The sequence below is a fragment of the Drosophila willistoni genome (assembly GCF_018902025.1).
Source record: "Drosophila willistoni isolate 14030-0811.24 chromosome 2R unlocalized genomic scaffold, UCI_dwil_1.1 Seg167, whole genome shotgun sequence".
NCBI classification, from domain to species: Eukaryota; Metazoa; Arthropoda; class Insecta; order Diptera; family Drosophilidae; genus Drosophila; species Drosophila willistoni.
In genome coordinates, this window is record NW_025814050.1 from 5,237,297 (window position 1) to 5,296,095 (window position 58,799).

A 58,799-nucleotide genomic window follows, 5' to 3' on the forward strand; every position below is an offset into this window, starting at 1 on the left:
GTGGTTACTGGTAGGAGGACGGTGTAGTGGGGGTCTCTGTCAAGTTTTCCAGTTCCATATATTTCTTTGTGTTGCTCAGCCTCTTGTAGGCGCCACCCACCCAAAACACCCTTGGGCATATTTTAGAGGCTCATGTGACAAATTGTCTAAGCACGTGTATCGCATGCTTATTTCTTTTTTTCGAAATTCCTTGCCTCTCTGGTTGACTGGGCTCTGCGCTTTTGCTTTGCCTCAGCGTGGTATACTTATGTACCCACTTTACTTACTTATATAAATTTCTCTTTTTCTATGATGACAAATCCAATTCATTTTGCTCTGTTTTACGTGGCCGTAGCAAACTAACGGTAATGTTATGGCAGTTACCTGACTGGCTCTGATTTCGCTTTGCTGGCAATATAAGGCCAAAAACAAAAAATGATCTACCTCCACATTCACTTCAATGACTCATTCATTCATTTTTTTTTTTATTCGGAAGAGAAGAGCAATCAAAAATTGGCGCTTCGAACAACAATATGGTTCAATGAAAAGATAGTTGATGTTGTTGTTGGTATTGCTGGTTTGGTATAGCATCATTCACTGGACCATCATGTGCATGTGGCAACAATTACGCAGTTGCCTTAATTGCCACACTCATACACACACACACACACAGAGGGTGAGATGGAAGTACAGGAAAAGGCGTAGCTTGGTAGTCTGGTCGTTAACAGGCTGGTCCCAACAGTATGGCATGGCTATGGTCAGTTCGGCCTCTTCACTGGACCTGAAATCAAAATCATTGGTGTGAAAATAAACTAATTGAAGAAAAATTTCACATACAACGGCAACGCGACTCATACATACGGTTCCCCGACTCACTTTACGTTCGTGCATCTTGTTGCATTTGACCTGAGGTCGAGTTACATGCTGACTATCCACATCATCATCATCATCATCGTCGCCATCGTCGGTGTCATCATTATTGTCAAGTGGCAGCACCGGAAGCAGGCAAATAGTAGCAGCAGTCTGATACTTCCTTCTCTTATTTATCTGTTAAACCAAACCGACGATCAAGTGGCACACTGGTCAAAAACATGTTTCTTCTACATCATTGTCTAATTCCACAATGTCTTGTTCCACAATGTCTTAATGAACTAAGAATATGGAAATGTTACAAATTATGAATACTAATTCATGACGCGTGTCTCAAATACAAACTTGAGTTAAATTCTTTTTCAAGTACTGCGGCAAAATATTAATTTCAAAAAATTGCTATTGCCTGCCTGGCTTCCTGCATGGCTTCCTCGAAAATATTTATGTTAACATGTTTTTTTCACTAAGGCTACAACCTAAAATTCTGAGCTACTGAAAAAATATTATCCAAATAATCCAAATAAATCCAAGTCGTTTTCAATTTGGTTTTCTGAGCTTAATTTTTTTGAAATCTAAGCAAAATGTTAATCGTTTTGCTATTCGAAACTAAGTTAAACAAGTTATGTATTTCCAACGATATTATCTTACAGAGTTGCCAAGGTTTTTTATTTTGTATACAAATTATTTATAAGAATTGGCGAAAAATATTAATAATTCTTCATTTAAAAAAATAATTAGTAACGAAAAAAAAAAAAGAAAGAAACATTTTTTTCTAAAAAAGCTTATAATTTTTAAGTTTTTTATGTTTTTTCCCCAATTTTACTACCAGCGATCCGAAAACGTGTCTAGATTAAGATGAAGATCTAGATTTCATTTCTGGTGCCAAACTTCATCGAACGGTAGGACTTCCAAAGGGACGAAATGGGTTTGCCATTGTTGAAATCATTTGGAAAAGTTTATTAATAATATCTGGAGATATTTATCAAAGAAGTGTAACAAGCGATTGTTATTATTATAAGATGAATCAAAAAAATTACTTACTAATTATTACACTTGATTATCTGTTTTGTTGATTTCCTTCAAGAAAGATTATCAATTAATTAGTAATTATTAAATTAAAATTTATTTAATCAAACATTTTTTTGATCAAAAAGCCTAAAATAATGATCAAGAAACATAAAATAATGATTAAAAATATTTACTTTTTCTTTGGCTAGACAAAATAAGACATACTTTTGAAAAACGGCTCCTGTGCACAGCTGTTTACAGTAACTAAAACAATTAATTATTTCAATTAAATGATTCAAAAAAATAAATTAAATGGATTCTTTTACATAAACGTTGAGTAATCGTATTAAATTTTATACTTTTCAAGTAACAATAAAATTTTAAAAATACTTTTTTTTATATTGTTTCAAGATAAATATCACTGGACCCCTATAATAGCTAGCCTTTTCTTTTCATAAAACAGTCAGTGTGTGTAATCCATAGCCGCGGATTGGAGGCAGTGTATTCAGTCCTGGGCAATATTTTCCGTCAAAATGAATGCATGAAAAACTACAGAGCGGTAATGTGCTGTTGCCATTGACATGGACCAAGACCAGGACCAGCAACGAGGACTACAACAAGAAGAACAACAACTGGTTTTACAGGAGCAGATGTTGGTGATGGTGCCACGCTGTGTTGCATGCAACAACCCTTTGGCTATCTCTGTGTGACTGTTTGTGTGGAAAACTGGGAGCGGCTTATGGCTTTATTGTAAGTGTTGCTGTTGTTGATGGTGCTACTCGTTGTTGTTGTTGTTGCTGTTGCTGTTGTTGTTTTTGCTGTTCCTGGTTGCCAGCAGCAACAGTTGCATGTGTGCGCATATGTGTTCGGTTGAAAAATTGATAGATAGATGGACAGTCAACTGGCAGGCAGTCCGGCTGGCAATGAGATAGCGTCAACTCGCTGAATGGGAAAAACGACTCAAATTGTATGAGTTTTACATTTTTTCTTTTCTCTCTCACTCGCCTTTTACTAATTGGCTGCAAGTCAATTGTTTTTCCATTGAAAAATAAGTGCATGGAAATTGCTATTCCAATGGTTAAGCACATATTTTTCATTGCTGTTCAAATAATAACAAGAACTTCAACTTTAACTCAAGACCTATTTTCATTTGCGAGAAGGCACACAATAAAATTTGCATATTTTCTATTCAGATTTCGATATTTTCTTTCTTTTTGCCTGATAACGTTTTATAAATCGATGACACCGACTAGCATGTACGAAAAAGTGTCCTGTTTCCTTTGATTATTTCAAAGAACGTACTTGAAACTAAAGGACACGTTTTTATTTGTCAAACGAAACAAAATGCTGTCTAAATCTGCAAGACTTATGCTGTAATCAATTGTTTTTGTCTGACATATCATGAAAAATCATTGATCATAAAATGTCCTTTCAGGAATACTATGTCCTCTTAGGGGTACTATGCAACTGTTAAAATGTTTAGTAACTCATGGAAAGGATCAGACTATGAGCTAGAATTGACGTCCAAAACTAATAGTTTACTTTTCATCTTTCCATCTCAATGAGATTTATTTCGTATTTTACAAAATGTTAGATTTTGTTCACTTTCGTCTTGAGTAAGGATATTGAAAATTCGTTCTCGTAAAACTATTTGGAACTCGCTTTCGTTTTCGGTTTTGGTTTCAGTGGTTTTTCATTAAAATCAACCAAAAAGCATAAATCTAGAAACGTGTCAGATAGAGACAGTCACATTTATGCCTTCCTTCCTGTCCGCATACTGTATTTCATTTTGGAAAAAGACAGGAAAATCAAAAAACAACAATCAAAAAATAAGGGAAAACTAATTGAATTTTGAAATTCAAGTCGAAATTAAAAAATTACGAGCAACCGCTGTTGCTGTTGAGCCGCGTAAATAAACTGTAAAACGGAAATGTATTTCGACAGGTGGAAATTGAAACTGATTGAATTGTAAAATCGGGCATAAAATGTTTCTCTCTCTCGGTGTGTTTTACTCTCATGACTTACAGCTGCTGCCTACTGTCACGCCTACTCACTCCATGGCCTCCCCCACAATTTCATGATAATTTATGCTTTTCGATTTTAATTTGGCGCACTTGGGGCGCAAAAGTATTTTATGAGAGTTTCATTTCTTTATTTTTTGTTTTTTCTTCTTTTTGCATTTTGTTTTTCGTAAAGAGAAAATGATTTAGAATTGTCCTAACTGAGGTTGTTGTTTGGAGCGGCTAGAGTAAGTGGTTAGAATTAGGATTTGGCAGTGAAATGATATACACACACATACATATATAAAGAATATAGCCAAGGCAATGCCAATTAACAACAAATCAAAGAAAAAGATGATTTCTTAAGTTAAAAAATGTGTTTTATTTTTACAGTTTCAATTCCGCGTGGAATCCAAATCGCTTCAAGAACTTCGAGTGACTTCTTTTTTTCACAACGAAAAACATCACATTATAACATAATATATTTTGATTTCACCTTTTGAACTGGACTTTGGGGCAAACATGTTGTTGCCAGCGGATTTATAATTTTGCGACATTAATTTTTTTAATAAAAACTTTGTGAGTTTCCTGCCATTTAGCTAGGACATCGGTGAGCGGATTGAAAATAGCTCGAAATGCTCGTCTGTGGCACCTATTGAAAATTTCAGCTCTCACTGAAGTTGAAGCTGGAATGATTTCTGTGGAAAAACGGTTTATCTTAAAAGTCTAAAAAACTTACCAATAACAAATTCCATGCCGTTTGTACGGGAGCTTTATGATATAGTGGTGCGATGTGGCAGAGTCCGAGAAATACAAGCGTACATTCAAAATTTCAACTCTGTAGCTCTTACGGTCTAGGAGTAGTTTCCGTTGATCCAGACGGACGCACGGACGGACGGACGCACGGACGGACGGATATGGCTGTTTGAACTCGTCTCGTTGTGCTGATCAAGAATAGATTCTTTATCCCAGTGGTTATGCTCTTGCAGGTGCCACTTATCATCCGGCTGGCCAAGTCCCGGCCGGTGCTATTTTCTACCCATCGGGAGGAGTTCCCAATGGCGCCACCTACTATCCACAGACTCCAGTTGCTGCTGTGCCAGCGGGTGCCACATTCTTGCCCGCTGGAGCTGCTATTCCAGCCGGAGCAACATATTATCCCCAAGCACCTCAAAGATCATCTTCTGGATTGGGATTAGGTGCGTAATCTATCGTATCTCTATAAAGAATATATCTTATCCGAAATTCTCTTGTTTATAGGTACTGGACTGATCGCTGGTGCTCTTGGTGGTGCTATTCTAGGACATGCCCTTACTCCCACGCAAACACGTGTAATTGAGCATTCTCCCTCTTATGGAGGCGGTGGTGGAGGTGGTGGTTATAGCAACGGCAACAATGATGACAAGATTATCATAATCAATAATGGACCTCCAGGATCAGTGACAACTACAAGCGCTGGATCTGGAACAACTGTCATAAATGCTGGTGGACAACAACAGGCACCTGCCGCTCCGTCTTACCCAGTTGCTCCAGTTCCCCCTGCTCCTCCAGCACCAGCTGCAGGAGAGCCACAGACGCCATTAGCCCCATTGAACCCTGTGGCACCGGCCCCAGCTGCAGCTGCCGGTGAAGCGGCAGCCCCTGTACCACCACCTGTTGCAGCTCCTGCACCTTCAAATGCAACACCTGCTGATGCCAATGCTGCTCCACCACCCGCACCAGGAGGCATAGTCTGTGTACCTGTTCGTGTACCCGAGCCAGATCCAAAAGATGCTACCAAGACCATTGAGGTAGAGAAGATTGCCTGCTATCCATTACCACCGCCTGATTACTTGCACTAAAAAATGGGGTAGCAAGAGTTTTTAGTTAAGATAAAAGTACATTTTAAAAAGTTCATGTTAATGATTTTTTATATGTATCTTTGTTACACTAAAAACTAATATTTGAATGGCACACGTAATAGGATCAAAAGTTTAACTTAATATTTAAGACTTTTTGAATCTTCAATACTTGTGGCTTGTTTTACTTTATTCAAAGAAAGTAACCAATGCTTCCCCTGCTATGATTATGAAGTTAAATCTGGAAACTCTTTGAGAAGATTTATGATAATGGTTCTAAGAAGACAATTGCATTCCCAGTCAGGAGAGTGAACCGCATATTGTTCTAAAATATTTCTACATCTATGTAAGTACTAGGTCTTTTGGCTGAAAAGGATGGACTATATATTTTTTGGGGTCATGCATTATGATTAGGCGGCCATAATTGAAGTTTAACTGCGCGTATAATAAAAGCAATTTCAGCTATTTTCAACGCATTAACAGCATAAATAATATAAAGACGAGAAAGTGCGAAATGCAGACCCATATGATATGAGTATTTTGGCCATTTCTCAGGCCATGCGTGTGCCCAAAAAGAAAAAAATAAAACAAAAAAATAGGACATTTCTCAAAACACAGAAAAATGTATGAAGAAATCCACAGACGAAGGCGCGAGAAAATGTGCGAAATGCGATATTGTACTAGAAAGCATTATAAACGTGCTGGCATTATATCCCCACACCCCCATAGACGACATTCAGGGGCATATGTATGTACATACATACATATATACATTCTTGGATGTCCCCCCTTCCCCATATTTATATGGCCACAAACAAACGATAGCGACTTATTCATTGCGCTTGCCATTAAGGTGCCTCACGGCGTTTGCGTTTTCGTTTTCGTTTGCCTTTGCCTTTGCTGTGATATATAACACGCTCATAATTGGTCATAAATCTGACAAATGTAATTTGTCATCACTCAAGCAGCAAGGAACCGACCAACCAACCGACCAGTCAGCCACCAACCAACCAGGCAACCAGGAGAACCCGTCGACACGGACCTCCGAGTGCCAAAATGAAAAAGGTGCTTGACACAAAATGTCAGCTGGATATTTTTTATATTACACAATCACAATACGTATGCGCCAGGACATACAGACTCCCATCCACCCACACATATACATGAGAGACACACGGAAAGATACTCTGTCACCTATGCCTAAAAGTAGGCTAGGCTTTCTGTATTTGGGTTTTCCTAGAGATGGGTGCGTGTTATGCAAACTAAAGGCTGAAAATAATTAAAATTAATTGAATAAATTCAGTTGTTGATTTTAGCGACCTTTAAATTGTTAGAAAACATCTCTAGTCGGTTCGAAGTCAATTCTTTAAAACTATATAATATTATAGGAAACAAAAGATTTTTTATATTTATTCTCTAAATAATGTTTTCTTTTAATAAATTTATTTCAAGTCTCACAAATAATAGTTTTTAAATCCTTTTTTCAAAATTGAATTTCATGGTGAAGACTAAGGCAAAATTTATACCATCTCTAACAAAGCAAGGAAAACCATTTTGTCTGCTCTTCATTCAGAAGTTTCTCCTGCTTTTTACACCTAAGCCACAAAGTAGTTACATTTTATGCTTTCTTTACTTCAGTTTTATTTTACTTTTATTTTCTACTGCCTCCTTTTTTTTCTCTTTTTCCTTCATTCTTTACTTGAAGCTTACTTGAGCTCGTAAATATTTTACAAGTTTTGCGCTTCGGTTTGTCAGTTTCACCATTCATTCTGCTTCCCATCTCAATCGGTACTAATTTTGTGCTATTATAAATGACATAGTATAACTTATATTATTATATATTTGGGTCAATACAACATCTATATTTCATTATAAATGGCTCTCAAAATGGCCCGAAAATGATTGTTTGGCTAAGGTCAATATCCGCTTTTAACGATGTCGCCGCTTTTCAAAATTGATGAGGCAAAGTGGTTTTAGTCATTTGGCTCCTCTATATTTGCCAATGTGGCAAATGGGTTTATCCAATTGAAGAAAAACAACCATTGATACAATATATAACATAAAATCAAAATTGTCATATATAGAAAGAGGGAAGTACGAAATTCATAGCCACTCATCGTAAAATGAAAGTAACTGGCAAATAATATCCAAAATAGAAAAATACTACAAGTTTCTGTAGAGCTGGAGAGAATGATCTGAAACAAAAAGAAAAAACCGAATACAATGCTTTTTGCAAAACGCTTTAGCTATTAGCCAAACTTCTTTATTTTTTCTATTTTTTAAAATTTTTGTAACTTTTTTGTTTTTTAATAAAGATTAAAAAAAATTGTCGGCATCTTTTACAAGTTTTCTTCTTTCATACCTTACATTCAAAACACAACAACACAAAAATGAGGTCTATGTAGCTATTTCAAGAACCACGAAGTTTTATAACTAGAATTTGCTAAAGCTCTCCAGAATTGCAATGGCCATATCAAGACTTCAACGCTAAAACTAGTTGGGAATTGCAACTAAAAGTGTTCCACATTCCACTGTGTTAGTCAAAAAAAAGACATGGCATAATTCGATGGTTTCACCCTTTTTGGGTTCCTGAGAATCAAACTGCATCATTAGTTTTTTAAGTTATCAAGATGGTTTCATAAACAAATTGTTGCGGAAGTTGTTCATCAAAGCTGCCATTTTTTCGAAAAGGGTCTTTTTTCATTTGCTTTTAACTTCTAAAATATTTATTTCTTTACAAACTTTCTTCAGCATAGTTTCTTAGAATTGAAAGGGCTACAAATGTTGGAAAGATATCTAGCCTTTAAGTCTGTCCGTTCCCGAGCTTTGTTCCCGAGACAAAATGTAAAAAAAAATTCTTGACTCACTTTTTCGAGCCGGCTTCAATGCAAGGTTTGACCTATATTTATCTTATTCTAACCAGATTTTCTCCCATCAAACCCAGTTAACAACTTAACTATAACGAACTGCTTGAGATTGTTATTGTTAGTTGTTAGGAAAATGTTGAAAAAAAAAGTGTGGACATTTCACAAAAGAGTCAGCAATTAAGTTTTTGATATTAGTTATATATAAATACTAAATCTAAATAGCGAGCAAATATGCGAATGAAGAATATCTTTAATGAAAACTTTGTTAACCTAATTCGATTCTTTGTTTACACTTGTACCTCGTTTTACACTGTTTCGACTTTACACAGTTCTTGAAATAGAGAAAATTAAATAATATTTCCTTTTTGTAATCTGACATGACATGACATGATTATGTCACTATAGTCGTATTACATACATTCCAGTCTGTCTTAATAGTTTGATAGTGTACCTACTTTAATCAACACAAAAATACGGGGGAAATAGTCTTGAAAACAATGTTTAATCTGTCATCCCAAACAATGCGCTAAATTACATCTAAATTTGTTCTCCAGAAACTTGTATTGGGAAGAAAACTAAAAAACTATTTTATAGCAGGAGATGTCAATTTAGAGTGTGGTCTCAAATTTCAACGATGGCAAATAAGTTCTTATTACCTTTGTAAGATCAAATAGATATATGTATACTGATTAAAGAACTTATTTATGGTTTGTTTCAGGTACAGGTGTACTTACAAAATTTTCCCGGCTATGGCAATTGTGCATAAACAGCAGTGGTAATGACAAATATATGGTATATGTGACCAAGCTCATCACCACACCAAAAGCAACGTCATTCATTTTTTTTCGTATGAAAAATTTCAATACGCCAATCTTACAGATGATAGTACCCAAACGGGCATTACGTTTAAGCTCATACTCAAGTACTGCCAGGTTATATTATCAATTTCCGCAATCATATATTGCATAGCAATCGAACTAGTTAGTATGCCGGCCAAGGAATACATGGGACTATATTTCGGTTGCTGCAGAGGATGAGTGAAGAGGAGAATCATCAGACTTTGAATCCAACAGACAACTGTTAACATACACCAATAAATCAAATTCAAGTTTAAGGGTATACAAACGAATGGAAAGCAGAGAAAACTGAAAACGACGATAGATTTGTTTCAGCCCTTCAATGGACGATTATGGCACATCACGGGTATTAAATGAGCAGCGATAAAATAAAAAGGCAGAATCATAATCTTCACAAAAGTATGCTCATCCTTCATATTGGCTAAGCCATTAACAGCACGCAACCATAATCCAACTCTGGTTAGTTTTCTTTGCTTCTGAATCCTTAAAAAATTCTTCATCTCACTGGGCGCCGTTTCTAACTGTCGCTTAAGGGTCGAGATCACAATCACCAGACCAAGGGCTATTAACAAAACATATATCCAAACTGCGGAACAAAGTTGTAAGAACTTCATATCTGTTTGATCTGATTGATATATATCACACCTCCGATTTGTGGCCATAATCAAAACGGCAAGTCCCAGCCATATAAAGCTCACATTAAACTACAAAGTTGCGCCATCCGCACAATATCCTTTGACCGAGAGGCACAAAATTCCCACAACAAAGTATTTCATTATGTCGCCCATTAGGTGAGAGAATTGCAGGGTTGCCATCAGTTTCAAATCCCACACGCAACATCTGCAACTTTTCATGATATGGCAAAGTGAACAACATCCCGAAGGATACATAACTGAAGCCATAAGAAGTCAGAGGCACACAATTCATAAGTGTCAAAAAATTTGGTATAAAACTGTATGAAGAATCAAGAAAATATATTTCGTTAACATATAGAGAATGCTGCAAATGCTCAATAATAGAAGCCTATATATCAAGGCATAGTGCTTGCCCCAATACAAGTGAAGGTAACGGAAAGCTATCTTCAAATAGTCTATGTAATTAACATATAATATACAACTTGCTGTTGTCTTAACGAAATCACAAACATCCTGGATCTCGGTCAGGTTTTTCCCATCTAAATGACAGCGACTCTAAAAAATATTTACAAGGAGTTTATAAGAACATGGGAAAGCAGCTACAACTTACAAAATTTGTTAGCTCCAAAAAGTACATAATGTGAATAATGTTTTATTTAAGATCTTCACAATGAAACACATAGCCAAATACTATTTACTATATAATTAAAAATTTATGGCCAACATCTTAAACGGTTCTGAGTGCTTTTAGGTTGACTTAGTCGATCAACGATCCTTGTTCTGCCAAATTAACTTTTTTATGTAGATTGTAAACTGCATTAAAAGAATTTTTAATTTTATATACTTGTATCTAATCATATTAAATCGACATCATAAATACAAAATAGTAATAAAGTCCCAAACCTTCTGCTATTATTTCCATATGTTCTCGTATTTTAAGGTGGTCTTTAATAGTTTAAACCTATTTGTTTAGTAACTTTACTGAATGGAACCTGGCTAGTTACATGAATTATAACGTGAATGGTGGGTACTCGCCTTAAAAGTGCCAAAAGTCCCAAATAAAACGGATTTCTTAAAGTTTCTCCAGTAGGCATTTGGCTTGGCAGTTTTCTTTGCAGAAATAAATCAAAACGAAACATTTAAGAGAATTCATTTTGTGGGCACTATTACTAACTCTCCCATACACACAAGAAGAGGCACAACAATAAACTCCAAACTCCGTTTTCAAGTGATTTATTTGATGATTTCGAGTTATAAGTCTCATTTGTCAAAATGATATTTTGAAAAAATATTTTTGATACAATTTTCTTATAAAAATGACACAGGATTACAAGGTTATGGACCACAGTAGGCAAACAACTTTTTTGAAGTAATTTTTGGTGCTGAACACGAATCAGCAATCCGATTTTTCTGCTCAAGTCAATTTTTTGAAGCAAATATTGGAGCAACAGCACAGGTTTAACGGGTTTTGAACCACAGCAGCCAAAAAACTTTTTTGAAACCTGACCTGATGGCGGTAGATGGGCAACAGATTTGAATTCAGCGAACGAAAATATGTTTGCCTGCCTGGGTCTAAAAATTTACCGAAATTTGTAAGCCTGTGTAATTATTATGCCTTATACCGACAAAATTTTAAACATAATATTTTGAAAAATCGTTTTACTTTGCTTTTCACATCATAACATTAGTTCGGCATACGCTCATCCCTCCAAGGACGAAGTTTCCTTCGATAGTTGGCAATGAAAATTGTAGACAGAAGAATTCTTTCGAATAAGAGATTCATTTTCATCACATTCGGGAGAAAAAACTATCAAAAATTTTATTTGTCACGTTTTCTAAGATTTTGAACATTTTCCTTGTTTTATTAATGTGGTTCAAATTGCCCGGAAAGCAGCTTCTACTATAAGCCAATTCAAATTTTAAGCAAAAATTGTATACAATTTTTGGCTAAGAAATCTAATTTTTAAAGTTAAACATTTTTAAAGTTAAACAATGTAATGTGCTTAGGATCTAATATGATACGATATTTTCATAAATCTCGCGTCAGATTTTTCACACATCTATTATGGCAGCACGACTGTACATATAATAATATAATATAATGTTTAGTGTTCTTAGATTCTAATGACCTCAACATTTGAGTAAACTGACTCCAAGGTGCAGATGAAAATGCATTTTGCATTTTCTAAATTGTTTAGCCACCTCCTTGAAAATGGGTCAGTAGCAGTATCGTTTGTGCCAAAATGAAGGCTTCTCAGCAATTGCATATAAGTGAGTTTCTTTATCATTCTTTCTGTCTTTTTCTCTCTTACAGACTGCTCATGCGAATTGCAATTTGTTCTTCTTTATTTTTTGTGAAATTTGATGCGACACATTTGGCAAATTGGCGCTCTGATGTCTAAAGACACAAACATCGTATCTGCGCATAGTCTTTTTCTTGTTTTCATTCTCGTTTGCATTTTGCAAGAAAATCCCAGATATTTGAGTACGACTCAATTAGCGGCAATTGAATTATTACACAGTCGACACTCATTCAATTTTCAACATGATGTATGCGGCGGGAGGGCGATGGGAGGGAGGTTACCTACCTATGTAGCGTACGTGCATGATATCGTATGAATTTCAGTCACTCAAATGTTGACAAAAACAAAAAATTTATGCGATAAATAAATGTGTTCTTGTCTGTATCGTTTTGACATTCGATCGGACATAAGCCATTATACAAATCTCCTGCTGCATTACATTACAATGGCTAACAATGGAGGAAAAGGAAATTCGAGAGTTTTCCAAAGTGCTGAAACTCAAACACTTCTTAAACTCAACGTTAATGGCAAATAGATTTCAGATTGCAATTGATTTGATATGATAAAATGCGATAAGCTTTATACTTCAGCTCAATTTTCGTTATTCGTGATAACCGCATAAATAATTGTAGGAAATTTTCAGTTAAGGGGATTATTCTGGGATTAACAGGATAATTAAAAGTGAATCCGGAAAAGTACTTTAATATAAATTGAAGATCCTGAATATACAATAGTAATATGTGTGTCAAAAGTAGGATTCCAAAATAAATGAAAGACTTTAAAAGGGTAGATACAGATGCAAAAGTCAAAGCATTGTCCATTTTGAATGATCATTCATAATCAGAGCATCACTCAAAGTTAAAATTGTAATTCTTAATTCTACTAAAGACATTAAGTGCACATAAAAAATCTTTTAAAGAACTGAAAATATACTCAAAATAAGTACTCCTTTTATATATAATGTAATGGGTTTGGGTCGGGCTTTGTAAGGATCCGAAAAAAATAGATAGTTACGGAAGTAAATACTAGGCAGGCTCCAACGGACAGACAAACAGATTTTCACAAAGGTTACCAAACATTTTTTATGCAGGTTACAGAAAGAATCTCAATAAATGTATCTTCCGATGATTCGTGTGAAACACCAACAAAGTCCAAACATATACATACATGTGTAAGAAAGCCAAATAGAAAAGCCCAACCATTTTTAGGGTAGGGTATGAGCATGACTTTCCTCCCACTGATAGATACATATATACGCCGCATACATTTGTCCCGAAACCACCAGTTAGGCCGTGTCCATTGTCGTGTGCAGTTGAGTTGAGTTGAGGTATTTTTCACTCGACATGAATTTCAATCACAAATTGCTTGTTCTACTGTTCATTGCCACCTGGGTGGCGGTGGTGGTGCCACCTTGTGTGGCCCGTGGCGGTCGCGGTCGTGGTGGAGGGTCATTTGGTGGTCTCTTTGGCGGTTGGCGCAAATACAAGAAGCCCTCGTCATCGGGCGGTGGTAGACGTGTAATAAGCGGTGAACCTATGCAAACGTCCATGTCAATACCAAAACCACCGCCTCCACCAGCACCGCCGAAACCAATGATCAAACCCAAACCCCAGGTACCAAACTATCCGCGTCAGCAAATGCCAACAGGATTTACGGGCTATGGTGGCCAAGGAGGAATGGGGGGAACATACTATTCCAATCCCCAGGCATTGCCTGCTGGCGCTATATTCTATGCCCAACCACCACCTATGCCTATGTCTCGTGGTTCAGGTAGGTGAAAAAAAATCCTTTTTAGTTTTCTTGTTGATCAAAATAGTCGCCTTTTACCAACGACACAGGCACGGGAGATTTTCTCACTGGCATGTTGGCTGGTCATATGATGAATAATCTGCTTTATGGACGTCGCCATCATGTCTACCATAGAAATCGAGAAGGTGAACCACCAGCTCAAACTCAATCCAACAACGGACGGGACATTATAATCATTGAGAATGGAGCTGTCCAAAATGAATCTTCTATTCCTGAAGAAGCGGTAGCTGTAGCACCCGCGAATCCTTTATCGGAAGAGAATAGTTCGTCCATGTCGAGTGAATCGGACACTGAAGATGAAGTCACACCTGAACCACCAAGAGAAAATAGCGATGCAGCGCCTGGTCCTGGTGGCATCATATGTTTCCCCATTATGCTAAATGAAACAAATCCTGAAAATCCAGAAGAAACGCGAGAAGTGGAGCGTATTGTTTGCTTTCCTGCGCCTGATCCAAATCTAATCGAAGCTGACATTAGCACAACATCTACTGAGCCACCAATTGTTGCCGGCGATATTGGTGGTCCAGATACTGAGGAGGATGTCACGGATGTGGATGCAGAAACGGATATAAATGCTGCCCCTATTGCCAGTTATGTTGCTGGCAGAGCTGCCCATGCAAATGTTAATGCTTAAGTCTAGAATTACCTTATCTACTAGCAATAAGAGTATGAAATAAAGCTTATACATATTTATGCTAAAATCACATATTTGGATTCTCTAAATGATACTGTGGGCAGTAAGGAACTGAACTGAGTATGAGTTTATGGGATTTTGTCATCAATATTCATATTCATATCAAGAAATAATATTTTGTGTACATTTTCGGCCTGTGGCATCATTAGACCAACTCTGTTTTGGCCAAAATGTAACAGCTAAACTTGAGTGACGTGTGGTCTCAAGAATCGGCTTTTTATTTACCTAAAATCATCTCTTAGCAGTAAATTGATATCAATCGTTTTGCCGACTCATATAAAAAAAATTTCGTAGCACATTTAACTTATCTTTACAATGGAGGAAAAAAGTAGTTGGGAAGGCTTTGGTATACCATGCACCCACAAAAAAAACTTTTCTTTAAATACTAAATATATACATACAAAAGTTCACATTTTTTACTTTTTTCGTTTCTCATTAGTTTGGGGATACCTACGTGAACAAAACAAACTTCATGTATTGTTTAATTTTAACCAAGGAAGTTGTCAAAAAATCTTACGGTATAAGCTAAGAAGTAAAAGAAATGGACAATGTTTTTATCACACTTATTTTCTTGTTTCTTGTTTCTTACAATAAACATATAAGAATTTTAATATTAAATCAATTCGAATCGATAATATCTCATTTGAAATATAAACTACTTTCTTTTGCTGAAACACGAAAAAAAGATTGAAGTTATGAAAAACGAAAACTAAGAAATGATGATAAATTGATAAATGTTAGCTGAATGAACGTAAAAGATTAGTCTGCATACAGATTTTTATACCATACACCCATAGGGTGAAATGGTATATTAAAGTCGCCAAAATGTATGTAACAGGCAGAAGGAAGCATCTCCGACCCCACAAAGTATATATATTCCTGATCAGGATCAACAACCGAGTCGATCTAGCCATGTCCGTCTGTCCGTCCGTCCGTCCGTCCGTATGAACACCTAGATCTCGGAGACTATAAGAGCTAGAGCCACCAAATTTGGTATGCATGTTTTTTGACCATAGCGATCAAATTTGGCAGGCTAATAAATCTTATCTATTTCTATCAAACTACCAAATTTGATTGAAATCGGACTAGAAACATACAAAATATACAAAATATATGTATACGCGATCCCTAAGGTTTGTAGAGTGAGCGAGATAGCATATAGCACGTTAAAACAATTTAATAGACATACAACATTTGGTTTTCGAAATTTTAAATATTTGTTTCACCTGGTGTATGGTATACCCAAGTCGGCGAGACGACTTACTTACTTCATTTAATATAAAGAAGATAAAAAAAGTTGAATGGTCAAAAAGCATAAAATTCGATATGTGTTCCATACATTCTTTAGGGGGGTTTAGTCAGTGACACGAGTGCAAAGTAATGTGTAAAATTTTAAATCCTGATTTACATCCATTTCAAAGGCCTTTTTTTTATGATTTTTATTTAAATCGATAGAGTATTGAATTTTAGGAAGCTACAAAAAAGTAAAAGTTGTTAACTACTTATAGTAGAAGTCGGTAAAGGTCTGGCCCGATCCATGTGTGCAACAAAGGATTAAGAATAGTACGAACAAAACGAATCTAAATTCTAAATTTGATACCTCTGCTGTTTATGGTCCCAGAAATCTATGTGCGCATTCGGACACAAGGACCAATATTGATGCAGATTGTAAATGATGGGTTCTGCCCGTCACTTCTAATTTGGCAACCTTTAAAAAACCTTTTTACTGTTGTGTAGAGGGTAAGAGGCAAGAACTACTTAAACTACAAGCAACTCGAACGAATATATTGATCAAACTTTTACAAATGTAAAATTTTAATTTTTAAAATTAAGTTACTAAGTTATCAAACCATTTAATGCTGTCTTACTCTTTCTAGAAATATTACAAAAGTTATATAGCTTAAAGTCAGATATTAAGAGATAAGCAGATATTAATAGATAAGTAGGTACATAGGAAGCGTTTATATATTGCTCAAAGCGTGTCCAATCGATCCAAAAATGTGCTCATGAATAGGTATATATATGTATAAGTATGTAGGCACGTTTTACAAATTTGTCTTGTATCTATTTTAACAGATATTGTCATACCCATTTATCACATAATCTTTTAATAAAGCAATTATTCTGTATTTTTGGTCTATCAAAATGTTGCAATTGCTTGTTGCTGGACAAGCTCCATAGCAACATCTACAACAACAGCAACGCTTCAACGCACAAGCACACACACACACACACACACAGCAACACACACACACACACACACAGCCACACACGATGAACACCTTAAAGTGAAAAAATGAGCTTTTGTTCAAGTGTGTGCGATGATCCCCAACAACAGCTATGAAGCTCACTTGAAGCTTATTAACAGCGGGTGGCCAAGTTTAACGTTAAAGCAAATGAATATTAACACTGTGCAACAAAATTTCAAGAGGCCCCTAATTCATATTGGGCCATGTGATAGTGTTAAAGTGGTACACAGTGAAACCAACCCACAGCTCTCTTTACAAGGCTTTTTAAAGTGTCCGTTAAATTACGAAAAACATTTTGAAGGTAGGCCAGTTTTGAATTTTTTAAATCGACGGACACGACAACTTAAAAAATTATTCATAAATCTTTCTGAACACCTATCATAAAAAGTTTTGGTGTTTGGTTTTTTGAGCCTCAGAACAGATGTTATAAATCTCGCTACGACCTGAATAGTACAATTTGGTACATTTATTTTAATTATTGAAATAAAACAGCAATATTTCCGATTTAGTTAACAAAAAACTACATTTTAATTTTTGCAATAATTTTTTTTCACAAAGTTGTTTATATGTATCTCTGTAGTTTAATCAAATATATTTTAACTTAACCCATTTTGCGCCGATGTTCGGAAACTAGATTAAGTCATCTTTCTTTAAAAAAAAATTACAAAAGTTGTCTACAGAAAGGGAAATCCTCAAAAATGAAATTGGCTTTAAGAAAGTATGATTAAAAAGAGTAGCCACTGGCCATCCATCCCATCCCTTTCCGCTTTGATATGAATTGGTCAGGTTTAAAATTCAATAATAAGGCGAAAGAAGTCAATATAGTTTAGGAATTATTTAGGAATTATTAAATGTTTATAAAGCAACGAAAAATTGATTTATAAAGACAATAAAAATTCTTGAGTTTCTATGAATTATGTTGATAATTTGGGAATATTAACGTATCTATTAATTTGGCAACAACAAGCACTTGTAGTCTGGCCACACTAATTTTCAGTTTCAGTTAGTTGTTCTCTTTCATCGTACCATTCATTCACCTTATAATAGTCTCAATAAATATGAGTATTATATAGTATACTAGAAACCCTGCCACGCTATAATTTGAGATTTAAACTATCCTATCTCTCAAGTTAGATCGAACTGCACATGGTGTGCGAATTTTATTATAATCGGTTAAGTGGTTTAGGACTCCATTGACGACACACATTGTGACACAAGATTATTATATATTAAGATATATTATTGGAGTCAGTCATCTCTCAGTTCTTTCTAATTCTAATAAATTATAAATCAACAATTTGATGAATGTACAGACTGTGGTTTAGCGAGTAATAAACAAATTATATAAATAACTATCTTAATTCCATAGAAATAAAACTTCAGCCTTATATGGATCATGTTGCCAGTGGCAAACTAAATCGTAATAAGGATTTTATGTTATTTCTGCAAATATATATTTGGAATAAATCCGTAAAATTACTTTAAACGCGAAATTTTATAATGGTTTATAAAGTTATAGAACAAGTTTGCTGTATATGTATACACTTGATTTATATTTTGCAAAGAGTGAGAAGTAGTTATAAAAAAAAAAATTGGCAAAATTACTTTTGAAAGCTATTATAATTATAGCTTACCCTTATCTTTGTAAATAAAATACAATTTTTAGGAATTGTGTTATACTATACACTATTTTCTTTTGATATTATTATAAAGAAATCATGCAAAAATTAATAAGTCATGCACTTAAGCAATAAAATAGTATTAGCCTTATAAGAAGCAAATCAAACATTGACCTCTTACATGAAAACGTTTTTTGATTAGTTATTATTGTTGGGTCCTGGTACATACACACAACTGCATTTCCCATTCAATCTATGTTCATATTAACATACCTATTTATGTTTTTTTCTCTTTTCATACTCATTACATATTTTTAATTCGTATAACAATTAAACCAAGTTTAAGCTCAAAATAATTGTCCTAATGGTGTTTAGTTCAATTAAGTTAACAATGGAAATTTAAGCAATTTTTTCACTTTTTATGGGAACGTGTAAAATGTTTCTCAATTACCATCTTGAGTGCTTCAATGTCCCTTAATAGCATTTGATTTATTCCCAGAATTTTTTTTTTAATAAATAATTTTTAACGAGCGCTTTCCCACTTATGTTACACTCATAGTCAGTAAATATTATTATTATTATTAAAGTGTAGGATATAGTTGTAAACTATCAACCTAACTATATTTTACAAGCACTGGCAACTAAGGCCTTTGGGTTAGACGAAAACTACATCCATACACTAGCCTGGGATTCGAACCCGGATCCTCGTTGTTCAGTTGACTATATGACTATTGACTAATGACACTTAGAAAACTCGTCTACCGAGGACTGCTCTCAACACGTTTATTTTCAAGCATCACTTGATGACAAATATATACTTGAAATCTAATAAAAGAAAGTTTTTATTAGATTTAATTTTATTTAAAAACATCATCAAAATACTGAAAATTCCATTTCGACAGCTTACTTTAATTGTGCATAAGCTTTTTCAAACTATTGAAAAAATATAATTAAAATATTAACTTATTATTATTAAATTAAGCTATTTCAGCTTAATTTTGTCGTGAAGACAACTCATCTACCGAGGAATGCTAGTCAGTAAATAAAATACTCAATATACATATAACTTCAGTACGTAGATCCATTTTGAACTTTCGACTTTGTATGAGAACTTCTCCTAAGACTGCACACAATTGATAACATTAAAGCAATATTGTCACTTTTAGCGAGTTTTCATTTCAAAGGGAGATCTTTCATCGGAAATCTTTCTTATCGTCGAAGAAATGTACAGGGCCGTAAAAGAGCTGACCAAGCTGAGATACCTTTAGAAAAAATCAAATCTAGCCAATTATTATCTATTATCTCTTGGCCTGGTGATTGGCGATTATTGGAAGTGGTTTTCAATTTCTGGGCCCCTGTCTTTTGAATCCGTCCCTGCGGTTAAGCTGCAATGTACAATGCCAAGTACTTACTAGGGTATTTATTGTTATTTTGCACACTATCAGAACAGTGTGATGTGTAATGTGATTGGGGAATTTAAATTTTCTACATTCGCTTCCGTTGTATCATATGTATATATGTACGTATGTATATCGCCAAATCTGTATGGCAAACCACATCTGATTGCTAAGCAAGCCACTGTAAATGACTGAGACTTCAATAACCCACTGGCTCCCCTCTCCGCCACCGTACAACCTACCTACTCATTTTCGTTCATACAGTTCCAGCACTAAAACTAAAATTAAATAAATATATTCAGACTCACACACACACAAACACACATTGCTTACACACACATGGTCAACAAACAAACACACACACACACTCACCCACAACAACTTTATATGACGCTCCAGAGAGATGCCAGCGATGACAAATACAAAAGGCGTCATAGAGGCAGCAACCAACAACAACAATCACTTGTTTTGGACTGCTCTCTCCGTCCGCTTAGTCCGTGAGTAAGCAGAGCGAAGCGAAGCAAAGCAGCGCAGCCAGCACACAATTTTTGAACCGCAATTTCAGTTGTTGGAGGAACTTGGCACGAAACTAAAGCACCAACAAATTGTTAGCGCGGACAACCGAAAAAGCAAAGCAGAAAACAAAAAAGAAAAAAAACACAACTAAGCAACAAAACAATAATAATAAAAAACAAAGAGACAACAAGAAATTGCAAAGTAAATACATACATAAGTGAAATATATATGTACATATATACATATATATATATAATTTAAAGCCAAAAACAAAAACCCTAAAAATTATTTTCGTGTTTGCACACAAAGGAAGACGAAATTTGTGTTTATTTGCTGACTAAATTAAAAAAAATTAAATGAAATCTTGCAGCAATCGACGAAGTTTATATACCCTAAACAAGTCACATGCTAATTTTAAATCTAAAAACAACTTTTAAAATTCCGTTATATGTGCGATATATTCCAATATCATTCAGGACATTATGGGGTATCGAAAAATTAACGAAAATTATTAAATTCTTTCTTAATAATTATCACTTCAAATTATGTTTAAGAAACAAGTGCTTTAGTTATGCTCTTTTATGTCCTTATGGATAAGATAGGAAACAAATAGGCAACTCAAAAAATAAAAGTATTTGGTGTTAGTTTCTTAGTCTAAAAGGACAGATCGACTTGGCTTCTGGTGTCAGGCTATTGCCTCACCCACCAAAGTGGCATTTCTCTTTGGAATAAAAAGTGTATTTAATTGCGTTTAATGCACGATTTTGAACGATTTCAAGGTCACGAATGCGCCATTCGAAACAATTGAGTCTAGACATGTGCCAATACGTTAATTGATTCAAAAAGAAAACCGAGCAAAGTACTCATCGAATTGGAAACGTAGATTTTTCCATTTCCACTTCAGGCTTAATACAAACACATTCAATTTTGTGAAAATATTTTTATTAACTTGGTATCCATCAAGATGTCAACAGATGGAAAATTTAATTTGTTTTCTTTTTGACTTTTCTAAGGTGCATCTAGTATTACTTTGGAATTTTATGTGTTTTCTTTTCATGCCACTCAGCAAATCGTTTTAAATTTAGAATATTTTTGATTCTGTATGCACGTGTGGATATTTAAGTAGAGCAACTTAGGAACTTAATTATCTCTATGTTTATCATATATAGAGAAGTATGTATAAAGCAAATCATAAAAAGATTTATGATTGTTATCTAATGGAGACTTGAAATGCATTATGTGTAAATGCTCACAAATAGATGACTCTTTAAATTCCTTTTTAGAAATCATTGTTTTTTTTTAAAGAGTGAATTGGTTTTTTGGTTTTTACCAATATATGTACTTATGTGTATAAAACAAATATCATTTCAAAATCTTACTTTTTTTGTTGCCATTTTTAACCAAATGAAATTTTAGTTTACCTTCATTATATTCCCACACAAAAGTAATAAAAATGTTTTTCATTTTTGGCCACAGTTGAGCAAACTAGAGAAACAATTATAAAAAACTCTAACCCTATCTATTAATACCCTTCAACAATTAAACTTTATATATTTATGACTGAGTTTTAAATCAACACACACAGTTTAAACACACCTTTTAAATGGATTAGATTGATCTTATAATGTTTTATATATATAAAAAATTGATTAAATTATTCTGCAAATTTCGATATAAATCGAAGGTTTTTGTAATCTTATAAAGCCGTTACTTTTGAATAATTACAGGGTATCAAACAGCAAACTAAAACAAGACCCACAAAAACCGGCTTTTGACGCCCAATTAATTTTATTTAAGAGTTTATTTTATTGTTTTCCCCTACAACATTTCCTTTTCTTTTTGCAACTTCACTTAGGTAACTCATTAAATGAGTCTTTACTTCACAGTAAAATCCATTTGAAACTTGTTGAGGTCTTTAGTTAATAAAGCTATTTATTACACGTAATTTGACATTTGATCTGTCAAGTCTGATAACCCTCATAGTTTTTAGACTTCAATGAAAATACTAAAAATCAAGTATACTCATGTATATAATCACTGGGAATTCCAAGAAACACTTTCTAGTTACATATGTATATGTTTATTTATTAACATGTAGAAAACGAAACAAACTTATTGAGATCAATTGACGTCACAATTGTGATGCATGATCATATTTCCTTCTCCATGAGTCATTCGATATGGCAAACCGGTTTTTGGTATTGTTTATTTGCAACAAGTGCATCTATGTACATGAAATCAGACATAAACAGAGACAAATACACACATACACATGCAAAGTTTCATTATAAACAATAATTTCGTTTACTATTGTATTTGATCAAAGGTTTTTGCAAAAACTTCAAGGTCACTAAAGTTGTTTTATGTTTATATTTAGTATTTCAAATAGTTGTTTAAGGATTCTTTCTGTTTTTTTTTTCACTTTCTCTAGGGCCCATTCAATCATTACATAGTTTAAAGGATATTTTACCCCTTCTTGTCTTTTGGAATGCTAAATTTGTTTGCATTTTTACATGTTTCTGTATTTTTTAAGTAATTTAAAAAAAGGTCACTAAAATCATCGCCCCATATAGATAATGGAAGAGAATTACAAAATATATCCGTAAATATAACAAGCAAATGTCAATTTATATGCAAAAGATCGTAAGATATTGCCTATTTCCATATTTGGATTATACAAAAAATGTATTTTTTTTTATATATTCCCCACTTCTTACATAAACAAGATTTTACTGCACAGATTTTGTAGCACATGGTAAAATTTGCCGACTAGTTACTTGGAAATTCTACATTATTTATGAAGCAAAACAATTTATTTTAATTAAGCAGCGTTACAACATTGTGTATGTAGTTACCCCGCATTTCGATTCACTACTTTACTACAAGGTTTTACCTTCTAGCCTCATAAAGAAAGTTGCCATTTTAAAAACTTGACCTTTAGGAAACAAACATACGCGTCTGTGGGCGCACCCCAAGAACTTATTAATTACACGAAAGAACATGGCAAAAGTCAATGGAGCGTAGCCACGCGACAAGTCGACCAAATCACCAAGTTAATTATCATTAGCTTGGCCGCCCCAACAAACAAAAAAGAAACAACAACGACACGCATTAAGGCCCTCTAAAAATGGCCAACCAGGGCGTGACATTGCGTCACTAGACCTCTTTAAGTTACTCGCGAAAAGGAAAGGGAATTGGGATGGGGATGGAAATGGAAATGGAAATGGGTGGGGAAATGGTAATAGGAAACTGACGCAAATATGGAATATCAATTAGAGCCATTCAATATAGAATGGTATGCAAACAAATTGTAACACATTTGCCGCAAAAGGTCTAAAGTTCGAGGGGTTTACCGAGTTGACAATTTATTATTAGCACAAATTGAATCAAATTGTTTATGCAAAAATAAATTTAAGCTGCGTCGTCGTCGCAATGAAGAATGACAATTTGTGGGAAGGGAGCTAGATAACTTTTATACTACGAGTACATGACATCTACATAAATGTAGATATGTTTGTAAATGCGTCTTCATTTAAATATGAAAATTAAAATTTATATATCATATATATATATAAATATCTGTGCGATATCGGGTAAACAGAAAGGCAGAAAAAAGGAAACGTTGTAGACCCCTCAAGGTCGAGATGCTCTTGATCTGTATTATCTGACGAATGGATATAGCTTTTTTCGCCCGTCTGGATCAGTTGATTGTTCTCCCTCAGCTTAATAGATATTGAGATCAAACTTTTATTATCATAGGTAGATTGAGTTGGAAGAGTTTTTAAAATATATGGTACAAATCTTTTACAAACATCCAAGGTCCATGAAACTTGTCCAATATAAATGGCATTCAATAACTATTATACTATTTCCAAATGGGATTGTTCACATCGTGTAAAACTTAGAGCTATCTTGTAAATTTACTTAGAATTCTGATGGATCGAAACGCATCATATATAAACATATTGTGCTTTTGACATTCAAGACTTAGAGAAACGCGACAATGCTTAGTCATTACTAAAAATGTAAACAAATTTTAAATAATGTTCCATTGCTTGGGGACTAAAACAATTGTCATAAGCCATTAACTTTTGTACCCCCGTTTAATACGCCTAATTTATAATATCGGTTTCCAGTGTAAACTTTTTAAAAATATTGCGACAAAGATTTATTCATCAAAATAGCGAATACTGATTGAGTTCTAATTGTTGGCCACAAGTCGTTTATTCTATGAATATAGGTGATTGAGGTTGCTTTAATTCGATTATGTTGTTATTTCTTAAAATGAATCACTTTATTTTTCTGAATATTTCTTAATAAATATTTTTTGTTCTTCTCAAATATGTATATGCTGAGCGCCCTATGATCTGGCATATATGTATGTATGCACATAGTCTCGCAATTGATAAGACCAGACTCACTTCATTCAGTCCATGTATATAAGGTGTCAATTTACTGGAGCATCTCAGTCAAAGACGTAGCAAGCTAGTCGTTAGATCTCATTCCTCTGGACTACATATATACCTATCTATACTATCTATACTTTGTGAACCTTAATAACCCGCGTAATATCAATAATTCCAGCATGTTGCGGCCTGTATCAAGGCGAGTGAGCCACATCGTGGTGCTGGCCTTGCTTATTCTGGCTATGGGCCTGGACGATGCCCAGGCAAAACGTTGGTCTGGTGGCGGAGGCAGCAAGAGTCGTGGTTCCAGTTCGAGCTACACACCGAGACGTAGCAGTTCCTCATCATCATCTTCTTCATCGTCCCACTCGTACTCAAAACCTTCGTATTCCAATACGGATTTGACACGACTGAGTTACTCTGGTTCCCATTCGCAACCAAATCGAGCTAGCAGTGTCAGTCAATCTCAGGCTAGCCACAGTGTTTCTCGTCCAGCCACTGCCTCACCCATTGGCTGGAATGTACCACCAAAGAATCAAGGTCCACCGCCGGCCTATTCGGTCTCAAATCCAGTGGGTGGAGCTCATACCAATATACATGAACGCCCTCCAGCATACAATCCATCATATAAACCGCCGCCACCGAGTTACTCGGCAGCCAATACCAACAGTAATTCCCGACCGGCATCCAGTAGCAGTTCTCACTACACACCCGCCACCAACTACAGACCCAGAAACAGCACCGGTGGATTCGGATCAGGAAGTCATACTCCGATCACAGCTACCAATGCCCACAACGTCCAATCCAGCTATCCTCGTCAACAGGCCGGTGCTACCTACTACAATCCCGGCCAACTTCCTCCTGGAGCTACTTATCACAGCGCTGGAAGTCTGCCAGCAGGAGCGACCTATCATCCCAGTGGTTATTCCCCAGCCGGTGGCTATCATCCCGGTGGCTATGCTCCTGCAGGTGCCACTTATCATCCGGCTGGCCAAGTCCCGGCCGGTGCTACTTTCTATCCATCCGGAGGAGTTCCCCATGGCGCCACCTACTATCCACAGGCTCCAGTTGCTGCTGTGCCAGCGGGTGCCACATTCTTGCCCGCTGGAGCTGCTATTCCAGCCGGAGCAACATATTATCCCCAAGCACCTCAAAGATCATCTTCTGGATTGGGATTAGGTGCGTAATCTATTGTAACTCTATAAAGAATATATCTTATCCGAAATTCTCTTGTTTATAGGTACGGGACTGATCGCTGGTGCTCTTGGTGGTGCTATTCTAGGACATGCCCTTACTCCCACGCAAACACGTGTAATTGAGCATTCTCCCTCCTATGGAGGCGGTGGTGGAGGTGGTGGTTATAGCAACGGCAACAATGATGACAAGATTATCATAATCAATAATGGACCTCCAGGATCAGTGACAACTACAAGCGCTGGATCTGGAACAACTGTCATAAATGCTGGTGGACAACAACAGGCACCTGCCGCTCCGTCTTACCCAGTTGCTCCAGTTCCTCCTGCTCCTCCAGCACCAGCTGCAGGAGAGCCACAGACGCCATTAGCCCCATTGAACCCTGTGCCACCGGCCCCAGCTGCAGCTGCTGGTGAAGCGGCAGCCCCTGTACCACCACCTGTTGCAGCTCCTGCACCTTCAAATGCCGCACCAGTTCCACCAGCTCCTGCTGCACCACCTGCTGATGCCAATTCTGCTCCACCACCCGCACCAGGAGGCATAATCTGTGTACCTGTTCGTGTACCCGAGCCAGATCCAAAAGATGCCACAAAGACCATTGAGGTAGAGAAGATTGCCTGCTATCCAGCACCACCGCCAGAAGCAACTCCACCTGCAAATGGCACAGAACCAGTCGCTGGAGCTGCTGCTGCTGTTCCTGGTCTTGCGGCCGCTCCTGTAACCCCATCGCCGGACTCTTCACACCTGGCACCATTCCAATCGACCACACCATTTATTGTGCCAGAGGGTTCGGTGCCATTGGCTCCATTGCAGCCAGGTGGCCTTCCAGATGTTATGCGCATGCCAGGTCTAACTTCGGCACGGCTTTCTGCAGAATCAGGACTACACGATGCTCACAATCTGGCCGATAAGAAATCTCTATCTAATTTAAGTACATTTTCGGCAATACTAACCGTTCTGGTGGCATTCTATCTACACTAGATTTAGAGGAATGATGATAAAACGCCGCTTTAATCCAAAAGTAATTTATTGCCATTCGAGAGAAACAATTACATTTTATTCTAACCAACTGCAATCGAATCGCTTTATATAAAGATATGTCTGTATATTTTGTAAACCAAACGAATTTTTTGATATTAAATATACTCAGAGATCTAGATCTTACCACTGCTTTTAGTGCAAAATACTCTCTAAACTAACTCATCTTAAGGACTTAGTGCATTGTGGTATTCAAGCCTTATCTGACTACTCAGCGCCTAGCTAAATGCCCATACGTAATTCCGTGCATGAAGTAATCGCTTATCAATGATATCAAACAGTTTTACGTCATTTATTGTTAGAAACCTCCGTTTTCCTACTGCTCTATGCTAATGGAAGGCTCTGATCAAATTATAGCTTACCTACACTTAAGTCACACAGTTTGCCTAAGTTGTAACTTTGAGTGCCATGTCGCGAGTGCCCAAATAGTTCGATTGCAGCAGTCCGAAGACTATTCCTATAAGACGCTCAATATACAACAATTTGCATTTTTAATAAATTTGAAACCGAAAACTTAAAAAAAAGCATTTCGATCGATACTTTTTCTGACAGTTTTATACAAACGGTGGTTAGTATCAAGTCAATTTATTTACCTGAACCCTTTCAGTCCAATGAGTTCCAAATTAAGGACGTCAGATTGAATAAGACAAATGGACAGACAAATATGGGGATGTATAGGCCCATTTTATATTACATTTAACTTTTAACTGGTTCTTATATGTATTTCGTACCGTCATTTCTTATTTGGCAGAGCTTTTAAATCTGGGTTGTGTATTGGCTAAGCCTTTCCAAGACACAAACCACCAAGCCACTGGCAACTAAGGCGTTCGGCTTATTGTTAGACGAAAACTACATCCATACACTAGCCTGGGATTGGAACCCGGATCCTCGTTGTTCAGCTGACTAAATGACTGGGCCACTTAGACAGCTCATCTTCCGAGGATTGCGATAATTAATAATAATATGAAAATCATTTCAGGATTTTGCGCTATTTTCTTTCTCCTCTAAAATACAAATTATGGTTCAATTATATATCTTGTGGATAATTACACAGGCCGACATGATTTTTGGTGACGTTAACCTGAGAGGTGTTTTTAACTAATTCGGGTACGCTGATTCTGACTGCATACTCAGTTTTTGTTCATCACGTCCAGATTTTGTGAAATTAAGGGATCTAGGGTTGGAAAATAGGCACCCAAAAGTATACTATATAAAGTTCAAAATTGTTTTTCTACATTTTTAACGAATCGTAGAATTTCTTGTTTAAGAAAAATAGCTGTTGTTTGCCAACATTACTTATAAACAATTTGTTAGATGCATAAAATACAATAATTTTTTAAAATTAACAAGTTGCAAATTCTTTGAATCCCTATTTACTCATTTTGGAACCATATTCAAAGTGCATGATAATATGCATGATAACAAAGAAACGCCTCTTTGATTTTGTGTAAATTGCGTTTAAATCATACCTAATATATTAATAGGTTAAAATAATAACGTTTTGAGTATAATAACTTCTTTATATTATACTAGAAAATATTGAAAATGAGGCCATTTTGAATAACTTCAACGCATTTTTTTTCGAAATCCTGACGTGATAGGCAAAAACTAAGTACAGGGCCGTGATCAGCACCCCCAAATTACTATAAAAGACCTATTGAACTTAGAACACTTTTTCATGACCTCGAAAATGTCGGCCTGTGTTATAAAAGACCATATTTAAAAAATTTAGAATTCGAATATATACTGAAGGTATGGGAACTATTATATCGAGGAATTATTGAATTTTATATTGACTGTAACTTGTGTTATATTTATCCGATCTGATTGAAATTTTGGGATCTGATGTTTTATATCCAATACTATCACATGAGTATATTTCATACGATACCCCAAATGCGTTACCTGCTGATTTAGTGTTCCGATCCTAAAAAAATCATCCTTGAAAGCACAGAAAAAAGATTTCAGCCCGATAGCTCTTAAGATGGCCGAGTAAAACGCATAGGCACCGACGGACATGGCTATGTCGACTCAGTTTCTCATGCTGATCAAGAATACTTTATACATATTGTCAGAAACGTCTCCTTAGTTGCCTTACAAACATCTGAACAATATAAAAAATGCTCTACAGCTTACATTCTCTTGAGTGTTAAATAAATTTGTATAATAAAATAAAAAAAAATTTACAAAAGAATTTTAAAATTTTTTAGCATATCCAAATTCAAATGTAATTCATCAATGTTGATCATAAATGTTTTCCGTAAATATTAATAATATATCATTATTTTCATATGAGTTTGTAATTACATTTCTACATACATATACATATGTACCTCCATTGGCTGCGAAATTTATCATTATCATTTTAATACTGTTCATCATTGGTGTTTCTCTGCTGTTTTCTTGTCGAGGCCATTTGGGCTCTCAGTCTGGAAACCAATAGGAAGAAAGTATATTATGAAAGAATTTACCCCACGAAAATTGTTTGATTTCTTGCTTTTCTCTTTCAAGAATCTTCTTTGCCATCGCTTAGAAAACAGTAAAAAGAACAAAGCAAAGGGAGAAACGAATAATATTAAATATTGGTCGTGCGGTCTTTGCGGGCATTTCGCGTCGATAAGTAGAAAGTAGTAGTAGAAAGAGAGAAAAAATAACGCGAACGAAAAAACTTGTGAAAAGAACAGTAAAAAGACTTCAGTGTAGAGCCGACCTTTTCCGTCTTCTTTGCAAGCCCTTTGGATGTGTACACGCACACATATGCAGTTTATGTAGCGTTGTGTGGTAGTAGTTGGCTCATGATGTTGGCGCATTACGAGTGCGAGTGAAAGAAACATAGTATTGAGTGCGAGTGTGGGGTGATGTGATTGTACACTTCGGAAAGCTTCGGCTGGCAGCGTTTCAGCAGAGCCTATTTGCGGGCAGCGGCGTCGAGGGCAAAATTTTGAGGCGAATAGTCGAATTTCTTAGGGCGAGAGGGCAACATTTTAAACATTTAACAATTTAAAACACGGACGACGATGATACATATTGGAGAGAAAAAAGTTTTATTTTAGCGAACGGATAGCGAAACTATAAAAATGAAAAAAATTAGGAGAAATTATTGGCTTCTACAATTTAATACACCGTGGCTTTTGAATAATAAATAATAAAGTATACCGACTTCGGTATACCATCAGGTGAACAAATATTTTAAATTTCGAACACCAAATGTATGTTTATAAAATTCGTTTTACACAAACATGCACTCTAGCGCCGCCACTAGCCAACTCCGCCTAATAAAACTCGCTTATACGTATGTATGTATATCTTCTATGTTTATAGTCCGGGAGTGGGCGTGGCAAAATTTTGAAAAAAGCTAAAACTGCACACAATGCATACATTTAACCTAGGGTCTGCACAATCTGTGTAGTGCTCCCGCATTTTCGCAATGGACCGAAAACTGCATTCGCAGTGAACGACTTCCACCTGTGCCGCTTGGCCCTGCCGCCGGAGATTGTGGCTCCTTATAAGGCGTTCTTTCCGTTTCCGGCACTGGTTCGTCATCCAATGGCACTGGTTGAACCATAACCGTTTCCGGCACTGGTTCCTCATCCACTGGCTCTGGTTCCTTATTATTTGGCGACTTTCCTGTTGCTAGGATTGCCATCCAGAATGAACGCAATGAGCTGTGGGAAAACATTGCTTCTTTTAATTGCATTGCATTGGGCCTATTGGCCCACCAACAAAGCTTTCAGATTAGCAGATAAATACGTGATTTCCTGAGTACTGAAGTGCATAATTTTTTTCACATTTTCCATTAGTATCCTGGGGACAGGAAGTCTTCAACCATTACTAGAAATTGTTGTACTCTCTTCCATTGCATTTTCCATTCCGGATTAGCGGGTTGCTTTCAGTAATTATTTCGTTCTTTCCTGTTTGGCAGCCGAAGCGTTTGCCTATAGCCAGGCAACTGAGTTGCTAGCCACTTTATTGTTTCTATCTCGACTGAGATCTTTACAATTTGGTCCCTACTTAAAAACTATATGGGCGACATGATCCCCTGTAAAAGGAGATAACTTTTTTTCTTAAAATTAGACATAGTAAAATTTCAGCTTAGGATGTATGTTAAGTATTATGCTTAGGTTTTTAGAAGATATATTATATATTAGAGTGTTATGTATTGGATGGTTTTGATGGATTTTGCATGAGTACCCTGGGGACAGGAAGTCTTCAACCATTACTAGAAATTGTTGTACTCTCTTCCATTGCATTTTCCATTCCGGATTAGCGGGTTGCTTTCAGTAATTCTTTCGTTCTTTTCTGTTTGGCTGCCGAAGCGTTTCCCTATAGCCAGGCAACTGAGTTGCTAGCCACTTTATTGTTTCTATCTCGACTGAGATCTTTACAATTTGGTCCCCACCTTAAAAACTATATGGGCGACATGATCCCCTGTAAAAGGAGATAACTTTTTTTCTTAAAATTAGACATAGTAAAATTTCAGCTTAGGATGTATGTTAAGTATTATGCTTAGGTTTTTAGAAGATATATTATATATTAGAGTGTTATGTATTGGATGGTTTTGATGGATTTTGCATGAGTACCCTGGGGACAGGAAGTCTTCAACCATTACTAGAAATTGTTGTACTCTCTTCCATTGCATTTTCCATTCCGGATTAGCGGGTTGCTTTCAGTAATTCTTTCGTTCTTTTCTGTTTGGCAGCCGAAGCGTTTCCCTATAGCCAGGCAACTGAGTTGCTAGCCACTTTATTGTTTCTATCTCGACTGCGATCTTTACAATTTGGTCCCTACTTAAAAACTATATGGGCGACATGATCCCCTGTAAAAGGAGATAACTTTTTTTCTTAAAATTAGACATAGTAAAATTTCAGCTTAGGATGTATGTTAAGTATTATGCTTAGGTTTTTAGAAGATATATTATATATTAGAGTGTTATGTATTGGATGGTTTTGATGGATTTTGCATGAGTACCCTGGGGACGGGAAGTCTTCAACCATTACTAGAAATTGTTGTACTCTCTTCCATTGCATATTCCATTCCGGATTAGCGGGTTGCTTTCAGTAATTTTTTCGTTCTTTTCTGTTTGGCAGCCGAAGCGTTTGCCTATAGCCAGGCAACTGAGTTGCTAGCCACTTTATTGTTTCTATCTCGACTGAGATCTTTACAATTTGGTCCCTTGAGGGACCATCGAGGGACACGGCCATCATAGTTAACATTTTTACAAAGTCCCCGCTCCTGACCTTTTTTACCGAGGTTTCGGCTTTCTCGTTACCCTTTCCGGGATTAATTCGTATCTGAAATATTTACAAAATATTATTAATATAATTTTTATATATTTTCGAAACTCTCTTCAACTTACCAGGGGGGGGCAAAAATAGCTCGTCGATGCTAATGAAGAATGCCTCCTTTAAAAAAATGTCCATTGAATTAAAGTTTTCCAAAATTCTTTGCTTCGCATTTGTTGGGAACTTGCGGCAATATTCTTTGAATTCCGCAATTCCAGCCACAATTTTTGCGTCGGGAATCCTTTCCAAAACTTCAATTTCACTTGGAGTAATCTCGAATTTTAGGTTTGTCATTTTTCTGGTTTTGTTCTTTTAAATTTTCTTTTACTTTATATTCATTTTTATCTATTTTAAAAAGCCCGACTTTTATCTCCGTTTTATTTGAATTTCGATTTTACTCCCATCTCGATTCCCCTGGAACTCGGAAACCCCTTCGCAAATTTTCGTCGCCTGGAATCTCCTTAGAACGGAAATCTCGCTGCTCTCGACATTAAATTTTAGACTTGGCATCTTCGTAATTCTTTTAATTGTGCTTTATCCTTATTATCATCTTCGCTAATTTCAAAAAGCCCGACTTTAATCTTACTGTTCAATCTGTTCAATTTCAAATTTTCTCCCATCTCAATTGGAATCAAACTTTCTCCCATCTCAATTGGGACAAGTTTTCTTCCATCTCAAGAGGAATCAATTTTCTCCCATCTCAATTGGGCGAAGAAAAGAACAAAGAAAGCGGGTGATTTTTCGTTGTTTGAAAGGCACTGAAACGAGATGCAGTTTGAAAACTACTGGAAAACTCATCTGTTTGAGGATTGACTCTGCCAGCAGAAATCGTGTCGCTTTATATAAAGATATGTTTGTATATTTTGTTAACCAAACGAAATTTGGTTTGGCTAGATACTCAGAGATCTAGATCTTACCATTGCTTTTAATGCAATTGTGATCAAGAATGCATGTATTAATGGTAAACGTATTTTATTGCGCGTTTCAATCTTTTCACCAATTTTATTTTAACTTTTGCCATTAACTGGTTCTTATATGTATTTTGTACAGTCATTTATTATTTGGCACGGCTTTTACATCTGGGCTGTAACTTAGCTAGATTTATCCAAGACACAAACCAGCAAACCAAGATGAGATTCATGGTATCATAAATTAACTTATTGTTAAAAACAGTTTGATTTTTGGAAATAAATGTGATTTTTTATGTGGTATCTTTTAAAAACCTTTTTTATACTTTTTTGAACCATTCGTAATAAAAACCTCTAATTTCATAATTATTAAAAACTATCCAATAAAACAGTATTTGTGATTATAACAGCTAAGTTGCAACTTTTATTATTTTACTCAAATGCAACGATTTAAAAAAAAGCTTTACTTTAATTATAAGAATCCCCAAAATAACTTATATTTTATTTGTTGAAAAACAAAATTCAAATGATTTTGAACGAAAAAATCTTTTTAAAGAAAATGTATAGAAGCCGATTTTTATACCATAGGGTGAAATGGTATATTAAAAACGCCAAAATGTATGTAACAGGCAGAAGGAAGCATCTCCGAACCCACAAAGTATATATATTATTAATCAGGATCAAAAACCGAGTCGATCTAGCCATGTCCGTCTGTCCGTCCGTCCGTATGAACACCTAGATCTCGGAGACTATTAGAGCTAGAGCCACCAAATGGTATGCAGTCTCATGTAGTATGTACAGTTATCGAGTTTGTTTCAAATTTTCGCCTTCCGCCCCCGGAATTTACAAAAAACAGATTTTCTTAAAAACTATGTAAGCTACCGACATTAAATTTGGTATGTAAGCTAGCTTAATAGACGCGCAGATATTGACTATTTAAAAATTTTGCCAAGCCCATTTCCGCCCCCGAAAATTAAACAAAACTGATTTTCTCGAAAACTAACAAAGCTAAAGTCACCAAATTTAGTATGTATATTGGTATGCGTGCAGAATATATATATTTTACTATGTTGCCACGCCCACTTCCGCCTCCATAATTTAGAAAAAACCGATTGGATTTTTTGCAATTTTTTTACCATCGCGATCAAATTTGGCAGACTAATAAATCTTATCTATTTCTATCAAACTATCAAATTTTATTCAAATCGGACTAGAAACATACAAAATATACGTATGAACGTATTTTGCTACGCGATCCATAAGGGCAGAATTGGCCGTTGGCTAGTGGCGGCGCTAGAGTGCTCGTGTGTTTGTAGAGTGAGCGAGATAGCATATAGCATGTTAAAACAATTTAATAGACATATGTACATTTGGTTTTCGAAATTTTAAACATTTGTTTCACCTGGTGTATGGTATACCCAAGTCGGCGAGACGACTTACTTACTTCATTTAATTCAGATTTCTAGCAGATAATATTCATCACTTGGCATTATTGAAAACTATCTATCTAACTAGTAAATTTGCATAGGTAATTGCAGCCGGGTCACGTTCTTCTATTCCGAAAATTACTACATCAGTGACTAGAAAAAAATTTCATATTGTTAAACAAAGAAGTAAAATATGCACAGTTTACGAAAGTTTTCCACCAACATGTCGTTGAACCAAACATTAACTATGTGGGCGTCATACGTTTTATGCTTGATTATCATAATTTCTACATATGACAAGTTTTTAAAGCTCTACCGAGTAGTAATCTTATTTAAAAAAAGAGAGTTCGGTAGTTTCTTTCTTTTTCTTAATAGATATTATTAATATCTTGAAAAAGACACCTGCCAGGTGCGAATATCTTAGACTATTTATACCGCAGTTCACAGTACAATAAAGAACATATTAAGGTTTGCATTCGAAGAAGACACATCTCGTTCACCATGAGGATCCAAATTGTACTACTAATTCTGTGCTTTACTACTGTCCTGACCCTAGCTGAGGATAGTAAGACGTTGAAAGATGATCCCGAAATTCTGGAGATTCTCAAAAAAGGCGAGGAGGAGCTGAAGAAACTGAACCACGAGGTTCACGGTCTAGCCAACTCACAGAAAGGCATTGAAGAGAAAATCAAGAGGCAGCGTGACCAGTTGAAGGGTATTACCCGTCTCGAGGAAGATTTGGTTAAACTTCAAAATGACACTGCCCACAGCTTTCAACTGACTGCAAGTGGGGTGAGAAATCTTACCTCTAGCATTCGCTCCTTTGAAGTGAAAAACAATGAGGCGCTGCAAAATCTAAACAAAATTGAACTCCAGATCAAAGAAGTCATTGGCAAAGTGGATGCCAACCAAAATGTACATAAAAACGAATTAAAAAACGTATCCAAGGCGGTGGAGAAGCATTTAGAAGATCTCAGCAATTTACTTAGGCAATCCATTACAAGAGAATTGGTTTCTCTAGAAAAGACAGCGAAAAACATGAAATCTGCGCAAAAGAATATTGATCACAAAGTCTTGCATTTAAATGAGCTAAATGACATGACTGGCAGAGCTAACTATAAAATAGATGAATTGGAACAGAGTCTACAACTAGTTAACAATACGCAAACTCAAAGGTTAGCTGACATCTCCAAGTCCGCCCTGAAGGTTGATGTGGGCGTGGAACATATCGCCAAGAAACTCGTTCAATTGCTGAGCAATCAGAAGAGCATCGAAAAGAAGCTAAGGGACTGTACGGAATATAAGCATCCCAGCCAACCAACTGATCTGAAGGACATATGGGCGCCACCATATTCGGCTCATAACCCATCATTTTGGTAAAAATACAAATTTTTAAACATCGCTTTTTCACATTGCATCTGAAGCAGATCTGCTTAGCATCTATTGAAGAATAAAGGACGTAAACCAAAGTTAACCAAACAGCCGAAACAATTTAATTTTATTATCATAACACAATTTTTAAACTGAATAAATGCGAAAACAAAAATACCAATATAATATTATAATTCTTTGTGAATCTGTTTGATGTGATTCTATGATATTAATCTTGCATCTAGGGAATGCAATTTAAGTAAAGCTTTAAATCAGAGTCTAATGTTTTTGTTTTAAAATATTATTAATTAATTTTAATTATTACTTTTTGTATATTAAACAAGGCTACAAAAATTTGGTGGCTTTAGCTGTTATAGTCGTCAAGATAAAGGGTTGATCCGAACGGAAACGGCTGTTGATGCTGATCAATTTTGTCTGTATATACATATTATCAGAATGGCTCTCTCGGGCCCTGTACTTTCAAATCGGCAAGCTGACTTTTATTTAATTTAATAATGTTTATTCGTTCATGTTGATAGAAAATGTTATAGATCACAATTGCCGTTTATATTGGGCAAGCCCAAACAACAAGTTGTTAACCGCGATTGTAAAAAAGAGATCAACCCGTGTTCTAAATTAATGAAACAAAAACTATTTTATTATCGTAATTGTTTCATGTTTTATTAAAGTTTCACGAAAAAATTTTTTTGCAATCGAAGATAATACCAAATCAAGACCTCGTGTCATCAAAACGATCATTTTTTTGTCTTTGCTCCACTGATTAGTAATGATAAATAAGTATAATAAGTGTAAGTATAATAAGTATAATAAAATTTAAACCACAGTGGAGTCTCGAGAAAGATCGGCATTGTTTTATTTTTTTTTTAGACCTTAAGTCCTTTCAGAAAATCTTAATAAAATCTCTGAACTTCTATAACTTTAACAAACCTTAGCCAAAAACTGAATGATAAAAAAATTAAGCAAAAGCATTTTTCGCTGGAATAACGCAAATTTTATTTTATGGTAGTGCCGATACTAAGTCAAACCCAACAAAAATTATTCGCAACAGCAAAGGAGTTGCTACTGATTAAAATTTACATAATTCCGTTCTAGATTCCTGGATTTATCCCTGAGAACACTGCATTTTTATTGAACGTTCATAAATGTGTTAATAATGGGCCGGTTCGTGAATATGAAAATTTTTTTGAACATTCACCAGTACATATAAAGCAAATCGACTGCGGACGTAGTTTGTTTGTTTGGTCATAGGCCTGTAGTTTAAATTCGACCTTATAGCGACCATTGAAGGCCAGTCCCGTGGAGCTTATATTAAAACGGACATCATAGGGCTCAAAGTAATATTTTGTCTGAAATAAAATTAACAGCAATTACAGAAATGTTTCCTTTTGTATACATATTTGAATATTTATGAGCCAACCCCTGCATTGGCATAAAAAGTATATTGAAAAATTTAATTTTAGATTCTATTCTAAATTTAATTTTAGATTCTATTCTATTTTTTTTTTTTTCACTTATTTGAAGGCATTGTCTATACTTACACCTGGATAAAGGATACATTTTTCTTTCATTACATCTTTATTTATGATATGCTGGGTCACGTATAAGTACCAGTAATTCGATGGGTCATTCATTGCTACGCAAAGATCTCGATAGATGATGTTAAAGATTGTTGGCTGCCAATCGCCAACTTCCCAATGGTACGCAGAGATGTAGATCTTAAAACGCAATTGATTCATAAAGATTGAACAGTACAAAATTTGAGCTCCACACAATTTTACTTCTTATCAATAATCTTACCTCAATGCGATCCGTTGGTTCGATTTCCCATTTGTAGCCAACCGTAAAGTTGCCCGACATATTTACAACATCATCTTCCATTACTCTACTAATCTCTGTCAAATCAAACATGTCTTCTATACTTAGAACGTTTTCGGGTTGATTATAACATTTTCGAAAAATGTCTGGATCATCGAATACAAATTCATAACTGCCCCCTTTTAAACTTTGCACTAAATTCAGGACGAAATTCAGAACAAAAATAAATACAGAAAAGAGTACCATTTCGATTCGTTAACTTGATCGCGAGGAATAATTTCAATTTGCAATCGCCAACCATTTTATACACATGTTCAGGCCCTGCAAAGTCAAAATCGAAGATAACCAACTAACATTATTAGGGCGTGTCGATCAGTTTACTTAGACTAAACATATTATTAAATTAACAACCGAGATCTTAGATGATCATGCATGATATACAGTTTAACAACCTTTTTCTATAAAAAAAAAATTTTTCATTTATAAAATGAAACGCAAGCCAAATAGTATTAAAATATTATATTAAAAAAAAACACCCTTTAATCACGAATTTGAAAACTGTAATGCATTTATGAAACTGCATTGTGGACGAACGCATGTCCATATATGTATAAATTCTTTATTCTTAGTCTATCATTTATAATATATGTGTCGGACATTATAAACCATTGTTTGGTATTTATCCTGACATAACTATGTCATCAGTGGAAAAGATAGTGTTCGTTTCGCTGAACAATTCATTGTTCAAATCTATCTAAAAATATTTTGATTCTTTTTGGTTCTAAGAGAACCGAAACTCTATACTAGGTAATTAATAAGAAAATGAAGTAAGTCGTCCCGCCGACTTGGGTTTACCATACACCAGTAAAGCAAATATTTCCAATTTATTAAACAAATGCATTTTCACATGCTTTTTACAAGCATAGCTTAGTATCTCGCTCACTCAAGCATACGAGCACCCTAGCGCCCCCACCAGAGAACGGCCAACTCCGGCCTTATGGAAAAACGTTTATATTCATAACTTGGCTATTTTTGGTCTGATTTTTATTAAAAATTTTTAAAAATATAAAATGTGCGGATTTACTAAGCAAACATACATACCAAAAATGGTGTCTCTAGCTAGAATAGTTTATGAGATAAGCGCTTTTTTTAAATTCCGGGGGCGGAAAGGAGCGTGGCAAAAATTTGAAATAAACTTGATCACTTAACCTACTACACGAGTCTACATACTAAATTTGGTGGCTCTAGCTTTTACAGTCTCCGATATCTAGGTGTTCATACGGACAGACGGACGGACGGACGTGGCCAGATCGACTCGGCTGTTGATGCCGATCAAGAATATATTTACTTTATGTGGTCGGAAAAGCTTCCTTCTGCCTGTTACATACATTTTGGCGACTTTAATATACCATTTCACTTTATGGGTGTATGGTATAACAAAGAGACAGTAATTTTTTAATGAAGCTACATGAAGAAAGAATTTTTAATTGTTAATCTGTTTTATATGTAATTTGGAATTTAAGAATTAGATAGTCTCTGACTTATAAAATATTAATAGCATTATTCGTAAAATATGTTAGGTAACACATATAAACGTACAATTACCTTTCCCTCTGTGTGGATTTCATGACTTGCACATTATTCATACATATTAAAAAAAGTTCTTAAAATCAAATAATTTTACTAATTATTTTCAGCTGTGACTTATATCTCTATTTAAATTCTTCATAAATATTTATGGAATTGCAAATATGGCTCTGTTTAAAGAAGACAATTCTTGAATTGCGTAACGCAATTTTTAAAAATTCCTTATCGCTTTATAAATGTTGATGAATAGTATAAACCTGTGAATTGGTTTTCTTAAATTTATGATGCGTATATATTACGTGGCAAATTTCTAAACATTTGTTCTTAATTATAATTTTGTAGTTATTGCATAAGGTATTAAGCTGGGAAAGGCGCTTATTGGGCTTGTTTCTTCTCTGGCTCATCATAGGGTTGGACTTCTGCAGTACCCCAAAGGAGGAATATAAAACCGTTAAAGAATAGCAACCCAAATGCCAGCCAAAAGGATAACCGCCAATGCCACATGATGCTCTGTGGGGAACAAAAATACAAAAATTTTCAGATGGATAATGAACAAAAGAAAGGCTTGAGTTTTTCTTGACTTGCATTAGACACGATGAAGCCCGTCGTTGTGGGTGCTAAGAAAGCAGCTATCGTTCCAATGCTATTTACAATGGCAGCAACAGATCCCGCATTGTTGGGACTGAAGTCCATGGGAACTAACTTAATGCCAGTGTAGTAGGAACCCATATAAAACATGGACAACATAAAAAGGGCAATGACAATTGTGCGATAGCAATTGCCATAAGAAGCACCAATTATAAAGGCACCACCACCCCAAGCAGCTGAACAGATGATATAGGCATAGAAGTCTTAATTTAGAGCAGTTTATATTCTCGTACTCATACCCACCGATAACTGTCATGAGTTTTCTGACAGTGGTAACTTCCATTAATTCCCTGAGTATTAAACAATCTCCAATAAACCCAAAGATAATTGCAGATATCGCAAAAGGTATAAAGAGCACCGATGTATAGATACCATTATTAAACACTCCGATACCTAGTATATGTGAGAAATATTTAGGTAAATCGCTGACGATCAGAGACATGGCCCAATCGTGCGCAAATTGAGCGAATATTAATGGCCAAATGGCTCCACTACTTAGAATTTCTTTCCAAGGAACGGGCGGCTTTTCCCTACGTCCCAGATCTCCCATTTCATTGTAAAGATAATTTAACTCATTTGTCGTAATATAGGGATGGGTTTCAGGATAGCTATAGCATAAGAAAATCTAAAAAAAGTATCTAAAAAAGAACTATTCTTACCATTAAAGAGACCCATACTCACAAAGAAAATACACCAGATAAGGCTAAGAACACCAAAGGCTATGAAAACGAAAGACCAATGACATCTATCTAAAAGTATACCAGAGAATATATTGCCGGCAAAGCTGCCCAACATTCCACCACATATGATAAAGGCTCCCATTGTCCCCCGTTCACTGGGTGGTATCCAACTATCGATTATGCCGCTTAAAGCTGGAAATGTCAAACCTTGCCCCAGGCCCATAACAATGCGCATTATTATGAAAGCATATGGTCCATAGGACTTAATGACCAATGGTGACACAACCGATGAGAGTCCTGAGAAGAACATACCTGCAGTTATTATCCATTTGCCACCAAATCTATTCGTTAATATGACACCAGGTAATTGGGCAACGAAATACCCAATAAAAAATGATGACAAAATAAAACCCTGAAGTATCTCTGACCAATTATATGTACCACTGGGCTGGAACAAGAATAAAAAACAAAAGCATTTAATTTTGACTTCCATTTGATGTCACTGTCTTCAGCTTACCTCATTAAAGTTTTCATCTCGTGGACAACAATCAGTTATATTTAATGAATTATTGGACGCATTTGTTTGTTTTATAACTAGCACGGTTATGGCATGCGACAAGCATATTCGAGTCATATAGCAAAAAATAATGGCTAATAGACCCATGAGTTCTAATACAATTCTCTGGCGGAACCGACAACCTAGAAAGCAAATCAAAACTATCTTATTCAGAATCTCAGTGAGTTTTGCGACTGCCTTACACCGGGAAAGCTTTCGCCCCCAATCTGACTGCACTCGTTCCGTACGCTCCGCCATCTTGAAGGAAATCTTTGGTAGGGATTCATATGTGATTGGAACGATTTGAATAGCGCAAATTTGTTAGAGAATAACAAAAATAAATATTAAACAAAATTGAAAAGAAAATATAATGTCACTTAATCAAAACTAAACAAATTAATTTATTTTCAAAATGTTCTTTAAGTGTAAACCGAATTTTTAGCATCCAAATTTTGTGGCATACTTTCAGGAGGAATGCTTTCTCACCCACCACCAAGACCAAGTCGAATTCGGCTTACCGAAGCATATGTTTGTTATTAATATATTAATTATATATTCTACTTATTTTCATAATAAGGAATAAACTGTAAAATTAAAATGTGCGAATAAGACTAAAAGATCGTGTCCTGCCTGGTGTCTGAAGTTTCAAATTGCCTGGATCACCCAACTAGATCAGTCCTTTCTTGAAGTTGACGGAATAATTTGCATTAACTAAAAGACTGAAAACGACAAATTTTACCAATCAAATTAGATTCATTCGTTGATTCGATTAACTTGGTGTTTCCTAGGAACGAAACCCCTTAATTAAGGGTGGACATTATACTAAACCAGAGGCCCTGGGGTAACTTCGACCGCGTCAAAGTGTTTTGTTACTTTTTCCCTATCTATGGCCGTCAAAGTGGAAAAACGTTTTAAAAGTCTAATGTCTTAAAAAAAGGCGAAAGAACGGCCTACAATTTTAGTATAGGAAATAATAAAGTTTTTGAACACCGATTGTTCCTATGGGGAGCTATATGATATAGTACAGTCATTAAGAGCTACGTTAAATTGCGAAATTTTTAAGACAATTTCGTCAAAAGTAACGAAGTTAGTGACAGTACTCACTGTTGAAGCAATATGATATAGTCACCCGATCTTGATCAAATTTGGCACAGTTGAATATAGGTGTAATAAACTTACTAATATTAAATTTCATTAAATTTCGATGAAAGCTCAGAAAATAACGAAGTTATTATTGCATGGGAGCGATATGATATGGTGGTCCGATCCGGCTGAATCCGAGATATACAAACTGTGCAGTATATACAAGCTTACGTGTAAAATTTCATTGTAGCATTTACGGTCTAAAAGTTCGCGTCGATCCAGACGGACGGACAGGCAGACGGACATGACTATTTGAGGTTGTCTTGTCGTGCTGATCAAGAATATATATACTTTATACGGTCGGAGATGCTTTCTTCTATGCGTTGCACACTTCTGACCAACATGAATATATCCTTTTTGCAAGGGTATAAAAATATTCTTCGATTAAATTGTCTACATGACATTAGCAATTAAAAACATTAATGGAAATATTTTAGATGGATTATTTAACTTTGAGGGAAAATATTTTTGTCCAGGAATTTTTTGTTTTTAAAATTAAACTAGAGAAGTTATAAATTTTTTCGGTATGCACTTTATTTGACTAACATTATTTGATAAAAAACAGTAACACGCAAATTTTGTTTACATAGTTTACACATTGATCAACAATATTAAAAAAAAGTTTAAATTTCTACAATAATTGTTTTTTTGTTTTCGAACTAAGTACTATATCTTTTCTAGCGCTTTACAACACTGACTTAAGTACTAAGAATGCAAAATGAAGAAATGCCTTAAGTATTTTTTGTAGGTGTTTCGCTTTTAAAATACTAAATAATAGATAATTAATTAAAGAGAGTAGAGTTGCTTATTTAAATAATTAGTATGTGTGTGGGTGTGTGTATGTGTAAGTAAATTCGCTTAAGTAGTAGTTAATGCCACATAGTGTAGTGCCTGTACGGTTCTGGTTATTTGTTTTCATCTTTTTTTTGGATCGGCCTAGATCGGCGATACTATAAAACTAGCAATGCAATATTAAGGTAATAGGTATAAAATATACACATAACAATGTCTAACATTTCTTTTCTCTTGACTAATCAATAACTAGACAAACAGAAAATTCCAAGTTGAATACATGGAGACATACATATACACATATATATATATATAAGTTTATGGCACAATAGAGGGCTTGGAGCCTTAAGAGCTATGCTGAGCAGACTTTGTCTGATGATCGGAGAATGGATGGGGCTTGCGCTCCTCGGCCTCAAAGTCCACAGAGCGCGGTTCGATGGGTATATTATTGAAGGGCTGAATTTCACCCGAAGCCCAGAAGCAGTAGACAATGGCGGTGACAAAGAGTACGGCAAAGGCCACCCAGAATACTGTTCGCCATTCCAAAAGCGAGGCCTGCAAAATGGATAATTTTGGTCAGTAATTGTCCGATAATCTGATTTCTGTGACGTGAACTTACATTTGGTGTCATCACTCCGACCAGATATGGCGTAATCACTCCCGTAATGGCCCCGATTCCGTTTGTGATGGCCATCAGTGTACCGGCATAGTTGGGACTCAAATCTAGAGGAGTCAGTTTCATGCCCGCATAGAATGCACCCATCAGACCCATGCAGATGGTAAAGAGAACCACAACCAGAGTACGATCACAGCCAGCATAGGATGCACCCACCATGAATATAGCAGGTCCAAAGGCAGCCAAACCTGTCATCACTTTACGGGTATTTGTCGTATTCATAATGTTGCGACGGATCAAATAATCGGCCACAAAACCACTGCCCACCGACACAATCCACATCATCACATAGGGCAATGAGGAGTACAAGCCGTTGGCCTTAATGGAGAATTGCAGGACATCAGCCATATATTTGGGCAAATCGGTGACCATGATATAGAAGCCCCAATCGTGACCAATCTGTGCACAGACTAAGGCAAACATAGGCAGATTCGTCAGAATGGCCTTCCAGGGTGTGGGTGGCAGACTCTTATTGCGTCCAATGTTGCCAATTTCTTTAACCAAATATTCGCGTTCGCTGGGCTTGATAAATGGATGGCTGGTAGGATCGCTGAAGCACAACAGAATCTATGAAATGAGGAAATAGACATTAAAGCTTAGTGCCAAAAACTCATCATTTAGTTTGTTACTTACAAAGATCAAGAACCATATAACGCCCAGACCGCCAAAGAAGTAGAACACAAATGGCCAGTCATATTCATCAAGAAATACACCAGATAACAGATTACCCATAATAGTGCCCACTTGACCACCTCCCAAGACCAAGGCGCCCAATTTACCACGTTCATTGGCTGGCACCCAGGCAGCAAGCAAGACACTTAGAGCGGGGAATGTGGTACCTTCGCCCAGACCCATCAAAACACGAGTCACAATTAACCAATCGGAACCTCCTTGCTGTATGGCCAAGGGTGTTAGCATGGTGAAGATGGCTGTAGACAGGATGCCCAGACCCAAAGTCCATTTGCCGCCGAATTTCTCAGCCAATAGACCGCCAGGAATATGTGTGACAATATAACCAATATAGAAAGATGATAGAATTAGGCCCTGCAGCTCTTCCGACCATTCATATTCGCCTCCGGACTGTGAGATTAGAAAAGAAAAATCAATAACTTCCTTTGGGCAGTCCCATAAATACACTTACATTTGCACCATCATCTAGATCATCAGCTTCACAAATGGCGGTATCGCTATCGTCACCTGTCACATTCTTTTTAACCACCAGCACTGTGATTGCCTGCGAGAGACAAATACGCATCGTGTAGGCATTCAGGATGGCCAGAAAGCCCATGATGGCCAATATCACACGCTGTGGTATTATAAAAACTGAAATAAGCAAGTGAAAGTCATTAATTAGCTAAAGATAACATCTATGAGGGATACTTAATAAAAGTAAACTGGTTTTTCTTTGACGTAGGTTAAATTTGTTTGCTAATCGGTCATAAATTGGCTTAACGTTACGCTCAAATTGTTTCAAATACGTAAATAAATTTTTGGTCAACATGATAATATAAAATATAAATGTATATATATTATATAGTTATATACAATTTATTCAATTGGGCACAAATCAATTTGCGCTGTTAGAGTTCAAATTGTCATGTTGATTGCTCTAGTTTTACGAGTAATTCGATTCCGCACGACACTGCAATTATAATGAAGTGATTTCTTGAATTTTTTTTTTATAAAATCCACCTCTATAGTTGGAAAAAGACAATAGGAATTTTATTAATTAATGAAATGAAAATGTAATTACAACAAATTCAATTTAAATCTGAATACTATTTGCGAATGGTACAAGATTAAATTGAAGCTTTTGACATTGCGAGAACATAATAGATCCACATTTAATGAGCCCCTTAAATATCAATTTATTTTAAACTTTGCCTAAATACGGGTTCATTAAAAGGTTTCCTTTAAGAATTAAATGAAAAAGTGAAGGGCAAGCCTAACTAAGCAAGGATATAATCCCTTTTATACCAACTATGTATATTTATGTGGATTTTATCTAAATTTTCATATGATTTATATCAAAATAAACAATTTCAAACTCTATTCTTTCATTCAATGTAATATGTCGAAGATAAGGAATAAATTTAAACTATCACAAAAGAGGATAAACTTCTAAACGTGGTTAAAAGTAAGTGTAAGTTATTGTAAGAAAGTTAGTTAGTTGTAAGTTTTTGAGCTACAGATGATTGACAGAGGAAAACAATGTTCAAAACTATTTTTTAAAGATAAAAATACAAAGTTATTTATTATCCAAGCTTTTGGGGGAAATACCCATGACTACCGCTTTTTAAAGGGCGACCAATTTTAAGAAATTGTACTTCATTCTTTCCGACTTGGAAATATTTTAAAATTGTATCAAAATGCATTTAATTCACACAGTCGTTTATTTACCACCCGATGTTAGTAATAGAAACAAATGGATGGATATTCTTTCGTTAAAATAAAGGATAAGTTGTCAAAGTTGACAGCATAAAATGAATAAGTCCTTCAATCGGTATCGAGCAAGTGCCAAACTGAAAACAGATTCTTGCAGGTCAAAAACTATATTGATATTTTGTTATACTAACACGAGAAACGGAGTGTCCATCCGCCCCATTCTTTTCCTTAAGATACTAAGGTTGAGTTATATCTAAAATAGTTATAAAGTTTAAAAAGTCGTCATATCCAGAAAGAATTGTGACAATGGAAAAACTAAGTTCTAATTGTGATAAAATTCTTTTTATATATACTTTAATTACAAAATTATTAATATCATTGTTCATCTTAATATTTCGAGATTAAAGAGGCCTTTGATTTAGTATTAACTTTTTACAATGTAATCTAGAAAAGAATTTGACCGCCTTGACATTTATCTCGATTAGAACCTTTATAAAATATAATCTCAATAACATTTCAAGAATTTTTATGAAAATTATGAGCTAACAAAAATTTGTTTATGACCCTTCTGAGAACCCAAATATGTTTATAATATATTTTTATTGGGTTCGCACTTCTTTCACGTGATTAGAAACAAAAACGACGGCGCTATGCACTCATAATCAGTTTCACGAATGGCGGGCGAACGGTCGGGCGGGCGCTCGCACTTTAACAACCGATTATTGTATTATAAAATCGGAATTGTGTCTAATGATAAGGTTGTTCATAGTTACTATTGGTTTCTGAAGTACATTAGATCTGCGATAAAAGGCTCAAGTGCATTTCCAATCCCTAACATGTGTGCCATATCAAAATAAAAAAAAAAAAAGGAGAGAGTATGGGGAAATGAAGATCATAAAGACGAATGGGTAGCAATTAAAAGACAACAACAAATTAATTTTATTTTGAAGGGCTCCAAAAACAATGAAAAATTCAGTAGATATTTATATTTTTTTTGACAACTTGCCAATTGAAGAGATCCGCATTGAAGGTTGAATTCATGAAGATGGACGGGGCTCGTGTGCTCGGACTCTATAACTCAAAAGATTAACATTGACCCATATGAATAGAGGAATTCTAATGAATATCACAATCAAAAACAATTTTATTAACATAATCAGTAGGTATAGTATTCCCTCAACAGGTAAATAAGTCCGCTAGAGTTCATGACTGTATTATTAGATCATAACAATTTTTGTCACACATTTATAATTATTCACGCTCCAACCAGCAACAACTACAACTGTCAATCCACCCACATACAAAACTAGCTCCATTTCTGTCTCTGTCTTTCTGGAACGACGTCACTAGCTGACAACTTTATTTAACTTATAAATTAACATTAATAAATACGTTTATATGTATATATTTTGACGTATGTATACCGCTACTTTGGTTTGCCATCCAATTGAGGCTGGCAATTTAACAATATGTCAATATTTAACATTTTTATTTAACAAAAGCCACCACAAAATAAAATAAAAAATTGCTTTAACTGGCGAAGCCGACAAAATTTATAAGCAATTGGCCACACGATTGTCAAATAAAATATTTAACAAAAAAAAAAAAAAAACAATTCGTTTAATATGATTACCATCGATCGTATGATAAGTTGATAAGCTTACGAAGGCAATACCCAAGTCTATATACTCTGTATGTGTGTGTGTGTGTGTGTGTGTGTGTAAAAGTAGACGCTAATCACATTAAGTAAGTGCCATAATTCACTTCCAATCACGATTAGACGCCTTAAATTGGCTCTAAAATATATGGTTACACTTGGCTAACTAACTCATCATACTGATAAGCCATGTTATATGGACTATGAAATAGTTATGCATCTAGTGAATCTAGTTGAATAGTTATGGATCTAATGAAAAGATTATCTCAACCGAATTCCATTGACTGTAATTGATTATGCTAACTATAGCTATGGCTAACCATAAGTGTATTAAGGGTTCTAAAACAAAGCAAACTATAGTTTTGCTTTCAAAAGTTGAGTACTTGTACGTTTTTAACCATCAAATAAGAATTTTTTTAGTTGATTAAATTGCTTTTTATTAACCGAATCCTTCAACTGGTTATTAACAGTATTAATACATAAAGTTTCTCTTATTTGATTATTAAAAGTTGAATTAAAACATTGAAAAAGTTATTAGAAAATGTTTTTTGTAGCGAAGAAGGAGATTTTTATATTAAACTACCAAAACCCATTTATTAACATTTTAGTTATAGAAAAGTCAATACACAGTAGTTGGAATAAGTCTAAAACCATTTTTTAAAGTTTTATTTATGAAAACATTTAAAAATTTATGTTAATTGCAATGAAGTTTTGTCTACTTTATTATAATAAACCAGAGAGCCGGGGCTAACTTCGACCGCGTCAAAGTTTGTATACCCTTGCAACTTTTATGGTAATTCTTTCCTTACCTAAAGCCATCAAAGTGGAAAAACGTTCAAGCTAAAAAGGCTAACATTTGCGAAAGAACGGCCAATCTTAGTATTGGAAATAACAAAGATATTGATCAAAGTCACTGTTTTCCACCGATCGTTCCTATGGGAGCTATTTGATATAGTAACCCGATCTTTATCAAATTCAGCACAGTCATTAACAGATATATTAAACTAACAAATGTTTAATTTAAAAGCAATCGCGTCAAAAGTAACGAAGTTATTGACAAAAGTCACTGTTTTCGAAAGATCGTTTCTATAGGAGCTATATGATATAGTCACCCGATCTTGATTTGGCACAGTCGTTTATATGTGTAATTAATTCACCAATATGAAATTTCATGACAATAGCTCAGAAAATAACAAAGTTATTGAGAAAAGTCACTGTTCGTGACTTTGCCATTTGTATGGGAGCTATATGATATAGTGATCCGATCCGGCTGAATCCGAGATATACAACGCCTGCAGTATATACAAGCCTACATGCAAAATTTCAGCTCTGTAGCTTTTAGGGTCTAGGAGGAGTTTGCGTTGATCCAGACGGACGGACAGACGGACGGACAGACGGACGGACGGACGGACGGACATGGCTATTTGAACTCGTCTCGTCGTGCTGATCAAGAATATATATACTTTATATGGTCGGAAATGCTTCCTTCTATGCGTTGCACACTTCTGACCAAAATTAATATACCCTTTTTGCAAGGGTATAATAAAAAGTATAAAAAGCATAACTTTCAAATAATTTATAGCAAGCAGACAAAATAATATGTAAAAGTCACTAAATTTAATTGTGTAAAGTGCACAAATATTCCTGATGCCCAAATTATAATTAATTTCTGACAAACTGTAGTCTAAAATTATTTCTTAAAGGAATCTATAGGAATCTATATATCAATAGATTGTTGACAAGACACAATAGTTTACATTAGTTTACAGTTTACATTTTTTAGGAATACCTAATTATTTGATTACATAAAAAATCTCAAAGCAGATGTTAAGAACTTTTCTATCCATAACAAGACCACAAAATTTACTAAATTTATTTTCTGAGACTTAACTAAAAACGTTACCCCTTCTTTATTTAGTATAATTAATGGACATATTATATTAAATGCAGTAAGGAGTTTTACAAAACAATATCCATTAAGGTAACTGGGTTTTTTTACTGATAATTAGAATTACCAAAATCAATTTAGAAAACTTGTGTTTTATCTTACGTAAAGCTGAGAAAACCATTAAAGTCAGCCAAGACATTAGTTTGAGTTATGGACTTTAAAAATTTTTTAAGTTGTTTACTTTGTTTCAATTTAAATGAATTTTTCAAATTTGAAATATATACAAATATATTTCATTGACTGCTAAGAAGAAAGTAAATTATACAAAGAATCCAATAAGGATATAAGGAAATTTGAATCTTTGTATCTTTCAAAGCGTTTCCCACCACGTGACTTGGAAGTTGAGTGCAAGTGTATGTATATTCTATATATGGGTACATATGTACATGTGTCTGTATAATTTTATATGCATATTTTTGGTATGATATTTTTAGTAACTCGAGTGATAAACTTTTGTTGGCTTGTATATTATATGATGTGCAACAAAAAAAAATTATGATTACAATGATGATGTTGTTGATGTTGATATTCCCATTTTGAGATTTATCAAGACCAGCTACTTGCCAGGCCATAAAAAGTACATACATACATACACACACTTGAAAGTATATGTATGTATATTCAGTTAATCATGAGCTAATTGATAGCTTGACACAATATTCTGGCGAAAATATTTAAGTGTAATGGATTGAGTTCGAGGCTAAAGTACAAGCATATATATAGTATAGAGATATGCCCCTCAATTCTCGATATATTTACATATATTTTCGACTTGATTATTGGTGTTCCGTTTTGGCAAGAGTTCAATTGAGTTTAGTTTTAGCATGCATAACAAGTGACTGAATAGAAATGTAGCTTAGTAATTAGCTTGACGAGCCCTTGGCAAATGACATTTTTCCATGGTCTATGGCCAAGTTAAGAGATTAGCTTTCTAAAAAAAAACATGCTACCAAGCCACAAAAGAGATGTAAACTCGTCTCCAACTGTTGGACTCATTCTAAATGTCTGACGCACTTGTTAAAAACCTATGGACTCCAAAACATAACCGTATTAAAACGGAAAATTTTTGGAGAATCACTTAAGTTAATAAACCCATAAAGCTCTTAAGCCTATAAGTACACACAATGAAGCACGTCAATCACATAGCTCCCCCTCCTATATGTGGGCCAAATCAGTCATAAAACCACAATTTAGTGGCAAAATTTTTCCGTTCTAAGAATAATTAAACTTGGTAGCTAGAGTAATTAATGGATTAAAGATTCAGTATGTTAAATTGAATTGCAATTTCATTGTCAATAGCTTAAACAAACCGTTGTTGATCACAAATTGAGGGCTTACATAAACTTCATCATCATCATCATCATGATTGGTCGTATTGACATGGATTCTATATATGTATGTAAGATATATTATTTTTAAACAACTTGCTCAAGCATTGGCCCCCACACACAAAACAAAAAAAAACTCTTACGACAGACGATAAAAAAAGAACTCTAATACCATATAGAAAACTATATACACAAGTAGAGAATTTGAGTTGTTTTTTTTTCTCTTTTATTACATTGACCTTGCCCAAAAAAAGCTTGAAGAAACTATGTGGAAAAGGAAATAAGAAATTGTCGTAATATATGTAAATAATGGATAAAAAGAAGTAAGCAAATGCATAAAACAATAAAATAAGAAGTGGAAGATATAGAAATCTAACTGTTCAGAGAGCGGCAAGTTCCAAGTACATACATATATTCTTTTGAATGGTTTTCTTTGCCAAATATTTGTTCAAGACTTTTTTGTGATTATGAAAAAATAAACATCACATAAAACATAAACGTGAAGCATTTTTTTGTATTTTGCTCTTTTCTTTGAGTTTCTTTTGTTAATAATTATTAGGTATGTAGACGCGTGCCTCGAATAATTCATCTAAAAACTGAAGCAACAAACAAAAACTGAAACAAACTGAAATCAAGAATCGGAAGTAAAGTGCAAAAAACAGAAAACACAAAAATCAACGTTTTGTTTCGTTTCATTTTGGTTATATTTTTGTCATTGTCGTCATTTAAATACTTTTATTACTGTTATTGTTGTTGTCGGTCAATGTCGGTTAAACCACTAAGTACAAAAACAACAACAATAAGAAGAAACCAACAACAACAAAATGTCGTATTTAAACATTTCAAGAATGCTTCAAAAAAATGTGTTGAATACATTGAACTCTCTACTTTTCGTAATCAAAATTTTTGAAGCTTTCAATGGAACAAACAAATAATTTAGCAAGTGAGGGTAAAAACTTCATTTTTTTTATTTACAAGGTGTAAATAGTATGTTGAGATTGCCAAAAATCTTTATTGAGATATTCTCCTAAATCGATCTAGGTAATTTTCATTAAAATTGAAAGTTTTACACATTAAAATATTCCGATTATGTGAATGAATAAGATGAACATTAATTGATTTGAAAACGAAATTACAAAAACATTCTTTTTTTACTTATATATTGCATATACATTTAAAAGAAAATTGTTGTATTTTCAAAAAAACAAAAATTTTAGTTTAGAAAAAAGGAGCTTTCAGAAAAATTGGAACCCGTCTTTTTCAAATTTTTTTTTGTAGGTGACTGCAAACATATTAAAAAGTTAAATTTTGTTTCCCTTTCACTTCTCATCTCACAAAATTTTGTTAAATTCGCTTCACTAAAATAAATATGAAATAAATATCAACTTTGAATTGTATTTTTCTGCTGAAGAATTTTAAAGACTAAGTCATGAAACATTTATTTTTATTTTTTGGTTTAAAAAAAGGTGTAAGGATCTCCCAAAAGCACTTTAAGCTGATTTTGTTATATTATAAATTTTTTACAGGGTATATCGCGATAGAACTCTAAAACTTCAAAGTTTTCCTCTTCTTTTTCTTTTTCTTTTCCTTTTTTCTTATTTTATTTATTCTTGTTTTTATATTTTTGTCACACTTACATCGTGATAAACTTATGCCCCATTGCGGTTGTTGTGTCATGTTTGGATTGTTATTTTGTAAAGTTAATAAATTAGCCAATTCTTTCGCCACGGTTACGGGTTAAAATAACACCCACAAGAGAGTACTCTGCCGATCCTGCTGATCCTCGCTTGATACTCCTCCAAACACTTTTCGTTGGCCAAACACAGAGACACTTGGGCACAGACACGGATGAAGAACACGCGCTTTATATGAAGAACCGCACGGAATGAGTATGGTAAAGCAACTGAAGGAACTCTGTGTGTTGACGCACTTCTTTGGATTTCCCTTTATTTTTAATATTTCTTTTTGATTTTATTTTATTTGAATTTTTTTCTCGAAATTTTCACACTTTACATCACACACATACAACAAATACACAAAGAATAAGAGAGAGAGAGTGGGGGAGAACGTTGCGATCGAGTTTTGCGGTATATTGTGTTCCGCGCGCGTTCACATGGGCTGTTAAATTTCAAATGAGAAATTCGTTTCCACCGACTTTAGTTTATATGCCAGCAGATAAGCGCAAGTGTTGACGCTTGGCGCTGCTGCTGCTGTTGGGGACTGTTTGGGGACTGTTGGAGCTGCGACAGCTCTGGAGTTTTTATTAGCCCCTCGATCAGTCACTCAGTCACTCGATCGAGTCGTTTGTGCCGCGCCGTTGTAGTCTATGGGGGCCCTGCTGGCAGTTTGTTGGCTCTGTTACGACAAGGAGTCGTTGCTGAGCATACGGCTCTCTATATAGTGGCATATGGTAGTGCAATAAAATGTTTTTTTTTTTTGGTTTTTGCTATCTGGACAATCGGCCATCGGTCGATAGTGTCGATATGCCTAAAAGGTTATGCCGCCGCCAAGGAAATTTTTAGTTTTTATTGGCTAGTTTGCCCATTTCTAGCTTAGATTTAACAATCGATTCTGCGTTGAATACCTAACGTCTGACGATTTAACGGCAATTTTTTTTTGTGTTTTTTGTATGCTCGTGTATTTGCACTATCTTGTTCTATATAATAAATGCTTAGCTCTACATATACATACAAATATATCTACATAGGTATATAACTATATAACTATTGTAGAGAGCAAAAAACCACCAAATTATAACAAAAAAAAAAAAGAATATATTGTTTAAAGCTATTGTACTACAATGAGAAATACATTGCACTTTTGCACTCTACAATGGCTCTTATTGGTCATAGGCGACTTGATTGAAATCTTTATAAATAACAATGATGTTCATGTTATTTAGCAATATCATTTTAATCAGCTCTAAGATTAAAGCTACCTTGTAAAAGCAAAGAATTTGCGAAATTGCAATTTTAAATCCTTTGTGTAGAAACTCCATAAAATGTTTTCTACCATTTCAACATTCATTTTTTGAGCCCCAAGTTTATAATATTCGCAGACTTTTTTTATACTATATACGAGATGTGTTCAAAGAGTTGGGAAACTTTTTCGCGACATTGGATTTTATTATTTTATTATATGTACATTCGTATGTTTTAACTACTCTATGACGTCAATGTTGATATTAATTTACTCAAAATTATCATAACAGTTAATGAATCATGGTAACTGAATTTTAATTTTGTATTAGACATTAAAAGTTCTCTATACAAGGTCAAAAAGTAAAAGCATTGCCTCAAAGGTGTATGCCAGGTGTAATCAGCATTTGAAATAATCTATCTGAAACACATTTCTCAATTCCAATTAAATTGGATAACAGAAAAGTGACATATGTTGTTTAAATAGAAATCAACTTGATTATTTTGATTCAAATCCAACTGATGGTAAGAAAAATGAATATTTTCATACTTGTTTCCAAAAAAAAAACACAAAAATGTCTTTACCATATGTTCAGATCTGAGTAAGGCCAAAAGATGAAATCGATTTAAAGAAGTGGTAATATGAAACTTATCAAAACTCAACGAGTCGAAGGTTCTCACATTTGTATCCATTTGTAATCAGAAAATTAGATCAGTTATGACTATTTAATTTAGAAAAAGGCTTCGAGGATTCAGACGTTGACTAACTTGGAGCATATAATATAATAAAAATATTTTGTAAAAACTCATCAACAAAATCAAATTTTCAAATAACAATAATATTAAAATGTTTATTTAAAGTTAGAATGATTAATGCACGTATCTAAATTTTAGAGGTACAGTAGAATCCGGTTATAGCGACTAAAGTTCGATGAGTGATTGGTTGGTTCCAATACAATCTTATATAAAAGGGCCTCCGATTAGTTGAGCGTATAACCGGATTCTACTGTATATATTAAATTTTGGATTATGTTTCGGAAGAATGTTCAAAGTTACTACCAATATTCTTTTGAAGATATTATACAATAAGTACCAAATTCTAAACGCGTCAAGACACAGTAAAGTCGAATTGATATATAAAATCAAATGAATATATTATAAGCTCAATTTAAAATCCATTATCACTTTTTCACCTGTATAACTATATGAATTATAAGTCGTTTATAAGTCTATTTTGTTATTTTAATATATTGTGTGGCATATATATAGCTCTGACAGCTCAACGTCAAGATTTTTGTAAATAAAAGATAACAATTGGATTGGTTACCGATGAATATATCGGAATTATAACATAAAAACCAATTCATTTTTTATCTTTTATTTACAAAAATCTTAAACTCGAGCCTGCAAATAACTTAAAAGTGGATAAGTCCCTCAAATAATATATTAAAACTATAATTTTTAAAATAAATTACAATTAAATTCTTAAAAATGCAAAAAATGAAAGTTTAACTATAGAAACAAATCTAAAAAAAAACATGTAATATAAATTTAGATTCGTATTGAAAATTTAAGATTTTCGCTTGCTCTTTTTTTATTAAAAGCCTTCAATATACGTAAGTTTTTTTTGTGAATTTTACATAGAAACAAAAGAATATTTGTATATACATCTATTTTATAGTACACTTAAATTAGTTCCCAAGGTATGTATATAGTTTTAAAATATTTGATATAAATAGGCTCATCACAACAAAAAACAAAACAAAAAGAAAACTTAATATCTTTTTCATCTGCTTGCATATAGACACGTGTTTTTCTTAATTTCCCAGACGAATTAAAAGAAGAATTATGTGTTGTTTTGCACAGTTTGAAATGCCCGGCAAAATGCAGTGCAGGGTATTAACAAACACAAGCTTCACAACTAGATTTTTTGTTTAGTCAGTTTATTTTTTGTTTTTTTTTTTTACATAGTTTAGTTACAAACGGTTACCGGTTAGAGGCTGGTTTTTGTTTTTTTGCTTTTGCTTTGCGCAATGCAATTAATCAAACTGGGCGGGACCCAGGGAGGGATGGGAGGAGAGTTTGATTGGGTGACAAAGTGAATGCTGCTGAAACTTACTATGCCAGATACTACCAACTAGAAGCGAATTCTAACTGGTCCAAATTAGTTTGAAATGTTAATTGTTTGCTAAAAACTAAAATGCAAACTAAAGTGATTATTTCAAATTTTTTTTTGGATCAGTTCGTAATGATCTCGTTCCATTGTTTAGTGGTTTACATTATGGTTTTGGCATGCCGTAATATGATATATGCCTCCAAAGACAGAGATAGTGCAATGACTTGTGCCCCTCTATCATGATAAATTGGCACTTTAAAAGATAATCATTCCGATAAGTATGAGTATAGAATGCAATGTCATTCACTTGATCTAAGTAGGTCTCAGTTATCGCTGGAAACCTAATCCAGATGCTTGTCAACACGTAACTATATATATATATGTACAAATATGTATCTATCAGTTTGGCAAGTGCAAACTGAGTCTACGAGGTGGATTTAAATTAAGTAGGAACCAAACTAACAAATTAAAATTCTTTTCTTGCTGAAGTATTCCCCAAACATTGCTCGTTTCATGACAAAATTAAGCTTAAATAGTTTATTTTAATAATAATAAGTTTATATTTCTATTATATTTTTTCAATAGTTTGACAAAGCATATGCAAAATTAAAGTAAGCTGTCGAAATGGAATTTTCAGTATTTTGACCATGTTTTTATATAAAATTTTGTTTTCAAAACCGATTGAAATAACTGAGTGATCCTTGAAAATAAAAGTGTTGAAAAAACGATTTAAAGAATAGAAAATATATCAAAAAGGCATCTGACATTATAGGCCGGAAATTTATTGCAATTTGATCAAAAGTTATTGAAATCAATAGAGTGTTTCAATCCTCGAGTTTTTCAATTCTCCTGCTTATGTGAAGAAATTGCAATCAATGTTGATCAATAATCTAACAAATAATCTAAACTCAACGCACACTTAAGGGATTGAAATGGAAAAGCCAGTATAGGATTATTTTAATCATTCGATAGTTAATTTAAACATAAATAATATAATATAAGTAAGAAAACTAAGCGAATGCAGTTTGAATCCGTTTAAAATCAAGTTAAACTATTCTTAAAATTGACTTAAGTCTTTTAGTTTTTGTTTAATTTCCGTACCTTAGATTTTTATAATTATTATTATTATTATTATTATTAAAGTATAGAAATATATAACTATATCTTTCAAGCACTGGCAACAACTAAGGCCTTCAACTTAGACGAAAACTACATCCAAACACTAGCCTGGGATTCGAACCCGGATTGTTCAGTTGACTAAATGACTGGGTCACTTAGACAACTCATCAACCGAGGACTGCACCTCAGATTTTAGTTTTTCAAAAAAAAAATTGAAAAATGCATATTTTTTTTAACTCTTTAACCCATTTTCTACAAAGCAGAACAACATTTTTTGATAACATATTCAGCGAAAAGTAATGTTGCTAAAGTAATTTAGACCAAAGCTAATAGAACTAACTTTCTTGATAAAAGCAAATGAAACAAACTTAAAATTTGCATATTCACTTTTGTGTAAAAACCTTAAAATATTGTAAAAATTTTGGAAAGATGTCTTACTATGCTAAGTCAAACAATAAGCAAAAGGGGGTGAAGCTTAAAAACGGTCCTCAGTTAACCAAAACAGGTTACTATAGGTCTCTGTCCAGATTAGAAATAATTGAGTTCACTTTTAGATCGGTGACGTCGACTACCGGACGGAGAGACAGACGTAATTTTTGACTAAAAAGCTCACAATTTGAAAACAAATTAAGTGAACGAAAATTTTATTTAAAGACAAAAGCGAAAGGAGATATCAATTTCGATGCCAATAAATTTATTAGGAATGGAATTTAAATTGTTCAATTTTAACTCAAACTTTGACAAGTTGTTTAATAAATGTTTAATAAAATGTTAACAAATATAAAAAGTTGACTTTAAACAATGCACAATTGAAATATCCAGAAATGTTTGAAAAAACTCGACTTATTTGTATAAAATATAAAAAATCGTTTGATTTTTCAAATTAAGTATTAATTTTGAACTCTTTTTACTATAAATTTATTACCTTTTTCGGTATTGTTTCCAAACTCATTACTTAATTTGCACACCTCGCTTTAAGATCGGTTTATAGAGGGGGAAAGTGTCAGAGTGAAGAGAAAGAGGGATGGCGATTGGGAAAGAATGTGTAAGCTGGATCACAGACATGACTGATTTATCAGTCATTTTTCTTATCAATGGCATACTTACTTTGTCCAGACACCACAACTTCAACCAGATGCAGTT

General features: G+C 34.6%; 6 protein-coding genes and 1 long non-coding RNA gene across 8 annotated transcripts; 3 read left to right on the forward strand and 4 right to left on the reverse strand.

Moving 5' to 3' along the window:
- Window positions 1-449: 449 nt before the first annotated feature.
- LOC124460321 lies at window positions 450-1,326 on the reverse strand. Of its 2 annotated transcripts, none has more exons than XR_006954256.1 (3): window positions 1,195-1,326; window positions 856-1,130; window positions 450-760 (listed from the first exon to the last, which is right to left on the reverse strand). It is a non-coding gene; the product is annotated as an uncharacterized LOC124460321 (long non-coding RNA). The 2 variants fall into 2 exon arrangements; XR_006954255.1 differs by having other exon boundaries at window positions 817-1,130.
- A 12,334-nt stretch (window positions 1,327-13,660) lies between these two features.
- Window positions 13,661-14,870, forward strand: LOC6644259 (biofilm and cell wall regulator 1). Its single transcript, XM_002066768.4, has 2 exons — window positions 13,661-14,127; window positions 14,196-14,870. The coding sequence occupies exons 1-2, from the start codon at window positions 13,701-13,703 to the stop codon at window positions 14,798-14,800; spliced, it is 1,032 nt and encodes a 343-aa protein (XP_002066804.1). The 5' UTR covers window positions 13,661-13,700; the 3' UTR covers window positions 14,801-14,870.
- Window positions 14,871-20,683: 5,813 nt separating this feature from the next.
- Window positions 20,684-27,405, forward strand: LOC6644260 (nascent polypeptide-associated complex subunit alpha, muscle-specific form). The gene is made up of 3 exons (XM_002066769.4): window positions 20,684-20,842; window positions 25,226-26,226; window positions 26,288-27,405. The coding sequence occupies exons 2-3, from the start codon at window positions 25,227-25,229 to the stop codon at window positions 27,220-27,222; spliced, it is 1,935 nt and encodes a 644-aa protein (XP_002066805.1). The 5' UTR covers window positions 20,684-20,842; window position 25,226; the 3' UTR covers window positions 27,223-27,405.
- A 7,992-nt stretch (window positions 27,406-35,397) lies between these two features.
- LOC6644262 lies at window positions 35,398-36,276 on the forward strand. The gene has a single exon (XM_002066771.1). It carries the CDS (start codon window positions 35,398-35,400, stop codon window positions 36,274-36,276), a length of 879 nt encoding a protein of 292 aa, XP_002066807.1.
- Window positions 36,277-37,263: 987 nt separating this feature from the next.
- LOC6644263 lies at window positions 37,264-38,467 on the reverse strand. The gene is made up of 3 exons (XM_023176783.2): window positions 38,086-38,467; window positions 37,827-38,003; window positions 37,264-37,634 (listed from the first exon to the last, which is right to left on the reverse strand). The coding sequence occupies exons 1-3, from the start codon at window positions 38,347-38,349 to the stop codon at window positions 37,425-37,427; spliced, it is 651 nt and encodes a 216-aa protein (XP_023032551.2). The 5' UTR covers window positions 38,350-38,467; the 3' UTR covers window positions 37,264-37,424.
- A 1,487-nt stretch (window positions 38,468-39,954) lies between these two features.
- On the reverse strand, window positions 39,955-41,945 carry LOC6644197 (putative inorganic phosphate cotransporter). The gene is made up of 6 exons (XM_023176739.2): window positions 41,778-41,945; window positions 41,536-41,717; window positions 41,020-41,466; window positions 40,582-40,963; window positions 40,276-40,514; window positions 39,955-40,200 (listed from the first exon to the last, which is right to left on the reverse strand). The coding sequence occupies exons 1-6, from the start codon at window positions 41,830-41,832 to the stop codon at window positions 40,066-40,068; spliced, it is 1,440 nt and encodes a 479-aa protein (XP_023032507.1). The 5' UTR covers window positions 41,833-41,945; the 3' UTR covers window positions 39,955-40,065.
- A 1,281-nt stretch (window positions 41,946-43,226) lies between these two features.
- LOC6644198 (putative inorganic phosphate cotransporter) lies at window positions 43,227-53,820 on the reverse strand. The gene is made up of 5 exons (XM_002066774.4): window positions 53,141-53,820; window positions 45,327-45,508; window positions 44,819-45,265; window positions 44,129-44,752; window positions 43,227-44,064 (listed from the first exon to the last, which is right to left on the reverse strand). The coding sequence occupies exons 1-5, from the start codon at window positions 53,178-53,180 to the stop codon at window positions 43,855-43,857; spliced, it is 1,503 nt and encodes a 500-aa protein (XP_002066810.1). The 5' UTR covers window positions 53,181-53,820; the 3' UTR covers window positions 43,227-43,854.
- Between the last annotated feature and the right edge of the window lie 4,979 nt (window positions 53,821-58,799).

Coding starts and splice junctions, on each gene's coding strand:
- LOC6644262 (XM_002066771.1), top strand. CDS start 35,398: ATGAGGATCCAAATTGTACTACTAATTCTGTGCTTTACTACTGTCCTG.
- LOC6644263 (XM_023176783.2), bottom strand. CDS start 38,349: ATGGTACTCTTTTCTGTATTTATTTTTGTTCTGAATTTCGTCCTGAAT. Junction 38,004..38,085: donor AACCAACGGATCGCATTGAG/GTAAGATTATTG, acceptor TTGCGTTTTAAG/ATCTACATCTCTGCGTACCA. Junction 37,635..37,826: donor AATGTATCCTTTATCCAGGT/GTAAGTATAGAC, acceptor ATTTTATTTCAG/ACAAAATATTACTTTGAGCC.
- LOC6644198 (XM_002066774.4), bottom strand. CDS start 53,180: ATGACACAACAACCGCAATGGGGCATAAGTTTATCACGAT. Junction 45,509..53,140: donor GGGCATAAGTTTATCACGAT/GTAAGTGTGACA, acceptor TGCTTATTTCAG/TTTTTATAATACCACAGCGT. Junction 44,065..44,128: donor TCGGAGTGATGACACCAAAT/GTAAGTTCACGT, acceptor TCCATTTTGCAG/GCCTCGCTTTTGGAATGGCG.
- LOC6644260 (XM_002066769.4), top strand. CDS start 25,227: ATGTTGCGGCCTGTATCAAGGCGAGTGAGCCACATCGTGGTGCTGGCC. Junction 26,227..26,287: donor ATCTTCTGGATTGGGATTAG/GTGCGTAATCTA, acceptor TCTTGTTTATAG/GTACGGGACTGATCGCTGGT.
- LOC6644259 (XM_002066768.4), top strand. CDS start 13,701: ATGAATTTCAATCACAAATTGCTTGTTCTACTGTTCATTGCCACCTGG. Junction 14,128..14,195: donor GCCTATGTCTCGTGGTTCAG/GTAGGTGAAAAA, acceptor CCAACGACACAG/GCACGGGAGATTTTCTCACT.
- LOC6644197 (XM_023176739.2), bottom strand. CDS start 41,832: ATGGCGGAGCGTACGGAACGAGTGCAGTCAGATTGGGGGCGAAAGCTT. Junction 40,515..40,581: donor AAAACTCATGACAGTTATCG/GTGGGTATGAGT, acceptor TCATCTGTTCAG/CTGCTTGGGGTGGTGGTGCC. Junction 40,201..40,275: donor CGGGCTTCATCGTGTCTAAT/GCAAGTCAAGAA, acceptor TGTTCCCCACAG/AGCATCATGTGGCATTGGCG.